Source organism: Arachis hypogaea, chromosome 13 (assembly GCF_003086295.3).
Source record: "Arachis hypogaea cultivar Tifrunner chromosome 13, arahy.Tifrunner.gnm2.J5K5, whole genome shotgun sequence".
NCBI classification, from domain to species: Eukaryota; Viridiplantae; Streptophyta; class Magnoliopsida; order Fabales; family Fabaceae; genus Arachis; species Arachis hypogaea.
Window position 1 is genome coordinate 8,055,443 of NC_092048.1, and position 72,089 is coordinate 8,127,531.

General features: G+C 33.9%; 6 protein-coding genes across 14 annotated transcripts; 3 read left to right on the forward strand and 3 right to left on the reverse strand.

Moving 5' to 3' along the window:
- The first annotated feature begins 4,432 nt into the window (after window positions 1-4,432).
- On the forward strand, window positions 4,433-11,640 carry LOC112736942 (kinesin-like protein KIN-7E). 9 transcript variants are annotated; one of them, XM_025786625.3, is made up of 15 exons: window positions 4,433-5,156; window positions 6,143-6,437; window positions 7,022-7,111; window positions 7,199-7,299; window positions 7,412-7,525; window positions 7,608-7,689; window positions 7,755-7,822; window positions 7,924-7,989; window positions 8,082-8,206; window positions 8,423-8,759; window positions 9,119-9,220; window positions 9,313-9,454; window positions 9,589-10,142; window positions 10,435-10,748; window positions 11,017-11,640. In XM_025786625.3, exons 2-15 carry the CDS (start codon window positions 6,218-6,220, stop codon window positions 11,330-11,332), a joined length of 2,631 nt encoding a protein of 876 aa, XP_025642410.1. In that variant the 5' UTR covers window positions 4,433-5,156; window positions 6,143-6,217; the 3' UTR covers window positions 11,333-11,640. The 9 variants fall into 9 exon arrangements, with proteins under 9 accessions (XP_025642410.1, XP_025642414.1, XP_072069213.1 ...); XM_025786629.3 differs by having other exon boundaries at window positions 4,450-5,143; XM_072213112.1 differs by lacking the exon at window positions 4,433-5,156 and adding an exon at window positions 5,320-5,434.
- Window positions 11,641-12,843: 1,203 nt separating this feature from the next.
- On the forward strand, window positions 12,844-15,260 carry LOC112736944 (NADH dehydrogenase [ubiquinone] 1 beta subcomplex subunit 9). Its single transcript, XM_025786636.2, has 6 exons — window positions 12,844-13,144; window positions 13,238-13,279; window positions 13,449-13,530; window positions 13,912-13,967; window positions 14,638-14,711; window positions 14,988-15,260. Exons 1-5 carry the CDS (start codon window positions 13,013-13,015, stop codon window positions 14,677-14,679), a joined length of 354 nt encoding a protein of 117 aa, XP_025642421.1. The 5' UTR covers window positions 12,844-13,012; the 3' UTR covers window positions 14,680-14,711; window positions 14,988-15,260.
- Window positions 15,261-16,519: 1,259 nt separating this feature from the next.
- LOC112736943 (epimerase family protein SDR39U1 homolog, chloroplastic) lies at window positions 16,520-20,578 on the forward strand. Its single transcript, XM_025786634.3, has 12 exons — window positions 16,520-16,948; window positions 17,617-17,692; window positions 17,996-18,055; window positions 18,341-18,459; window positions 18,576-18,620; window positions 18,770-18,848; window positions 19,007-19,068; window positions 19,328-19,430; window positions 19,528-19,588; window positions 19,689-19,759; window positions 19,997-20,136; window positions 20,224-20,578. Exons 1-12 carry the CDS (start codon window positions 16,787-16,789, stop codon window positions 20,323-20,325), a joined length of 1,080 nt encoding a protein of 359 aa, XP_025642419.1. The 5' UTR covers window positions 16,520-16,786; the 3' UTR covers window positions 20,326-20,578.
- Window positions 20,579-21,135: 557 nt separating this feature from the next.
- On the reverse strand, window positions 21,136-23,792 carry LOC112736947 (polyol transporter 5). The gene is made up of 3 exons (XM_025786638.3): window positions 23,417-23,792; window positions 22,985-23,331; window positions 21,136-22,457 (listed from the first exon to the last, which is right to left on the reverse strand). Exons 1-3 carry the CDS (start codon window positions 23,547-23,549, stop codon window positions 21,345-21,347), a joined length of 1,593 nt encoding a protein of 530 aa, XP_025642423.1. The 5' UTR covers window positions 23,550-23,792; the 3' UTR covers window positions 21,136-21,344.
- A 4,492-nt stretch (window positions 23,793-28,284) lies between these two features.
- LOC112736946 (arginine decarboxylase) lies at window positions 28,285-31,343 on the reverse strand. The gene has a single exon (XM_025786637.3). The coding sequence runs from the start codon at window positions 30,768-30,770 to the stop codon at window positions 28,605-28,607; it is 2,166 nt and encodes a 721-aa protein (XP_025642422.1). The 5' UTR covers window positions 30,771-31,343; the 3' UTR covers window positions 28,285-28,604.
- A 9,463-nt stretch (window positions 31,344-40,806) lies between these two features.
- LOC140177421 (uncharacterized) lies at window positions 40,807-41,265 on the reverse strand. The gene has a single exon (XM_072210521.1). It carries the CDS (start codon window positions 41,263-41,265, stop codon window positions 40,807-40,809), a length of 459 nt encoding a protein of 152 aa, XP_072066622.1.
- Window positions 41,266-72,089: the final 30,824 nt, after the last annotated feature.

Below are 72,089 nucleotides of genomic sequence, written 5' to 3' on the forward strand. Positions count from 1 at the left end.
GCGTTCATCAAACATTAGAATTAACGATCATTGATAATTTATAAATAATTACAATTAAGCCCCAATAGAAATTTAAATTAAAATAAACTTCCATCAAATTTTAATTGTTTTTGACTAATTTTTTTTATTATCAAATATTTTCGTTATTTTATCTACTTTTTATTAATGTTAGGGAGGTCACTTACTATATATTTAGAGCAACTCCAATAGTAATAAAGGAAGGCTCTATTTTAACACATGAGAAGAAAAAGGCCATTAGAATAAAAAGTGAAGAGAGTCCCTTCACTAGAACTGAAATTAAGAGTCCCTCTAAAAAGGGACTTTCACTAGCCAATAATTTTTTGCCATGTAGCAAATCATTAAAAAAAATTTTAAAATATATATATTACATTACAATATTACATTACATATATGTTTATATTAAATAATTTTACAATTTCACATATGACAATTTGTTAAATAATTAAATTATAATTAATTTATTAATAATTATAGTAATTAATTATATTAGATCATTATATTTTTATTTAATTAATAATTTATATTAATTAAATATATTAATTATTTATATTAGTTATTTAAATTATAATTAATATAAATAATTATAAAAAATTAATATTAAATATTATTTATATTTTTATATTAAATTATAATTAATTAAATTTATTTATATGAAAAAATAAATTTAAGTTTTACACATTATAAAATAATTTTTGGGACAATTTACGCAAATAAAATAAATGAACAAAATCTTTACACAAATATAATATTGGCAATTTTCAGACGCAAATGCAACAAACGCAACTGTATATAATCCGCTACACCCTGTAGCGGAACTCAATTGCACGTAATCCGATACAAGCTATCGCGGATTATGTTGAGGGCTGCGTTACTCATAAACCGCTACACCCTATAGCGGTTTATGCTCATATGGTGCGAGACTCATAATCCGCTACACCCTCTAGCGGATTATGAAGAGTGTGAAAAATCGGGTTAGCTTATGTTTAAAAAAATTACACTTTCTAAAACCGGGTTTGTTTTACATAGAATAAAGGGCCTTTTAATCCATTTTAAGCCATTTTCTATGCAAAATAATTTAAAAAAAATGACTTAAAAAATGTTAGGAGTATTATAAAAGTTTGTAATATTTTAGTAATTTAGATAAATACTGGTTATAACTATATATTTTATTAAAAAATTAATAATTGATTAAAAAAATTAATAATTTAAAAATTAAAAAAATATATATTTTATTTCATGCATTAAAAAAAGCTAACAAAATATTTAATTATGAGACTTCTTTAAAATATTAATAAGCTATCAATTCGAATTTCATACATACTCTTTTGTCCATTTTTAATAGCTCATAAATATTTTTTTAATATAAGGTCCGAAACTCTGGAAGCAGTAACTCACCTCCATTGATGAAGGACGCTCCTCCTCCAAAAATTCTTTCTTTTTCACTTTACCCTTTTCACGCCTTTTAGTAACGTTCCATACCTTTATGAGGAGTTAATATCTAGCACGTTTGCTTAGTTGAGAAATTTCTATTTTTCTTTTGTTGTAAGTCTAAAATGGGCCTATTATTTTATTGCACCAATAAAATTTATCTTTTGAGAAAAAAATAAATTTATTTAAATTATACTATAAAAAATATTTTATTCTATACAAAATAATTAAAAAAATGGCTTAAAAGATGTTAGAAGTACTATAAAAATTTGTAATGTTCTAATAACTTAGGACATTAAAGAAATACTCTACATAGTCAATAATAATTTAAAAATTAAGAAAAATATAGTTATAACCAGTATTTACCTGTCATTTTTTTTAAAATTATTTTGCATAGAAAATGGTTTAAAATGGCTTAAAATACCCTTTCCATAGTTATCAAACCCGGACCGGACCGGCCAGTTCGATTGGAAAACCGGTGAACCGGACCCTTAGCCGGTCCGAGTTGACAGTCAAGCCGTACAAGCAAGCAAACCAGCCAAACCCGGACCGGACCGGCCAGTTCGATCGGAAAACCAGTGAACCGGACCCTTAGCCGGTCCGAGTTGACAGTCAAGCCGTACAAGCAAGCAAACCAGCCAAACTCGGAAAAATCGATGAAAACCGGATTAAACTGCGAACCGAACCGGACCGATCAGCCCGCGATGACGTTAGCATGTGCAATTTAAAACTTTTTGCACGGACGTCACCTGCTGGGTTCGAACCTGGCACTCTTGGAGAAGAAAAGATACTGTCAACCACCAGGCCAACATGCTTTCTAATTTTATAATTGCCTTTTTATAAATATATTATAACTTCTTAAACATATCCTAATTAATAACTTTATCTTATTAACTCTTTTACTCATGTAAAATTTAAAATCTCCTTACACTTTTGTCTTTTTATTCTAATAAATAATTTTATATTTAATTTAATTAATTTTTTATTTTATATTTACTCACTTAAATTAATTATTTTTTAATTTTATATAATTATTAAAAATATTAAATATTGTTAAATATTCTTTAAATTAAAAAGATAAACAAAAATATTTTTATTAATCATACCATATTTTTGTTATTGATAATTATATAATATTTATTAATATTAACTCTTTTTCAATATATATTTGATTAATATAATTAATTAATAAATTATTAAAATATTAAAATAACTTAATTTTGTATAAAAAATTAAATTTTATATAATTATTTAATTATAACCGAGTCAACCGGTTCAACCTGTGACCCAACGGTTGAACCAGTGACCCGGTGACCCAATAGTCTCACCGGGTTGATTACCGGTTCGATTCTGATAACTATGCTTTATTCTATGCAAAACAAACCCGGTATTAAAAAGTGTAATTTTTTTAAACATAAGCCAACTCAGTTTTCCACACTCTTCATAATCCGCTAGAAGGTGTAGCGGATTATGAGCCTTGCACCATATGAGCATAAATCGCTACAGGGTGTAGCGGTTTATGAGTAACGCAGCCCTCAACGTAATCCGCGATAGCCTGTAGCGGATTACGTGCAATTGAGTTCCGCTACAAGGTGTAGCGGATTATATACAGTTGCGTTTGTTGCATTTGCATCTGGAAATTGTCAATGTTATATTTGCGTGAAGATTTTGTTTATTTATTTTATATGTGTAAATTGTAATTTTTGGTTGGATTATTTATTTTTATTTATAAAATTTAAAATGTTAACTACATTACAAAATTAGATGTTGCAATACTAGCGATTAAATAATTGTAGTATTATTATATATGAAATTATTAATTTTTTTAATCTTAATATTTTTAATAGTGAATTATTTTTAAATTTATAAATTTTAATAATATTATTGTATATAAAATAATAACTACATTAATTTTAATTATTTTAATTAATTAATTAAGTGGGACTATAATAGGGACTAAAATTAGTTCTTTTTAATGAAAAAGAGAGATATTTTGAGTTTTTATTTACTATTTATAACACAAAAATTTATGTGGAGTTACTTTTTATGACACGTAGATCATAAATAAAGATGAGATGAATTTTCTACTTGAGATGGTTTTATGGAATCCTCGTGGATCCAATCCCTCGTTTTTTCAATCTTATGGCTATGGCTGCTTATAATGAAGCATTATTTCTTTAGCTGTAATATATACAACATGCATCAATATATGCATCACTTAGCTTGTTGCCGTCAAGACTCAATTTTCATCTCATATTCCTTTTAATTTGCATGAAGAAACTGAAAGATATAAACAATATGCAAATAGAAGCATGGATTAAAGAAACACTGTGCATCTTCTTCTAGGAGATGAGCAGAGGTCCTCTCAAACAAGAATTTTTCCTATATAACATACCATGCATCAAAAGTATCAATAAAAAATGTTTTCGTTTCTAATTTATTTATTTTTTATTAAAAATAAAGAGACTTGAACCCACCATTTTTTAGTTATGCTATTTGAATTATAATTTATTAGTATTTTTAATCTACTTACTATTATCATTCTTTTATAAATTTAACTAAATAATAAAAAAAATTTATTATTTATAAAACACATTAAAATTTATTGAAATTATAAACTTTTGATATATTTTTATTAAAACCTATCAATACGGTTATATTGTCTTATTCTTAAAATTTTAAAAAATGCTATAAAATCTAATAATTAAATATTACACTAAAATTTTACTAATATCTAAAATATATACGTGATCATTTTCCTCAAACGAAAATGCATAAAATTATTATTTCTATTTTTCAAATTTTTTCTCCAATAACAGGTGCCTTAGCCAATGAGTTAGAATTCAAATAGCATAATTTTTCCATACTTAATTAAGAGGTTGCGAATTCGAATCTCCTATCTTTAGTAAAAAAAAAAAAAACCTCAAAATTACAAACACCGAGTGACCGTTAGACCCCAAAAAAAAAAAGAATAATCCAAAACGTGAGGTGGATCCTGATGGTTCGTGCCTTCGTGGATTGGAAACTTCAATGGACGACGGTTTCAGTTTCGCAACAGTACACACCCATTAAAGACGCTAACGTTTTCTAAACGGCGTTTCTCTCTCCACCACGTGCTACCATCATAACAAGTCTCCTCCTCTTTCCCACTTGTTAGTTGTTGCCGCTCCATCACGTGACATCCTTCATATTTTCCACCCTCACAAACACCAATGACCAATGTCAACAGCTCAGGGTCACCGTCGTCATTTCCCTCCGCACTGATGGTAGAAAACAGAAGTTGACAACGGATCAGAACAAACGTGCCTGCTGGTCCATTCTCATTCCTCAACTGTGCTTGTTTGAGAGTGAGAGTGAGACACTGAAAGAAACTAACCGAAACTAACTCACCGGAGCCACTGCCGTGTTTTCTGCCTTCGGTGCTTTTATTTTTTATTTTCTTTCAGATCGTGCCTCCCTCAACTCAACTCATCTTCCTTGCGGTTTTTCCTTTTTCAATTTTCACTGTTTTATCTCCTATTATTCTTCTTCTCTTCTTTTCTTTTCTCGGAATCTGAGATTTAGCGCCACGTCATCATCCAAGCATATTTTGAAGACGACGTCGTTCTGAAAGATCCATCCACTCACTCGGTTATCACAACATGTTTGTCTCGTGTTCTGTTTCTGAAAGAAGCAGCAGCTGAAGAAGCTTCAGGTTCGTAAGAGAAGTAAGTTGATCTGTGAATTACTATTTTCACCGCTAACGTTGTAGTAACGTCTCGTGAAAACGACACTGGAGGTTGAAAAAAAATATGTGATGAGAATGTGAAGTGTGTGTGAGAGGGAGAGTCGCTTTTTTTATTCTGGTTGGGTAGATAGTTGGAATGGGAAAAGAAAAAAGAAATAATTAAAGAGGAGGAAGGTGAAAGGTTGAAAAAGATGGCCCCATGTTAGATGGGGACCATTGCTTTGCTGTGCATAACTACCATAGACTCCATAGTCAGAGGTCGATATCAAATTTATGCTAAAACTATAAACTTTTTTTGCTTCGTTCTCAAGCATTATTATTATTTTTGAGGTGGGTCGCTGCAATGAAAAGCTTTCTATTCTTACATTGGAATTGGCCACTGTTCAAGGAAAGTTTTTATTTAAATTTTTTTTTTTTTAAACAAAAGAAGAACCCCGCTATATCTGTTTAGGAATTAGGCCCCAGCTTGCTTTTCTTTTTTTTTTCTTTTTATCACTAGTGTGTATTATTTATTTTAATTTATTTATTTTTTCATGTTTTCCTCTGGATGAAGCTTGGTACCAAAGAATAATCAACATGGCTAGCATATCCTTTAATTGTACTAAACCTATGATTTATCAATCTGTCTCTTAAAACAGAAGCTTTTTGTGGTCGTGATATTATAATGCCAACTACCGATTAATTTTTTTTTTTGATGATATGATAAAAACGTAATTAGTTAGCATTCTGTTTTTTTGTCATTGCTCTTTTCTTTCTTGTGTTGGTCTGGCACGATCTAAAGTTAGACTCCTTGTTAGTGTTGTTGTTATTTTCTATTTATTTATCAAAGGAAAATTAACCATTCTGTTGTATTGGTGATCTCCCATTTGTGATTTTAGTTTATCTTGAACTCTCAGCTGTATCATGCAGCTTAGAAAATGGAATCGGTTTGTTAGTTAACCACACCACTTTGTCTTGCTCTTATAGGATCCATTATGGGGTTGCTCGGAGTTTTCTGATGAGCTTGTGAATTGGAGAGAATATTGAGGTAAGTGTGAGAAAATGGGGGCTATTGGTGGTGAGGAGCTGCTGAAATGGGAGAAGATGCAAGCGCTAAGTGGTCGCGAAGAGAAGATTTTTGTGTTGATAAGGCTAAGGCCTTTGAATGAGAAGGAAACTGCTGCAAATGAAACCGCAGACTGGGAATGCATTAATGATACTACCGTCTTGTACCGGAACACATTACGGGAGGGTTCAACATTTCCAAGTGCCTATACATTTGGTAAGCAAATGACTGGTCGTTAATATGTTTTTTTATTAAGGACCTGCGGATTTCATAGGAAAAAGCCTACTTTTAATCCGTTTTATTATTAGGAAAGTCCGTGTTGTTTTTAAAACTTCGCAGCTTCGTGTTTAACTTATAATAACAATAATTTGGAACTTGTAATGTATGTTGGATTCAACACATGTGTAGTCTCTAAGGGATCACTTTTCTTACTTGGAGAACATAGATTATTAGCTTTGATAAGTTGAACATTATCAGATCCAGTTACTTTTTTACTTACGGTGATGGAGATGCAGTCTTCCCTAATAAACCTGTGTCAATCTCTATGATTGTTTAACTTTGAAAGATAAAGTTAGTGGCTATTCAACAATTTGTAAAATTATATTTGTATGTTTGTCTTAATTGACATAACTGGTTAATGTGTCAATCTCTATGATTGTTTAACTTTTTTATTTTTGCCCGCAAAAGTTGATATTAAACAATCACATTTGGTGCATTCTCAATTAAGGTACTGTATGCTGTGTTGGTGACTTGGTGTCCACTTATGCACAATGTTTATGAAATTTTGTTATGATTGGTAGACAGAGTATTTCGGGGTGACTGTGATACAAGACAGGTGTATGAGGAAGGAGCAAAAGAAATCGCTCTTTCAGTTGTTAATGGGATTAACTGTAAGTATATTATTATACCCACTAGTTTCTTTAAATCCATCTCCCGTTTTGTTTACTAGGTGTTCATATAATTATATGTCCTTTCAGCCAGTATTTTTGCATATGGGCAAACAAGCAGTGGAAAGACATATACAATGGTTGGAATAACTGAATATGCTGTAGCAGATATTTTTGACTATATAAAAAGGGTAAATAATTAGGCTACCAAAGTTTTCAACTGTCTGTTTGACTCTTCATTATCAGTTCTTTACTATAACATTACCCAGTGCTATTAACACAAGTTTAATGTGACCTTTATAGCATGAGGAAAGAGCATTTGTGATAAAGTTCTCAGCAATTGAAATTTACAATGAAGTTGTTAGAGACCTCCTCAGTACAGACAATACTCCACTTAGGCTGCGTGATGATCCTGAGGTGAATACCTTTCATATATTAGGTTGAAATTTCATAAAATGGATTGCATAACTAATGGTTGTTTTCATTTCTTTTTTCTCAGAGAGGACCCATTTTAGAGAAACTTACAGAGGAGAACTTACGGGACTGGGGGCATTTGCAAGAGCTTCTATCATTTTGTGAAGGTAGCTTGTATAGTTTTTTTTAGGTTGTTTGTACAATCAAGCATTACATTAATTTATCCTTGCAGCTCAGAGACAGGTAGGAGAGACATACCTAAATGAAAAGAGTTCAAGATCTCATCAAATTATCAGATTGGTGTGTGCCTTTCCATTTCTGTAATTAAATTCTTGTACTTTTTATATCTTAAAAAATAATTAAAAAAAAAAGCTCCTAATATTGAAATTGTATTGTTTCAGACAATAGAAAGTTCTGCCAGGGAATTCTTGGGCAAAGGTAACTCAGCCACCCTAGCTGCCAGCGTGGTATGTTTGCATTTTTAAAAGTACTCCTTCTTGTTTAGGCAATAAATCCTTACCAAAAATTTTGAAATTAACTTTGTTTTGTTTCTTTGCAGAATTTTGTTGATTTGGCCGGAAGTGAGCGTGCATCTCAGTTATCATCAGCTGGGGTGAGACTGAAAGAAGGTTGTCATATAAACCGGAGTTTACTTACTCTTGGAACAGTCATCCGCAAGCTGAGGTTGCCTACTTCTTCCATTCGTATTATATATGTCATGTGTGCTTAGTTTTTAATGTAGTTTAGTTCTTTATTTGGCTGCCTATCTCTTAACCTTGGTTTTCTTAATGCTAGATGATGCATTTCAAACTGCCTTTCGCTAATTTTAGTTTCTGCCTCTAGCATCAAATATGAGAAGAAACCCTTGAATTTCCACTGACATAATTTGATTAAATGCAGCAAGGGAAGAAATGGACACATTAATTACAGAGATTCAAAGTTGACACGCATACTTCAGCCTTCCATAGGTGGCAATGCTAGAACAGCCATTATTTGTACATTGAGCCCTGCACGAAGTCATGTTGAGCAAACAAGAAACACGCTTCTTTTTGCTTGTTGTGCAAAAGAAGTGACCACCAAAGCGCAGGTTAATGTGGTGATGTCTGATAAGGCCTTGGTTAAGCAATTGCAAAAAGAGGTAGCTAGGTTGGAAAGTGAGTTAAGAACCCCTAATCCCACTGCCTCCAATTGTGATTACGTATCATTGTTGAGGAAGAAGGATCTCCAGATAGAAAAGGTCAGTTTGAATTCCTATTCCATTGCGTTTATAATTTTATATTGATTGTGGACTAGACCTAGTTGTGGAACTTACAAGATGTTGATTTAGAACAATCTTGTATATCATTATTAACCTCTCTTTCCTAGGTACATGTTTTTTTGAACAATACTTGTGCTTCATGAATTTATGTATCCCAATAGATAAGAAGGGTAGAACTGAGTTTCATAGGTCCCTAATAGTCTGCTTCAATGTCTTCTATTCTATTTATTTATTTTTTTAAGGAAAAGTGTGGGATTTTTTCAAGTTGCATTGGCCAACGTGCATATCACATTCTTATTACTAACTAAATGTTAATAACCTGGTTTCCAATTATTCAGTTGGAGAAGGAAGTTAAGGAGCTAGCTAAGCAACGTGATCTTGCTCAATCAAGGGTTGAGGATTTGCTTCGCATGATCAAAGAGGATCAGAAATCTAAAAAAGTAATTTTCATTTCCTAATAACGGAAAATTATGTCACAAATTAGCGGTTAAGCCTCTAAATTTTGATTCTCGCTTTTTTCCTTAATTTTCAGGACGGGGAAGATAACTGGGATGATGACCATTCAGTATCTGAATCATCAAGTATTTGTGGTCCACACCGTCCAGATAGGCGCATGAGAGAGTTCGACAATCCCCATTTTGATGATGGTGATGACACTGGAAGTAGTCATGAAGGTAACTCTTACTTCTATCATCCATATGCCTGTACTATGTAATTTCACAAAAATGATGCCCTATCATAAATGTGGGTTAGCATCAGATCCTGTAGTTTCAATAGTATATACAGCTCCTTACTTATGCTTGTACAGAATACCCTGATGAAGTTTGCAAAGAAGTTCAATGTATTGAGCTGGAGGAGTCAAGTCGAGACAACTCAGAACATCTTGATCCATCACTAAGTGACAATGGAGAATTAGCATTAACAGTATCTGGAGAGGAAAATGAAACGATGAATGAAGGAAGAGAAGAGAGTCAAATTCAAAACAACTCATCATATAGTTTACTTGATCAATTTTCACAAGACATATCAGGAAGTATGTCAAGTTCTAGAAGTCTTAAATTAACTCGGAGCTGGAGTTGTAGGGAATACCACATGACTGGTTCTCCCGAGAGAGCAGGAGAAATGGATAGGACTCCCGCCAATGGGTTTGAAAGATTCCCTGGAAGACCGGATAGTTGGAGAAGGAAGTTAGCTCCGCTAGATTTTGGGGATTCCACAAGATTTGGAGATGGTTCTCAGTCTTCTATCGGAAGTCCATCTGCAAATGAGTTTGGAGAAGAAGTTACTAGCATTCAAACTTTTGTTGCTGGGATGAAGGAAATGGTCAAACTTGAGTATCAGAAGCAGCTTGTTGATGGTCAGGTAAGAATAAATTTCAGTTGCCTTCTAATAAGTTTCAAGGGGGGGAAAATAAATAGAATCTTCATTTGTTATCTAGGCGAATCTTATACAAAGCTTAATAATTAATTAATTAGGTGAAACCTTACCCTTGTAGCAAACGTGGATGATTAGTATAAATTATCACGTGTACACTTCTATTGGGATCATTGTCCACTTGATGTTTAAAATCTGAATGCCCTTCCCTTTAAAAAAAGCACAGGGTCGTCATTTATCTCGATGCTTGATGACTGAATCCTACATTTCTGACTTTTAGGGTGAAGAGACACAAGGAAAATCATCCGTGAAGAATGTGAAAGATGTAGGGGTTGATCCAATGTTAGAGGCACCTGGAACTCCTCTAAATTGGTCTCTGCAGTTCACAAAGCAACAAAGGGAGATAATTGAACTGTGGAAAGCTTGCTGCGTACCATTGACGCACAGGACCTACTTCTTTCTTTTGTTCAGGGGTGATCCAAAAGACTCGATTTACATGGAGGTAGAGCTGAGAAGACTAACTTTCCTCAAAGAAACATTTTTCAGTGCAAACGGGTCTCTGAAGGATGCTCCAACAATCACGCTTGCTGCAAGGTTCTCTCTGCCTCCATCACTTATGCTTTTATTTCAGTATCTGATATATTTTGGAACATGAATCCAAGTGTGCATTTACCAAAATAATGTGATATATTTCAGTGTCTGATATATAGCCAACATTTTTTTGTAATCGAGAAACCTTGTGCTGCTAAATTAAAAATAATGTGTCAAGAAATATAAGGTTATTTGTGCTCATGACACAAAATCTAGTTGTTACTTGCACTGCAATGGTATTTACTCGTGTGCGTATTTCATGTTGTTGCAGTGTGAAGGCTCTTCGGCGAGAGAGAGAAATGCTGGTCAAGCTTATGCAGAAAAGGCTTTCTGCAGATGAGAGAACAAAGCTGTTCAAGGAATGGGACATTCCGTTGGATTCGAAGCGCAGGAGGATGCAGCTAGCAACCCGTTTATGGAGTAACACTAATGATATGAACCATGTAATGGAGAGTGCCACAGTAGTTGCAAAGTTGGTGAGGTTCTCAGAGCAGGGTATGGCCCTTAAGGAGATGTTTGGTCTAAGCTTCACACCCCAACACACAGTACGTAGATCTTCATGGAGAAGCAGCAGAGCATCTCTCTAAGGTTTGTTTGTGGATAACACACACGTGACACGTGTACAGCATTGTAGACATGATATCGAATAGTTTCTGATCACTGTTCACACTTGACATGCTTAGCATTCTTTCTTCAGTGGAGATGGAAATGTACGAGTTCCTGATGTTTGGCTTTTGGGTGGTTCTGGTTATGATTTTGGTGTACCATTTAACGGATTGGTTTCTTTTTTCTAATTTTATCGAGCACAATTGTTTGATGAGTTGCTTGCTTCTTTGTAAAGATGTTTTGGATAATATTGTAGAGGCAGAGTAGATTAGTGTATTATTGTTTTAAACGAGTTTCTCTTGTATTGTATGTATTAGCTAGGTTTGTTATTCTGATTAGCTTAACTACTTTGGTAGGTTTCAAGTCGAAACACGGATACACTTCTTTTAACTGCTAATGTCAAAATGCTACATATCTAAGGAATAAGCCACAAGACTGGCAACAAAAGTGATTCCAATAGAAAAGAAAGGATCAATTTTTTCTAAAAGAAAAAATATTGGTATAGTGAGAAAGTAAGAATTTAATCACTGATGGATCAATAATTTAATTTCGATGTGAAAATAGTTTTATATATGCATTTAATTACATAACCAACTTGGGTTGGTCGAGTGAGTTGGTCGAGTGGTCAACTCACTCGTCCGCTTAAGCAAGTGTCGGGGGTTTGAATCCTGCCTTGTGCATGCAGCAACCCATTGGTCAGCGGCAGACTCTTAAATGGAGTTCAAATCCGCAACGGATTAGTCCTTGACCTGTCGGGTTGGGAGATACCGTGGGAAACACCACACGTCGGCAAAAAATAACTGATTATAAAATATTTTAAGTTACCAATTTAATGATGTTTAAATCTAAATTTTTTTTTTTCACAAAACCGAAAATGTATTTTGTTAAAGAATGTGTGCAAATCGCTTTTAGGGTGAAGATTTTTTAAATTTATTTTACTAAGCAAATCAAGCATTTCTTACATAGATAATCGCAATGATCAGAAAGGCTAGTCAACTAACCTAGTTCAATTTGTTTCTTAGAGCTTACGCTATACGGTTATACCCATAGAAAAATGCTAAAGAAACTTTTGATAAAAATCATGGAGGTCATTGAATAAAATGAAAATATTTAAAATGAAATTCTATGGCCTACGTATTTCTTTAAAAGTCAATAAACTTAACATGTCGTTTTGAGAACTAAATATTGGTAAAAATCAAACTTGAAATAGGAAAAAAAAGGGGGCAAATTAGTTCTTTTACAGTTTTACAAACTGATTAATCTTTATGAAACATTTTTGAGATAAAATAATCCTTTGTCATTTGACTGTCATATTATTAATTAATTAATATTATTATTTGGTTTATCTATCTCAATATGGGGAAAAAAAAGTTTTTGTCATCAAATTAAACGAATTTGTCCCATAATATTTTTGGACGGTGACATTTTATAATTTTTTTTCAATTTAGGGCTTTTTGATTTGATAAAGGCCCAGCACAGCATGGTCCAGAATGAATTATGATGCGACGTCGTTTACCTTGACAGGTGACACGACGTCGTTTGTGGTAGGCAGTCTCTGGTTTGATCTAGCTTCAGCTTTCAGATGTGAGCTGTGAAATTGTGCCGAAGAGAAGCAAAAGAGAGAGAGAGAGAGAGAGAATCGAAAGGGAAGAAGAAGAAGGATGAGTCTGACATCGACGGCGGCGCACGCTGCTCGGAGGGCGGCGCAAAGAGAGAGGGTCCGGATCCTCTACAGACGCGCCCTCAAAGACACCCTCAATTGGGCCGTCCATCGTCACCTCTTCTACGACGACGTACCATTTCTTCATTTTTCCATTCCCACATACTCTCTCTCTCTCTCTGGTTATGTATAACCGTTTTTGCTTGTTCTTGTTCATCTTTTTCAGGCAGCTAACCTCCGCGAAAGGTTCGAGCAACACAGACACGTGGTTCGTTTCTGATCCAACATTGCATTCTTTTTAATTAGTACTAAATTAAGACTTGAAATATGTTGCATTTGATTAGTGCCTACTACAATACTTGTTATTTGTTAGAGTGCGTATTCTAGATTTGTTATGCGTTGAACTATGAAATTGAAGTGATCAATGTGACTAACAGGAAGACCTTGATACCATCGATCGGATGATAGAAGATGGTGAAGCTACCTACAATAAGTGGCGCCACCCTGATCCTTATATAGGTAACAACATTATCTCACTCAGATTTTGCTACTTACACTGCTTTCTTAAACAATTTGTAGAACAATATTTTAATATCTTGAATGTAAACTTCGGTTTTAGAGCTGATTACTCTATGCATTTCTATGTAATTCAATTACCAATCATGTGAAATATGCAATTTGTCTGAGGTGCGGGTCCTTTTAGAGCGTAGGCGCCAAGACAAGGAACTTCCTTTTAGTTATTAACTTGTTATTGTTTTCGGATCTTCAGATAATCTGTAACTTGTATCTGCAGTTTGTAAAATCCTATGCAGTGGTCCTTTTTCTTTTTCCTGCTCTATTATTCCGTTCAATTTTGATACTAACCTTGTTTATTTACTCGTGTTTGCTAATGTGTAATAGTTCCTTGGGCTCCTGGTGGTTCCAAGTTTACTCGCAACCCAACTCCACCCGAGGGGGTAAGTCTCTATGATTATACACCAAGTTTATCATGTCTATTTTCCCATCTCTCTCAGTTGATACACTCAATCTTGGTGGGCTGAATGCTTATTCTTTTGTATACCTATTATTGGATATGATACTCCCCTTGTTACATGATATCTTACTCTTCTATAGATTAGTGATTTGTTTTTCACTTTTCAATTATTCAATAGTTATGACTATACATATTATGTTGCAAGGGATGGTAATGTGAAGAAATAGTTAGAATTAGAGAGTTAGTTTGGTTAAAGGGTAAGCCAATATTTAGGTAGAGTTTTTATTTATGAAATCATTAAGAAAGAGTTTCTTTAAATGGTTTTTTTTTTTTTTTTTTTTTTTTTTTTTGATAAAACACTGGTTTTGTTTGCTGTGTATCCAATTTCACATAATTGGAATAGACTTTGTTGTTGTAATTGTCTTGGTAAATGTAAAGGCATAGGAGAGGAGTAAACCCTCTTTTATTTGAGAGTTAAGGTATCCATGTGTGCCTTTCTCTGATCCTCAATCATTTTCCTCGTTTTTCCTATGAGATCCTCAAGTTACCAGTTATAGGTTGGTGTGAGACTGGGATAGTTATCGTTTGATGTTTTAGTGCCTTGGAGTATGCTTATTTTTTTTACCTAATCTGGAGTTCTGTTCTTGCTGCAGATTGAGATAGTTTATAACTTTGGTCGTGAAGATAATGACTGAAATCATAAGCTTTTTTCTTGTAATGAATAAAGGTAATCAATTAACTTATAATATGCTTACTAGATTGTGGATTATGTTGTGAGTATGCACCATTACAAATAAAACATGCTTGAAATTAAAAGACAGATCACATATTTCTATGCTACATCACCAAATTCCTGATCCTTTTATTTGTATTATGATTAAGATTAATCATGGGATGCGTTGTGGTGTGCACTTTCTTTCTCCCATTGCTGATTGGCACAGTTCTTGCTGCGGAACTTCTTCTATGGCTTTTAATTTTTTGACTGTTTTCAATTTTGATGTAGATTGGTCCAACCATGCTTCTGATGTTGAGGAAAATGAATTCCTGCTGTATTAGTGCGTCTCCGGTGCCCCTCGCTGTTCTTGGAACACTGGATGTACTGAGATTCTGTTTTAACTCATCCTTGTGTGAAGGAGTCTCTTTATGGTCATAAACCTAAAGTAGCATTTTCTACTGCTGGATTTGTATGAATGCATATATCAAACTGCAAATTCAATGCTGACACTTTTCATTTGCATTTCATAGCATTCTTGCAGCGTAAACATTTGAACCTTAACTGCGGTACCATTTTTCTCCTACTATTTCACCATCTAAGATTTGAGGATAAACTCCACGGAAAGCGGCAACTGCTTTAATTGTTACTTAGATAAATGCTTTACGGTGAGTTTGGGAGACAAATGAGTTTTTTCACGTCCGGGAATATGATTTCATAATATACTTATTTTTTTTTTAATTTCAAACACAACCTAGTAGTTTTCTCTTTTCTGTTACCGAGGATGTCTCTTGTATTTCGAATAGTACTAATGTTAGCTTGAATTTCCTTTTTGAACAATCTCGTATCGTCTGTAAGTTGATGATTATTCATGCAGCCACACTCTGTTGTATAATATAAGTTAGGAAACATTTCAAGTGCACCAGGGAATACCGATGCACCAATTGTTTTAACCGTTGATTTCAATTAATATATATTATATATATTTTTTATAATTCAGATCAACGGTTAAAACAACTGGTGCACCGGTACTCCCGGTACACTTGAAATGTTTCCTATAAGTTATAACATTAATTAGTTGCCAAAGATCCCAGGATCCAAGATGTTCTTTCCTTTTCTCAATGCCAGAGTGTGTTCAACATTGCGCATAATGACTTGCGTCATGTCATTGGGGTTGCTCTTAATGACTTTCAATTTCGGATATGGCATGGCAACTGGACCACCAAAGCACCAATGGCTTATTTGGCTTGGAGCTTCCTTGATGGTTGTATGCTTCTACCTTGTAGCTCAGGGGATTCTCATAATCATTGACTTGTTTCTTCACCAATCAGGAAACTCACATTCCTCACTGTAGCACCCTAATATTTGATGTTCCTGCTTAATTCTTTTTCGTTCGTATTCATTTCCTTACGAGGTTTTGTTTTGTTTTTTCAAACTAAACTAGTAGCATTCTTTCTTTGAGAGGAGGCATCAATAAAAGTACATCATATACATGTGAATGATATGAGTTAATCCCAGTGTTAATAAGGGCTTGTGATTTATTTCCGGATCTCAATTTTTTCCAAGTGATATTCCAAACTTTGATTCTTACCTTACTCAAGTATTCATTTTTAAATATTCACTTCAATTAGAGAAAAACAAAAATGTTGTGTACTTTGTATATTTTTAACATGTGGAAAAAAAAATAAAAGATTAAATTTTTTTCATTTATTTAAAAATTAGAAAAATAATTAAGAAGCTGTTTTAAGGTATCTTGTCATTTTTATTGTGAATTATTTACTTAGATGTGGTATGTGTAACTGTGTGCACGAACTTTTCTTCTCTTTCTAATGATAAAAAACAAAAGTAAAGTGAAGAAAATAGAGTGAAAAACCAAAGGGGTCGTCCAATTAGAATTACTACTTACTAGTCAAAGTGGAAGGAGTGAGTAACCGAGTGAATGAGTGAACGAGTGATGGATATGGAAAAGGTAGTTGATGTGGCTCCAAATTGAACACGAAACTGAACCATACTAAAACAATCTATTTCACTTGCGCACACACGCACGCACCATCTCGTTCTTCTAAGTTCTAAGTTCTAACTTAATCTTAATGGAGACTCTGAGTTGGTCTCACAATGTCTCTTCTTCTCTTCACCTACCCCTACCCCACTCCGTAAGTAATTCTCCACCTTTTCAATCTTCTCCATTGTTTTACCAGACCTGCCAGGTTAGGAGGTTCAGGATTTGCTGCACCTCTCATCAAACTTCCAAGGTATGCTCTAAACTTAGCTCCTACATGCCATTTTTCCTGTTAGTTTTTATTTTGCATCATCTCTGAAGTTTAGGGAAGTCTATATACATTGAACACTAGTTTGGTAATTCACACATTAATAGCCATAAGGCACTGCTAATTAATCCATCTTTCTATAAATTAAATGTGAGTAAAATTGGAAACTCAAATTGCAGTTGTCTTCACGTGAAATTACTAGTTGAGAATCATGAGATGATAATTTAATTAAACCTGTCAAATCATCTAACTGTTCTTACCTATGAACTTATGTGAAAGACAACTGCTTATGAATCTCTACCAAATTACAAATACTAGATTAGTCAAGATACCAATTACCAAGGGTGTGATTGAATTGCATTTTCATTTCTGTTATTATTTTAAGCGTGTCTGTTTTCAAAATTTTGCCAAAGAAAAAGAAGCAAATACAAAAGAAGATTTTATTGTTTTCACGGTTTCTTTTTTTCCTTTATAAATTATGAGAGAAAACACTTGGAAATGAAAACAGAAAATGAAAATACAAACTAAAGACACCCTAAGTTGTTTACATTTAATGAAGAGGTATTCCCTTCAAGTCTTTAGATTATTATTTCCAATCTTTGGTTTAGGTTCCTTAAATTAAAGATCATTATCACAATGATGTGCTTATGCAGAGGAATCAGATGATCATATCTGTAACTGGGGCAACAGGTTTTATAGGTAGAAGGTTGGTGCAAAGGCTTCACGCAGGTTATCATTCCCTATCTCTGCCTCTAACTTCCTACATCCCATTCGTGATCGATTTTGATATATTTACTGGCAGTAATGACGGATCCAAAAAATTTAGGTAGCGCGAAAAGATAATGATAAATAGTTTTTATCTTAATGTGAGATTAAATTTAATGATTACTAGGGACAAACACGCATACACATGTATACAAGCATAAATTTTTATGCTAGTGGTGAGTTTGCTGATAAATAGTTGCTTCAGTCTATATATTGCTTCCCTATATCTCAATCAAGCTAACTTTCAGCTATCAAAACAATTTGCAGACAAGCATAGTGTTCATGTCTTGACACGCTCTAGATCTAAAGCTGAAGCAATTTTCCCGGGTAAGAAGGTAATAAATCATTGTAATAATTTGATTAGTACTCACAATCTGGAAATCAGTTAATTCACCAGTGCAAACATTGATCAAAATTACACATCAACTGCACTTAATAGTGGCAGAGTTCCTTTAATTTATAAGTACTATTTTTTTTGTTGGTTTAAATTCATACCTAATTCAGATCCCTTCACTATTGAAAGTCTACAATTATCTTCCTTTTAAATAAATAAAAAAGGTAGACATATAATGCACTTTGGATTCATTGGTTAACTTTGCCTTGTCCTTCCAGTGAAAGACTTTCCAGGAATTAAGATTGCGGAGGAGTCGGAATGGAAGAATAGCATTCAGGGCTCAACAGGGGTGGTAAACTTGGCTGGAATGCCCATAAGTACCAGATGGTCTTCGGAGGTTATTGCCTTGTTCCTATCACTGTCATTATTGGATTGTATTGACTTAAAGATTCATAGAGTTTTCGTTATTACGAGATAATAGACATCTTCCCAACACTCATTTTAATTCTGCAGATAAAAACAGAAATCAAGCAGAGCAGGATTAGAGTAACATCAAAAGTAAGCATATGATTCCTGATGATACAAATTGAATATGAACCTTTTTATATGTATATTTTTCTTGACAAATATATGTGCATCAAGTTAAGCAAGTTTTACTTACAAGCAATTGCTTATTCTTCCTCTGACCTATCCATTTAATAGCAAAGGTTGTAGAATTGATAAACAGTGCGCCAGAGGATATTCGACCTAAAGTTTTCGTTAGTGCAACAGCTGTTGGTTACTATGGTATGTTCATATGCCAAATCTTCTTCTCTACTGGTCGATTATTTTCTTGCTTATTGGTTGTTAACTGCTTTGGTGCACTCTTTAGAATCACTTGTATTGATAGAGAAGTATGCATGATTTTACATATAAAATGTCTTTCACTTCTTTTCACTGTTCAGGCACCAGTGAGACACAAGTGTTTGATGAACAAAGTCCATCAGGAAATGATTACTTGGCCGAGGTAAGAACAGATGTTTGTTGATACTATTGCAGAGAATGCAAGATATTAAAATTATAGAATCTCGCAAGAATATTCTGAGTATTACTCAGCAGGTTTTATGAAGATATACAGTCATTTACATTTTCACCTGAAATACTATTAAACTTGAATACTAACTGATTAGCACATCAGTTGTTATTCAAATTAATGGAGCATTTCGCGATATATACCATCTCTTGCATTATAGGTCACATTGACGGATGCTGTCTTATCTTTTCAGGTATGTCGAGAATGGGAATCAACAGCCTTAAAAGTAAACGGGGATGTTAGAGTAGCTCTAATTCGCATTGGTGTTGTTCTTGGTAAAGATGGTGGAGCACTAGGTATTAGCCTGTAACTGCTTGAATTTATGATTCAACATCAAATATTATCTGAAGTTCCTAAAATTCATTATCTTTTTGTGTGTTTAATCTTCTACAGCTAAAATGATACCTCTCTTCAAGATGTTTGCTGGTGGACCTATAGGCTCTGGAAAACAATGGTATGTCCCTCATCTTCTAGCTGTTATTGATTGGTTCCCGGCTGCATCTTAATTTTAGAAAGGCGCCATAGTTAAGTTATTTTTCTTTCTTTTTGTACAGGTTTTCCTGGATTCATTTGGATGACATTGTTAATTTAATATATGAAGCACTGATAAATCCCTCCTATGAAGGTGAACCCTTAACTCTCACATCTCCAAAGTGAAATTTATTGAAATTCTGAACAACCAAAAATTAGTGGATATAGAACATTGGCTAGCATAGATAGTTTGGATGGTGCAATTCTTGATTCTGACTTGTGTGATTTGATTACCATGTTCATATATATCTTTGGTTTTTGGTGCACTATCAAATCAACAGTTATGTTTTCCGTTTAGTAATATAGTTTATGAATGCTTCACATCATTTAGGAGTAATCAATGGAACTGCACCAAATCCTGTCCGATTCGCGGAATTGTGTGACCAACTAGGATATGCCTTGGGTCGCCCGTCGTGGCTGCCGGTACCAGACTTTGCACTCAAGGCTGTCCTTGGCGAAGGTGCTTCTGTGGTGAGTAGTTGGTTAAATTTCGCTCTCTCTGTGCTATTTGTTTAGTGTGAAATTCACCGAAATGCATCTTTGAATCTCTCTTTGCAGGTATTAGAAGGGCAGAGAGTGCTTCCTAATCAGGCTAAGAAATTGGGTTTCCCATTCAAATATTCTTACGTGAAAGATGCCCTTAAATCAATTCTTTCATGAAGCAATATTACCATGTCATCTGCCATATTCTTTATTCTTTGGCCTCATGCTCCACAACTTTTTAGCGGCATTCACCGTTGACTGAGATTTCTGAGATCAATGGATGCTTCATGGCATTACAATATCATATTATTATTATATATATTCCTTCCTAATTGTATCTCCAATCCCACTTCATTATGATACAATTTAGAACAAAGAAGTTTGTATATATATCTATCTATATACTATATAGATCTGTTGTAAACTTAAATCCCAATTGACCATTTCAACATCTGGCAAATCATATGTCAGAAAGGGGTAAAGTACTAAATTGGTCCCCTAGGTTTGGGCGTAATTCTGTTTTGGTCCTTAAGGTTTAAAGTGTTCTATTTGAATCCAAAACGTTTTCATTTAGCATCAATTTAGTCCCACAGTGAGGTCAAAATTAAATAATTAACAAAATGTCCTACATAACAACAGTTCAAGAACAAAATCGATAATTTGGAGATCAAGTACAAGCTCCAGAGGCATAAAATCAACCATTGATACATCAATACATTTATTTATTATTTTTTATAATATAAATAAAATATTTTCTATAAAACTAAAGAAAATGATAAATAAATGTATTGATGCATCAATAGTTGATTTTGTGCCTCTAGAGCTTGTACTTGTTCTCCAGATTATCGATTTTGTTCTTGAACTGTTGTTATGTAGGACATTTTGTTAATTATTTAATTTTGACCTCACTGTAGGACTAAATTGATGCTAAATGAAAACGTTTTGGATTCAAATAGAACACTTTAAACCTTAAGGACCAAAACAGAATTACGCCCAAACCTAGGGGACCAATTTAGTACTTTACCCTATCAGAAAGTGTTGCAGCTCAATTACACTTACACCTTTATAAACAACTGTTACAGCTCAGTTACACACTTGCACCTTTATAAACAAAGCCTAAAATGATTCTAATTTCTTCATCTTGTGATTTTAATTCTCATTATTCGGATATGTTATTTATCACACTCCTAAGTAAATTAATCCACACTTGTCAAAGGCTGGTTCTGGCCGTTGGTCCCCAATTGGATCTGGCCGTTACCAGTGCTATTACGGCTAAGTCCCTCCCCGTTAGCACTATTCTTAGATTTTCTGCAGAAATTACCGAAAGATCCTTCAATTTCTTCAAGAGTTTTACCGCGCGTTTCAGGGAGCAGAGTATAGTGAAATACCCACGCAGCAGCTGCAATTCCAGCAAAGAGAAAGAAAGCCCCACCAGTGGTAATTGCCTTCGTGAGGGACAAAAAGGTCATTGAGATCACTCCACTGGTGACCCTATTCACCACAGCTCCAATAGCTACACCCTGAGCGCGCAGCCTCAACGGAAATATCTCCGAACTATAAACCCACGTAATGGGCCCAGACCCAATCGAGAACGAGCCCACATAGGACAAAACCGAGGCTATGCTAAGCCCAATGGCCCAGTTCAGCGTCGTCTTCGAACGATTCACTACGGTGAGACTCACCGCAAGGGTTAGAAGCGAGATTATCAAACCGCTAACGCTGCTTAACAGCAACTTGCGTCTTCCAACACGATCCAGGAAAAAAGTGGCCACTAAGATGAAAATCGTTTTGACGAATCCAACGGCTACGGTTGCGAGAAGCTTTTTATTATCAGATTTGATCCCAGCCTTCTCAAAGATTCTAGGGCTGTACAAAACGACGGCGTCTATGCCGGTAGCTTGCGCAAAGAAGTGAATCCCTAAGGAAGCGATGAAGATGTGGCGCACCGCGGGTGTAGGATAAAGGAGAAGCTCCTTCCATACACCCTTGCCTTGCTTCTTCTTTGTAATGGGAACGACGTCGTCGTTGCACTCCTGGGGTATTCCTGCTGTGTCTTTGATGTCTGCTAGTCTTTGGTGCGCCTCTTGTTTGGAGTCGGAGATTTTGTTGAGGATCTTTCTGGCTTCGCCTATTCGTCCTTGAGAAACGAGCCACCTTGGTGATTCCGGCATGGCTAAAACCGCCACGGCTAGGAACATTGAAGGAATCGCTCCTACTCCTAGCATCAACCGCCAACCCATTCGAAGTGAAAGCTTTGAAAATGCATAGTTTGAGATGTATCCCAGCAATATTCCTCCGTTCAAAAACACCTGAAGGTATGTATAAATTTTAAATCACATGTGAATCAGTTTAGTGCACCATAATATTATCCCCATGCAAAGTTGTCTAATATAATTTGAATATGAAATGTTATGCACTTGCTCAAAATTAGTAACTAAATTAACTCTTATGTATAGTAACTAAATTAACTATTACGTATTTATCTATAAATATGTGTTATTGATAGTCAATTTAGTGGTTTATGATTGAATTTGAATTATATAAGTTTGTACATCACATCTCAAATGCGTGTCAAAGTACTCTTGGACTCTTGGTCACACACAGAATATCTTCATTGGATTCCAGAATCGTATACGGCACGATGTTAACAGTTAATTAACACTATGGTTTAGACTTTAGAGCCAAACTATAACTAGGTATTTTAATTGCATTGTATTCAGAAAACAAAACCCTAAAAATCAAACGCGATCTAAAATAAAAGTTCAAGTATGATATGAGCCACACGCTAATATAAAAAGATAAGACAAATTGAAAGAGAGTAGAGATGAGATGTGACCTCAGGCAAGGAAGAGAGGAAACCACGGGAAGAAGTAGGAGAGATTTCTGAGGTGTAAACGGGTGCAATGAGGAAAGCAAAACCGATTCCTATGCCGGCGACAAACCGGCCGAACATGAGGAAAGCATAGTTTGGTGAAAATCCCATCAGAATTGCTCCGACGAAGAAAATTACGGCGGCCAATATAATAGTGTAACGGCGACCAATCCAATCAGAGGTTCTTCCAGCTATGTATGAACCTATTGGAGAGTACAAGTTTATTATACCGGCAAGGATTTCAATCTTCACATCCGAAATTCTCAGATCTCGCTTTATGTACATAGCTGCTCCACTCATCACACCAATATCTGTAACAAACATAACATAACATTATAGAAATGAATGGTTATTGTAATGGTGATGGTGATTACTAGTTCTACTACTATTACTGACCGTAACCAAGGAGGATGGAAGTCATGGAAGCAAGCATAGCACAAGCTAAGGCATATTTGTTCCTTGATGGCTTCTTTTGATGAGGCTCAAATTCATTGTGAGTTGGAGCTGCTGCTACTTCGGCCTCAGCCATCTTAGTTCAATGTGAAAGACTAATAGATTTTCACATGTATTCATTCCATTCACATGGACAGAACAGAAAGAGATAAATAAGAAGGGGATGATTGCATTTTTGGTTCATAAGTGGGCAGTAGTCTATTTCTTAGTCAGTGACCTCTTGCTTTGTTTTTTGTTTGTAACTTTTTTTATTTTTTTAGTCAGTCACCTCTGTATGATTGAATACCATGATAACAGCTGGCAGATCACACGTCACCCCAAAGGTCACTCACCTTGACTAACTGGTCGTAGATAGGGGTGGCAATGGATAAGGTAGGGTAGGGTTTGGAGCCAACCCTAACTCTATCCGCGGGTCGAGATTTTTATATAAATTCAACCTTATCCTACCTGCGGATTGAGAATATCTCAACCCTAATGCTACCCGCGGGTTACAAGAAAAGATGCAACATTATTAGATAACTTAAAAGAGCTGACTTTTATGTAAAAAAAATATTAAATTATTAATTAATGATCTTCTTTTAATGACTAAAAATCTTTTGTATTTAGTGAGGGGTATTTGGTTCAACATCTACTTAAAACATATTTTTATATAAGTATATAATATATACATGTATAGAAGGCGAGTTGGTCGATTAGGGTTGAGACACAACTCATACCCTACCCGACTCGTACGAGAACCCTATCCGCATCCTACCCTACCCGCTGCAGATCGGGTTGATAATCTTACCCGACCGAATGAAGTCGGATTGAGTACCCACGGTAGGGTACATGTAGCCAATCCCTAGTGGTAGACTTGACTTGACTGATTAACCATCACTCATTAGTCAATTACAAAGTAACATAACTTACTCCTTTATCTCCAACCTCATAAAAGGTCCTCTTAAACTGCAAATTATTGGATCTTTATAAAGAGTTATATTATAATAGTATTCATCCCTGAATACTATTCATTATTTGATGACATACAGACAGAGTTTATACTCCATTTAATATTACACAAAAATATCAAATATAATTTACTTGTAATAATAAAATGAAAATCACATGTTAGATAAAAGTTTCATATTAACAGCCTTATATCAGCAAAATTCACTTTAGATTCTATTAATTATTGTGTTGTGATATTTTTTTTCTTTAGTGCATGTGGTTTGACGGAAGCGTGCAATCATTTTGAGTAAAGTGTTTGATTCGTGTCACCACTTGAGAGAACTATTTCAACATTTCTGCAACAATTATAAGTCCTTCCTAGTTTTTGGTTTTTCTTTTTCACTGGAGTTCTTTATCAATTTTATTTTTTTCAGATGGACTAAATAACCCTCAGTTTTAAGCATTATATTACAAATTCACTCACATTATACATTCACACACCTAATATTTTAGAGTTTTTATTCACTACTTGGTCGTCTTCGAGTTTTAAACTCGAATGCAGCATATCAAAAGACACATTAAGAGACCCATAATTTGCCACTTAATTTAGACCTACTTTGGGTAAATAGCTTAATTAAGCTCTTTTTGACAAAATAGTTTAAACAATAAATGACTATATTAAAAGTAACTTATAAATAAGTTATTTTGTATTTGGGTTTTTAATTCTAAAAATGCTTATTTTATAGAAATGTGATAAAAAATAGTATTATAAGAGAAGTCATTTTTTTTTACTTCTCTATAAGCTCATAAATAATTTTTTAGAAAACTAGAATTTGATTTTAAAAATTACACCAGATATTAATATTACTATTTTTCATGAGTCAAAAACTCAAAAAAAGTTATTTTCGAAGTTTCCAAACAGGCCCTTAAAGCCTCAGCTGCAGGCCTTCCCCAGTTGAAGCTTTGTTTTGGACAGGTGCATGGGCCAGGCATTCTCCAGCTGAGCTTAGTAATTATACTTTGGGTCAACGAATGTAACTAAATTTGGGCCTCTCGTCTTCCAAATTATGAACCCAACATTTATTCGTTTCTTTGCAATGCTACCCAATAACAAATGAGATATTGTATTGAGATTGGATCCCAACATAAAAGACAAGAGATAAACGACATTGGATCTTGACCCCAAAAAACCAAGACATTGGATAAAAAATTTCCGAAAACATTACTAATATACATGCTGACCCAAAAAAAAAAAATTACAAAACTTGCCAGCACATGGAAGACACAAGCAATTGACCCAAAGCAAGAAAAGCCAGAGGAACTGCACCAATGCTCCTGAGTCCTGACCAAAGTACATGATTTCCATACCATCTTGTCCACTTAATCCGGAACCATGTAAATGCAGATATTATCTTCAAAACAATGAGTTTTGTTTTTATACTCATCTATTTATACATTTAGATTACTATTCAAATAGTGGATTTAAAAAGTAGATATATAGCAATATATTATTGACTATACGTATAAAATTATTTTATATCAATAATATATGAAAATTAAATTCGTACCAAAATAATAATAAAATAATTAAAAAATAAAAGATAAGGGGATGGACGTAATTTTCCGTCTTGGGGATCCATGGTTCATTTTTCTTTTTTTGGTCAATTATTTTTCTAGAGATGCGGTAATAAATCTTGTACTACTGTAGCAATAAGGACCTCACAATCTTGTGAGCCCCCTTATGCTTCGACAACTTGTCCTAGTTGCACATTCATCAATAAATGCTTCGTTGTAATGAAGATTTAGGCTCTATCCAAATTATCCCGAAAAATACGAAGCTTACATATTAACAATATTCGGACTAGATATGGAATTTAGCAGAAAGGCATATATAATTTATTTGCATTGATAGAGTAAATATCACATCATGCTTAATCAACTGAATCTGAATAGTCTGAAAATGTGGCACGTCCTACTCGAATTATTCTTTTTTTGGAGTTACCCCCACTAATGCCACAACTTGATAATGGAGTTGGAGTGGTTCCGTATTAATTTTGCATTGGACTTTAGTGACATGAAATTTTTATTTGATGACGAGTCTATGAATATATCAACGTTATATTATATCTTTAAACAAAGTGAAATGTAAAACTAAAAGCCCAATATACATAATTCATATATGATATGCCGAAAGCGAAACGAAGATGCTACATTAATGTCATGAATTGAAGACACGATTATTATGAAGATAGAATCATTACATGAAGATTTGCGCAGAATATCCGAGAGGCGCCGCTCTAGACTTTAATGTATATGATAGATGATAGAGAAAAGAAATTAAAGTGTATTACCACCTTACCATTAACCGCCTAATATCTCGAACTTGCAGAAATTGACATGAACAGCATAATATTTTGGCTTTTATTGATGATTCTCGCTGCTTTAAGTAAAGTTCTTGTTCACCTCCAAAAAGCTTAGGATGCTAGGGAACTCATTCATTCATGGTCATCAATCGATATTCTTATCAATCTGCTATTCTATGCTAAAGCTTAAATAATTTACTATTCATTGGTGTTCGTTTCGAATCTTTGAATATTCTCCCTTCAAACCTTCACAAGTAAACGCAATATCAAATTCAAAGTCGTATAACATTATGAAAATCATGTTCACAATCTTAATTAGGCCCCAACAGGGGGCAACATTTAGAATATGAATTGGAGAGGTTATAGTATTATACCCATAAGCCTATTCTGGATATTCTACTTCCATATAAGCATAAACATAGTAGATTCTTATTTATTCTAATAGCATTACACACTCTCTACCTACTACAAATCTATAATTGTAAAGAGTTGGTGGAAGTTGTATAATCATACAATTTGAATTTCCACTCTTTCAATCAAATGTTATACTAAAGTAGCATTCCTTTGATATTATCCTCGAATTTTCTCCAATAAGCAAAAATTCAGACACATCTCAACTCTTGAGCAAGTAGTAGTTTACAAAAACAGGACGTGTTTCTTTTTTATCCTTATTCCCCACGGCGGTACCTTGGTTGAAGAAGGAAAAAATAAATGTCTTTTTCAAGTGATACTCTAAAACGCAATTAAAAATTAACACAAGATTCCTATGATAGCACTTGGGTGTCTCCAATTGGGCAACGAACACTAGTAGGCATATAATCAAAGACTCAAAATTGTGGTCAAAACTCAAAACCAAACACACTACCCACACCTCTTTTACGCGCATTGAAGAGAATTCAACCTCCCCCAAAATTGTCCGTTTTCCTAGGAATATGACCTCATACCTTTCTCATTATATTATTGTTATTTTGTGCAAAGTCATAGACCTAAACGCCACTCAAAACCGTAACGTTATCAGAATCTAGCTAGATTAATTTAATTTGATATGAAGCGATAAAGGGGAGCCCCCTTGAGAACTTTCAGACTTAGAGACTAGTAAGTTGTAACAACCAACAACGAGGCTAGAGAAAGATGGCCATATACACAGGACCACGTAACAATAATAATAATAATAATATGAAAAGCGAGGCCAGTGCCCTGCCTCCACAGTCACATGCTCCCTCGTTGAATTGAAAATGGTGGGATTCGATCAATCAATCCCAAAAGGATCCAAACACTGCTCTCCCCACTCTCCTTGTCCCCTGGGAGAAAAAGATAATTAAATTATGAAAAAGAATAATTTTAATCATTGAACTTCATATTTATCTACTTAATAAAACAAATATATCTCCAGGGTTATATGATATTATATCTTTTCTGTTGGACCTAACAATTAAGGGTTTTTATTTTAATATATTTATTTATACATCTCAAACTTCAAAAACAGAGTAATGCACTTGGACTGCTGCAACTCAAGATCAATTGTGAATAAGGTGAATTTTTATTCGAATCATAAAATTCAAGGCAACAATAAAAATTTCGTTACACTAGAACTCGAGTCTCTCTACAAGCAAGCAAGGCATCCATCTGCATGAAGCTTAACGATGCCGAAATTGCAAATAACAGGAGCAGAGATAACCCTGCCCTGTTTCTAAAACCCTTTTTGCTAAAGCTTAAATCAAACTACAACGAGAATAGTAACAATATAAAGGATAAAGGATTATTTAGAAAATAAAAATAAAAATCTTAATAGACAACAACCAACAACAAGGACATGGTAATGTTAAAGACCAACACCAAACTCAAGCACAAGTAGAATCAGTCACAACTTCGCTGAACTCATCACTGGAACAATAGTAGAAGCCATTGTTCTCCATTGCATTCAAGGCACAAGATGAAGATGCAACCAGATATGGCATGTTATCAAATGAGAAAGCGAGTCTAGCAGCAAGAGCCGCAGCATTCATCATACTCTTCTCATCAACATCTTCATCATCATCATGGCCATTCTCATCTGCTGCAAACTCTTGCGCCCTGTGCTTGAGTGTCTCGAACATGAGCTCGGGCTCGTGCTGCATCACTCGGAGGACGTCTCCAGAGGAAGGCCCAGGGACCGCGCGCGTCACCGCAAAGCCATGTGGGCCGTCCCTCTGCATCACCCGAACAACGCTCGGGCCACCAAAGAGGTTATGGAGACCTCCAAGCGCCTCCTCATAAGCCCCACCCAAGAACATTCCCAGATAGTAGCCACCATCATTGCCTTCCAATTCATGAAGGGGCAAACTTGATTCTCCCCCAATGAACCTGTCAATCTTCCCATCACTGTCACAAGTCAAATCCGATAGAATCCCCTTCGCCGTCGGCTTCTCATCGAGCCTGTGAACCGGTACAATTGGAAACATCTGATCAATCCCCCAGAAATCAGGAATGGAGGTGAACACAGAGAGGTTCACATGGTAAGTCCGCACCGGATCCTTCGCCCCAATTGCACTGCTCACAAGTTCACACAAGCCATCTACAGAAGCAAGCTGTTCCATTCCCAAAGTACCCTGCTTGAACTGCTCAACACAGCGTTGTTTCAACTGCTCCATGTAAAGCACACAGTTTTCATAGTCACCAATCATGGTTGCCGCCGAGAGGCTATGGTAATCGGCGCGTGCTTCATCGGAAAGCCCCTCAACCAAGTACTGAAGCCCAATTGTGGACAATGTTGGAGCTCCATAAGAGCTAGCTCCAATGGCTTCAAAGATCAAAACAGAGTGATGAGACACAATGGCTCTTCCACTCTCACTGCAAATCACAGGGTGCTTCACGGACCTTCTGTCACAAACAAACTGAACCGCGCTAACCACTGCGGCCGCATATTCTTCCAAACCATACCCAACAGAGATATCAGAGTCACATGACTTTGTGCCATCATAATCAATTCCCAAACCACCACCAATGTCGATGACACGCATCTGGGCACCAAGCCTAACCAATTCACAGTAAATCTGTGCAGCCTCTCCAACACCATCAGCAAGCAACGCAGTGGTTGGAATCTGAGAACCAATGTGGAAATGCAGAAGCTGAAGGCAATCCAGCATGCCCAAATTCTCAAGCTTCTTCACAACACGAAGAACCTGAGTAGTGTTGAGTCCAAATTTCCCTTTCTCGCCAGAAGTAGAACCGAAATGACCAGAATGCTTGGTTCTAAGCTTGGCACGAAGACCAATAACCGGTCGAATGCAAAGCTTTTTGCTGATCTCAACCACCAAATCGAGCTCTTCCTCTTGCTCAAGAACAATAACAGTGTTGAGAGCAAGCTTCCTCGCAACAATTGCAAGAGAGATATACTCTCTGTCCTTGAAACCGTTGCAAACAAGAAGCGCTTCTTGATTCCCCTTGCAGAGGCATGACATGGCTAAAAGAAGCTCCGGTTTGGATCCGGCTTCGAGCCCGAACCGGAACGGTGAACCGAATTTAACTATGTCCTCCACAACGAACCTGTCCTGGTTGCACTTCACGGGGTATACACCTTGGTAATGACCATCGTACCCCTGTTCCTGGATCGCAAACTCGAACGCCGATTGAAGAGACTCGAGGCGGTTCTTGAGTACGTCAGGGAAGCGGACGATGAGCGGCAGCTGGAGGCCGAGGCCGCCGGAGTGTTTGGGATCGGAGACTTTCTTCACGATTTTCAACAGATCGATCTCCTGGTGGGGAAGGGTTCCGAGGCCGTGCGGCATGACGGAGATGTTTCCGGCGGTGTTGACGGCGAAGTAGGGAGCGCCCCAGCCGTCGATCCTGTACAGGGTGGATGACATGGACGGCGTCCAATGGGAGGTGTTGGTGTCAGCGTCGTCGGTTGTTGTCGCCAGCGGAAGTGCGCCGGTGAATGTGACCGGCGGAGGAAGAGATATGTCCCCGGCGAGAGCGTAGCCGGGAGGAGCATGTGCAGCGTCCACGCAGCAAGCCAAGGCCGGCATCTCTTTCCGCTAATTAGAATTCAAGGAAAAATGAAGAAATTGATTAGGAAGAAAAAAGAAAGAGAAAATTAAAATAGGGTTATGACTTATCAAAGTTAGGTAATCGAATTTTTTGTGAGGATGGAAAAGGTGGGGGCTTTAAAACCCGCCGAGGCCGTAGCCCCGGCTACCCCCTCAAAAGAAGACAATAAGGGAGCTATTGAAAATGGAGTAACCCTCTCTCTCCTCTCTCCGGCACACCGAAATCCCCACACCGACCCTTCAGAAGAGAGATTGTAAGACGGTGGCTCTGAGAATGGGAATGGGAACGGCGAGGGAGGGGAAGGAAAGGAAGAGAGGGCTAAATGCAACTGATTTGGAGAGAGAGAAAGAGAACTGAGTCAAGACTCGAGAGGGAAAATGGGAGCAAATATCGGAAAATCAAAAGATGGGGAAGTGATTGAAAGAAGGTGTAAGAGGATGGGTTTGTTCTCAAGAGAAGACGTGTTTGTTGTGGAAGTGAGCGAGATTTGCATGCTACGAGATGTGGCTTTATATAGCGGAGGTGGGATGGAACAAAAGTGTAATAACAAAGGGCTTAGTTGGACTCTGTGGGCCCGCCTCTTTTTACTGGGCCTCCAAACTTACAAACCAAAAATAATAAACAAACAAATTCAAAAAAAAAGATCAATCAGCGCCGAATTGCCGCGTGGCTACGGCGCTACGCCCATCATACGATATTTTGTGCGGGTTAGGTAAAGACTGCAAAATACCACGAGAATTTGAGGAAGGAACTCGGAAGTTTCCTGTAGCGTCTTGGGGATTGCGATGGACGGGTATGATTTTGACACGTCATCATGTGTCAGTTGCTCGCTTGCTTAGTGTTTGCGGCTCCAGAACTGTATTGTTTCGCCTTTCAACTAAGTATAATTTCTTTTATTATATGTTAACCAAATTTAGTGATCCAATGATAGATAAATATTTGTAAGTTTTAACATAAAAATCACATTGTTAAAATATGTATTAAATTTAACTGAGATAATACTCAATTTGGTCCTTGAACTTACATGTGAGTCCCAATTTAATTTCTAAAGTTTCAATTGCTTCTATTTAGTCTCCGAAATTTATAAATGTGTCTCATATTAGTCTCTGAGACCATTTTTAGTATAAAAACGTTAATAGAGCGTTATTGTAGACTATCACATGTCACGTTAAAACTTGTAAAATAATGCAGTTTTGATTTTGACATTTAAATAGCTCAAAAACGGCATTGTATTACTTATTTTGTTAGGTAAAATTTTAATAAACACCAGTTAGGATGTTGTTTTTGGGTTATTTGAGTGCCAAAACCAAAACGACATCATTTTGCAAAGTTTAGTGTGGCATCCGGCTGTTACGACAGTGTTCCATTAACGTTTGTACGTTGAAAATTGTTTCAAGGACTAACATGAGTTATGTTCATAACGTTTAGGAATTAAATAGAGTCAATTAAAAGTTCTTGGACTAAATTGAAACTTGCGTATAAGTTTAGGGATCAAATTGAGTATTATCTCAATTTAATTTCATAAATAAATATGTTGTTTTTACTTTCTAAAACAATATCCTTATGATATTCCATATTCATGTTAAGATTTTACTTTAGCAAAAATTTTATCGTTTCTTTCACTCTCTCGTTATTTAACTACATCATTTTTCGTAACAGTTATTAATGATTTATTGATTTTCTCTCCTTTCTTATATAATTATAATTTACCAAATTCATCATTTGAAAATTAAATATTTAGATTTCACTTTCCATGAATAAGGTTTATATTTAGAAACATATAATCCCTCACTTTTTTTTTTGTCCCTTTTCTTTTTCTGTTTTTAATTTCTTATTTTTGTCTTTTTTTTTAATATTTTTTATTTAAAAATTTGTCATTAACTAATGAGTTATTAGATATATAAAACAAAATTCGAACTTTTAAATTAACTTTTTCTTTGTTAGTTGTCTACGATATCTTTCAACCCAACAAATCAAAAATTAATTTGTCATAAATAGCCATTATTACTGGCTAATAAATTGTTACATGCACAGAATAAGATTTAAATATTTGATAATAACTGAGTTAACCACTCAACCAACTCAAATTAGTTGAGTGTAATTAGCTTTATTCCTTACTATTTTATCTTTTTTTCCTTGTTTTTTGGGGTCTTTGAACCCAACCAAAAAAAAAATCTCAATTAATGTTTTTATGTTTATATCCGAATTAATTAAATATTAAATTAAAATTTGAGCTTTCTCCTTTCAATTCACATTATATATTAAAATTAATTAAATTGTATTATTTTTTGTATAAATTTAATATTTATGCACTATCAATATATACTATTGATATAAATAATCAATTATATATTATCATGTTGATAAAAGTAATTAATTTTTAATTTACTATTAAAAAATTATTTAATCACATAAATTTAATTAAATAACTATAAAATTTTTTACACAATTAATATATTAAAATTAAACTCTTTATATAAAAATATTTATTAACAAAAATCTTCGCATTTTAGCTTCAATTGTTCACATTTTCATAATTTGATCAGTTGATACAAATTTAGTAGATTGAAATAATGTTGGTGGGTAATATATCACGAAACCATTTTTACAACAAATTTAAACTAACAGAATTAAATACATAAATAATTATTAATGTATCTAATATAATGTATTCAGCAGCCTGCTTAAGTCATACGATATGACAGACTAACTAATTAATTAAGCTAATTAACTACAATGACTTCACTTTGATATGCCTTTATTTTATTTTAATTTTTCTGAGATGCTTTCGTTTTAAACTAATAACGTACAAAATACATTTTTTTAGTCTTTTATTTTAAATTTAATTACTCAGTGTCTTTAATTTTGTCGAATTTTTAATTAGATCTCTATATTTTTTTTAATTAGGTTCCTGTACCATATCAAATTTTATAACTAAGTCCATGTCGTGATAAAAATATTGAAATTAACGGAATATTTTCTTAAACTATATAGAATATTCAGTTAAGTATTAAACATATTCGTTTTATTTAACAGAATATTCTGTTAATTTCAACGTTTTTATCATGGTAAGAACTTAATTACAAAATTTTATATAGTATAGAAACTTAATAAAAAAAAATTATAAAAACCTAATTAAAAATTTAATAAAAATATAGGTACTGACAGAATAATTAAATAAATCAACTATTTTATTTGATCCTAGACATATTGTATTTCTCAATTTCGCTTTTTTATATTTTAAATTATAATTAAATTATATATACACTAAAATCAATTATTAAAATTAACTATTAAGATAAAATATATATTAAAATATAAAATATATATTAAAAATAAATTAAACTACATATACATTTATACATAAATGTATTATAACTAATTTTAGTAATTAATTTTAGTGTATAAATATTTTTTTTTTCAAATTGTTATATGCGTGTGTATAAATGTATTCTTTTTTAAATAGTCCCACAAACAAATGAAAAAAGCTAATATGACACAGTTTGAATCTTCATTTATGGGACTAATCAATGAGTCACTAAACAATAATAATATAATTCTTATCCTATAATATTTAATTTTTCAGTACGTCGAAAATATCATATACGTGCGTGCACTTTGTTGATTTTTTATATTGGTTAAATATATGTGTAATACGTTGTTATTGGAAGATTAAAAATTTTTTTTATGTGACTTTTTTTTTAATTGATATTATTTAAATCGAATGATCCGATTTGTTTCAAGAAAAAAAAATCTACAAATTGAAAAATCTGATTTGTATTTTTTATTTTTTTTATTTTTGAAAACAAAAGTTGAACAATCTAATTTTAATATTAATTTTTTTTTTATTTTTAAAAACACAAATCTGAACCGTTTGATTTGTGATCGTTTATTTAAAAAACAAAACAATATAAAAAAGTCAAAAGCACCAAATTATATAACCCACGTAAATGTAAAACATTTCTTCTTACATTATTTTGTGATACACATCTCTCTGTTATACACGACAATTAACAAGCGCACTTTTTGCTTTGTATGACTTTTTGAAAGTAATTACTCTATTCTTCATTGTGCCAAAAAAAGACAAAATTTAGTTCACCAATGTGTACGGAAATAATGTTAATGTAATAAAATGACGATGCATATTTAAAAAAATAAAAAACGATAATACTACTGACAATAAAATACTAAGATTAGAAGTGAGTCGAATTAAACTGAGCTATATCAAATTTAAGTTTGGCTCACGATTCGATTCATTAACAATTGAGTTTATTTCTTAAACTCAAATTTAGATCACTAAAAGTTCACGAGCTAACTCAAATTCACGAACAGGCTAAAATAATAGGAACATAATTTATAATTTTATATCAATAAATTATAACTTATATATTTTAAAAAATATTTCAAAAGATTAATTTTATATATTGTCTATCTATCAATAAATTATAAATTTTTTCTTTATCTCCTACATCAAAATTATATATAAAAACAAATATAAAATTTTAAATAATTAAGATCATTAATATATATAATATTAAAAATATAAATTAAATATATATAGAATATGGGATTTTTTCTGAAATAAAATAAAAAAATTTAATATTTTCCCAAACACCATTTTTTAACTTTAATTTCCTAAATATAATTTTTTTTTTGTTTAGAGTAAGTTCGCCTTACCCCCGACGAACAAATCCCATATTTTTAATCCATTTTAATCCATTATCATACATCATCTCCAAATAGTATATAAATCTACAAATAATATATAGGAGTACACAAAAATACACAAACAACAAGCATAGCTTCTTCAAAGATTTTTTTTAATTATAAATTAAAAAAATAAACCATATTTAATAATGGCAACTGATCCGTTAGCCTGAAACCGGTCCATTATTAAATATGGCTTATTTTTTTTATTTATAATTTAAAAAATTATTGAAGAAGTCATGCTTGTTGTCTGTGTATTTTTGTGTACTCTTAGGCTGCGTTTGTTTTTAAAGACAGGACAGAACATGACACTGAAACGGGAGACAATAGGATGGAGACACTAAAAAATATTTTTTGTGTATTGTATTTGGATATGATGGACAAGACACTAATGTAATGTCTAGTATTATGTTTGGATACACATGAACAAGACTAAAATATTATATGAAATGACTAAAATAGCCCTGTGATTCCAAATTTTCTACATCAATACAAATTAATTTAATAAAAAATGAGAGTACGTAGAAGTACAAACTTGAAAAAAATATTTGAAGAGGCAAAAAATTTTAATAAAAAATATATTAATATTTATATTAAAATAAAATTTATAAATATAATTATTTTATTTTAAAATTTATTATTAATATATAGGAATACATATGGTTAAGATTAACAAAAAAAATAAATTTGAGTTTGATTAATAAAAAATTTTATTTAGGTTAATAAGCCAAATTAATTTTAAATAAAAAATTAATTTAAAAAAAATCCATTTTTACATGAAAAAACAATTAGTTTTTGCATATAAAAATCTATTTTTATTTTAAAAAAAACTAATTTTTTTTATCTAAAAACTGATTTTTCTTTATAAAAAACTGATTTTTCTTTAAATTATATAAAATCAATTACAATTTATAAATTATTTTTTAACATTTTAAAAGATTAATTTTACTTTTGTTAATATTTATCTTTCAAAAGTTTAAAGATTAATTATTTTTGTTATTATTTTTATTACAAATCAAATAATATAATATAAGATTAAAATGGTATTGAAGTAAAACGATAAAAAGAAAAGAATTATCTACCCCCAATAAAAAATTCTACAGAAAGGAGAGAGTACCTGGAAAAGAAAGAGATAGAGGAAGAACAGGAAGAAAAAAAAGTATCTTTGAACAACGCAATAGGAAAAATAAGAAGGGGTAATACTGGAAAAAAAGGAAAACAAAATTTATAAAATTGTCCGTGTCCACTCTTCCAAATCCCGTGTCTATCATTGTCCTTCGTGAAAGAGTGGACACAAAAGTATAAAAAATTGTCTCGGAGACAATATGTCCACTGTCCATGTCTCTACTTCCAAACACTTTTTAAACAAGTGTTGTCCATGTCTCCGTGTCCTGCCCCCGAAAACAAACGCTACCTTACATACTATTTGTAAATCTATATACTATTTGGAAATAATGATAATAGATTAAAAACGTGGGATTCAAAAAAGTTGAAGGGAGTTCGCTGGGGTAATGCGAACTCTATCATTTTTATAGAGTTCGTTGGGGTGCGAACTTTCTCTAAACAAAAAATCGTATTTGGGGAATTAAAGTTTAAAAATGGTGTTTGGGGAAATACGAATTTTTTTTTATTTTATTTCTGAAAAAAATCCATAGAATATGTGTATTAATAATTAATTATATATAATCGAGTCAGCTTACGAACTAATGAACTAAGCTTATCAAAGCTCAAGCTCGGGTCATTTAATTTATGAGCTAATACTAGGCTCAAATTCGACTCACTAGCTCACAAGTTCAGCTTATTGAGCTATTAACGAGTCAAATTCAAGCTAGCTCATGAGCTAACTTTGCTCACTTTCAACCCTAAATGTTAATGTAATTTTTTAAAGTTTTTTAACAATTATATTTTTCTCAATGATTATCATGGCTGCTAAATTATGTTCCAACATTGAGTTTAACATCATGTTAAATGTATAGTTTTTTTAAGTTGTTTAATTACATTCCTTTATTTATTTTATTTTATTTTAATTTCTTTACAGGTATGATCTTATTAAAAATATCAAAACAACATTTGAACATAGACTTTAGAAAATTAATGTTAGAATAATTCGATTATAAAGTGTCAAACAATTTAAAACACGTATACAAAATTCTAATAGAAATGGTTCTACTTGATGAAGAGGTAATATAGAATTGTATATTAATTTCAAAATAATATGCTATTTTTATTAGGTTTTTTTTATTGTGATATTATTTTAAAAGGATTTCCGTATAAAATGCACAATAAAAAGTCAGGAGGTATCCCTATTTGGGAAAAGAATATCTGAAAGAAGTGTTTATGTTATGACCAACCTTAACGTAGGTCAAAATAATATTAGGTTCAAACCAATCAGACATGAATATAGGATTTATTTCAAGAATAATACAATTGCATTCGGTTAAAGATTCCTCAATCCCAATAAATTTGTCTTGTTTTAAACCGTACAGAGAAAATATTCCAAAAAAAAAAAGACTCGCACTTGATAAGTAATAGTTGTATAATTCATATAAAGAATTGTTTGTATCAATTTATTTTGATAATTTTTTAAGATAATAACACTTTATATTTTTAAAATTACAGATGTAATAGGTCTTTTAACTAAAAAAGAAAATTTAGAAATCTCAAATAATTTTAGAAGTCCTTTTTTTTTTATTGTTTTAGATTTTGACAAGATGCGATACGTTAAAAATATTGCGATAATGTTTTTAATTTTGTTTTTTAAATTCTTAAAAGTTATTGTGTTTCTAATTATTTTGTGTTTATATAGTATAAGAATGGACCTAAATTGAGATACATATTATGAAAAAATTTTATAAAATCGTTCATTGAGTACATGAAAAATCACCCAAATGAACACTATATTATTTATATAGTTTAGAAATTTATTTTTAGCATATAATGATATTTAAGTAGTTATTTACTAGCAATATATATAATTAATTTGTCATAGCTAATAGTCGTTTGTTATTGTCAAATATGGTATTTTTAATGGTATGGTGTTTTTAATCGTTTTGTAGAGATAAAGGATAATATAATTAATATTCGAATTTGATGATAATATGATTATGATCTAAATAATTTTGTAATCTGTTGAATATGAGGATGATTCTGTGTGTTTTTTGTGTCACTATGATATGCTTCATGCATGATCCTCTATTTCCCACTATTCAAGAGATAGAGACATAAACTATTAAAATTGTATACAATTAAAATAGAAACTAAAACTAATATTATTTAATCTCTACGAGAAATTAAAATTTTAAAATTGATCATCATGATATAATTTATTGTCATAATTCATAGACACAATTAAAAAATCAATATACCTTTATTAACAAATTTAAAATTAATATACCAATATTTTTGTACTCAATATTTAATTATAGACAATTTTTATCACATGTAAATTCAGATAAAATATAAGTATTTATTAAAATTAAGATAGAATAGTATAACTATTTATTTATTTATAACTGAAAAACTAATTTGATATTTAAAATTCAATATTAAAACTTTGAATAAAAAAATTTTCAACGTCAATTCCATTAATTAATTAATTAATGCTAAAATCAAAATCTAAGAGATATGATTATGAGCTACGATTATATATATTGTTATGATGAGTAACCGGAGATTAGTGGGTTTGATTCGTTGGATTGGCCCAATCGTCTAAAGGAGGAAGCCTCTGACTAGGTTTGGGTTTGGAAGCCTTCGTCCGACTTGTGTGTATGAAAGAGTGGGGGGTACCTGCAAAGACACTCCGATACTTAAGTCAGCAAGGGTCTAAGCCAGTTTAGAGAGTATTGGAACTTTTTTTATACCTAACGGGTGTCAGTGTATTTATAGTGGTGAACCAATAACTACCGTTGGAGTAGTTCTACCTTTTTAGGTGGATAACCGTCCCTTTATCTTAGGGAAGTTGAGATATGACTCCTGAAAGTGGGTTGAGAGATTTTAGGGGTAGTACTTATTTGAATGTGTGTTATCTGTCAGCTAATCTGATATCCCGACTTCCTTAGATCAAGTCGTCGTTGGATCCGACTTCTTGAGAGAAGATCGGTGTCGAGTGAGGGCCAACCTTCGGATTGGGCCTTTTATTTGGACTTGAGCCTTAGTGCTGGGCCAGGGTATGAACAGTGTCCCTACTCGAGTACAATCTCTTTTCCTTAAGAGTTGGATTCAAGTATTTTAACTCGGGCTTGTAGCCGACGTGAAATGGGAACCGACGTGACTTTTAAACCGACGTGATTCAAAATATTTTAAACAGTCGTATCTAATCAAACGACACGTCCGTTAGGGCCTTTCGCATTTACACGTGGGGTGGCAGTTTCATTGGTAACGGTGCATTTCTTTAATGATCGCGTCGATTTACCACTATGCCCCTAGCGTGTTTATAAATAATTTTCCCTCTCTTTCTTTGTTTTCTTTCTGAAAAACTTTTCACCTACACACTGTTCTAAAAGAAAGCTTCTTCCTTCTATTTGAGATTTGGCTATTGGGGCCCGGCCTGTAGGCTCCTTGTTTTTTAAATAATTTAATATTCTGTTTGTTGTTGTGGTGGTTTGCTCCTGATATTTTCTGGCCCTTTGTGGTTGTAAACAAAATTTTACTAAAAAGTACATTTTTTTGGATAAGGGTTTAGGATATCTTTGGTGTGTGCATGCTTTTAGGTTGCCTTTTTGATATTTTTGTTTTGGAAAATCTTTTATCTTAGCTGGCTGTCTTTTGTCTAAGTTATTTTGAATTTTTCAAAGACTTTGGGACAGCCTCTGCCTTTGATTTTTGATGGATTTTCTTATCTCTTTTTGTATTCATTGTACTCAATTTTTGTTTTATTGAGCTTCTGTAACTTAGGCTATTTTCGTGATGCATTTTCATTCTTCTCGGTTTGCCGACTTGTAAGTCGATAAATTTCCGAGTTTATCATGATCTACTTTTATAACTTCTTTACACCGACTTGTACCTCGTAGTTTTATCCTAACGACCTTCTAGGTCGGTTCATGGGATTTTCACATTTTGTCGAGCTTAAGTCGACGCGTTTCGTAGAAAAGTGATAATAACGTAAAAGGAATTTAAAAAAAGATGTGGGAGAAGAAGATCTTTATTTATTCACAAAGGTACTTTTTGCTACTAAGAGGTTTGGAAAATTGTCGCCCCTTAGCCCCCATTTTGATGCCTTGTTAAAACCCCCTTCAGGAAAAACCCTTTTATTTTTGGGAAAAACCATGAAGTCGGAAAAAAGAGTACATCAGGGAATGAAGTTTGCTTCTAACTATAATACCTTTTCATGTTACAAGCATGCCATGACCTAGGTAATTCGATGTCGTTCAAGTCAGTCACCTTGTAGTAGCCTTTTCCTAGTACCTTTTTAATTTTGTATGGCCCTTTCCAGTTAGTAGCAAGCTTTCCATCCCCAAATTTGTTAACTCCTATGTCGTTTCTGATTAATATCAAGTCATCCGGAGCGAAGCTTCTTCGAATGACTTTTTTGTTGTATCTATTTGTCATCCTTTGCTTTAGTGCTACTTCTCTTATTTGGGCTTGTTCTTGGACTTCAGAGAGTAGCTCGAGTTCTTCTTTGTGCCTCTGTATGTTTCCAACCTTGTCGTAGAAGCTTACTCTTGGACTTTGCTCGTTGATTTCAACTGGTATCATGACTTCTATGCCATAGGCAAGCCGGAAAGGTGTTTCCCCTGGGCAGACTGAGGCGTAGTCCGATAAGCCCATAGTACTTGAGGGAGCTCTTCAGTCCAAGCTCCCTTTGCATCTTGCAACCTTTTCTTCAACCCTGCCATTATAACTTTGTTGGCTGCCTCGGCTTCTCCATTCGCTTGTGGGTGTTCTACCGAGGTGAACTGATGCTTGATATTCATACTGGCTACTAGGTTTCTGAAGGTAAAGTCGGTGAACTGAGTACCGTTATCAGTGGTGATGGAGTAAGGTACCCCATATCTTGTGATAATGTTCTTGTAGAGAATTTCTGACTTCTCTGAGCGGTGATGGTGGCCAGTGGTTCTGCTTCGATCTATTTTGTGAAGTAGTCTACTCCCACTATTAAGTATTTTACTTGTCTAGGTGCTTGGGGGAAGGGTCCTAATAGGTCCAATCCCCATTTCGCAAAAGGCCATGGAGAAGTTATACTTATGAGTTCCTCGGGGGAGCGACGTGGAAGTTTGCATGCATTTGGCATGGTTGACATTTCTTTACGAACTCGGTGGCATCTTTCTGCAAAGTCGGCCAATAGAACCCGGCTCGGATGACTTTCTTAGCCAGAGACCTCGCTCCGAGATGATTTTCGCAGATACCATTGTGGACTTCTTCTAAGACTTCCGTTGTCCTTGAGGTTGGGACGCACTTTAATAATGGTGTTGATACCCCTCTTTTATAGAGGATATTTTTCACCAAGGTGTAATTTTGTGCATCCTTCCGAATTTTATTGGCCTCTTTTTCCTCTTTTGGTAGGATGTCGAATTTCAGGTATTCGACTAGTGGGTTCATCCATCCGAGGTCCAATCCGGATACTTCAAGGACATCTTGTTTGACTTTTGCCTTTGAGACAGAGGGTTCTTGGAGAGTTTCTTGGATCAGGCTTCTATTATTCCCCCCTGACTTGGTACTTGCTAGATTGGAAAGGGCGTTTGCTCTACTGTTGAGATCCTGAGTTATGTGTTTGATCTCGGTCTCAGCAAATCGTCCAAGGTGCTCCAAGATTTTGTCCAAGTACCTTTTTATATTTGGGTCTTTAGCCTGATACTCTCCATTCATTTGAGAGGTCAACACCTGGGAGTCACTGAACACAACTACCTTTATTGCGCCGACTTCTTCTGCCAGTTTTAACCCTGCAATCAAGGCTTCATACTCTGCCTGATTGTTAGAAGCTGGAAATTCAAATTTGAGGGAGACTTCCACTTAAGTTCCCCCCTGGTTAACTAGGATTATGTCTGCACCACTTTCGACTTTATTGGAGGATCCATCCACGTATAGCTCCTATGTCGTGGAGGCTTCCTCTTGGTCTCCTGCATATTCTGCCACAAAGTCAGTGAGGCATTGGGCTTTTATTGCCATCCGAGTTTCGTACTTGAGGTCAAACTCGGATAGCTCTATAGCCCATTGAACCATTCTTCCCGCAATATCCGTTTTCTGAAGGATTTGCTTCATGGGCTGGTTTGTTCGAACTCTTATTGTATGAGCTTGAAAATAAGGCCGTAGTCTCCAAGAGGCTACTATTAAGGCATATGCAAACTTCTCAAGTTTTTTATACCTTAATTCAGGGCCTTGTAGGACTTTGCTGGTGAAGTATACAGGATGCTGCCCGCCTCGTCTTCCCGTATTAGAGCTGATGCTACAGCTTTGTCTGCTACGGACAAATACAGGACGAGTTCTTCCCCAACTTTAGGTCGGGTCAGAATGGGATGTTGGCTTAAAAACTTTTTGAATTCCTGAAATGCTTCTTCGCACTCAGGAGTCCATTCAAAATAGCATCCTTTTTCTTAGTAGAGAGAAGAGTGGTAGGGATCTTAATGCTGATCCTGCCAAGAACCTGGAGAGTACGGCAAGTCGGCCGTTCAGCTGCTGGACCTCCTTTAAGCAAGTCGGGCTTTTCATTTCTAGGACTGCTTTACACTTGTCGGGATTGACTTCGATTCTCCTTTGTGTAAGCATGAATCCTAGAAACTTTCCTGCCTCCACCGCAAAAGTGTATTTTGCAGGATTTAGTCTCATCCCATGCATTCTTATGGTGCTGAAAACTTGCGAAAGGTCAGCCAGGAGGTCGGCCTCATCCTTGGTTTTTACTAGCATGTCGTCTACGTAGATTTCCATTAATCCCCCAAGGTGAGGTGCGAACACCTTGTTCATCAGCCTTTGATATGTGGCTCCAGTATTTTTCAGTCCAAAGGGCATGACCACATAGCAATAGTTTTCCCTGGGCGTAATGAATGATGTTTTTTCTTGATCCGGCTTGTACATCGAGATTTGATTGTACCCCGAGTATGCATCCATAAACGACAAGTATTGATACCCTGAGCTGGAGTCTACTAGGGTATCAATGCTTGGAAGTGGATATGGGTTTTTGGGACACGCCTTGTTCAGGTCGGTGTAATCAACGCGCATCCTCCACTTGCCGTTTGTTGTTTGACTAGCACCACATTTGCCAGCCACGCCGGATATTTGACATCTTTGATGAACCCAGCTTCTAGAAGGGCTTGTACCTGTTCTTTCACTACTTGGGCTCGTTCAGGTCCGAGCTTCCTTTTTCTTTGCTGAACAGGTTGCGAACCGGGGTATACTGATAGTTTGTGTGACATGAGTTCGGGATCTATCCCTGGCATGTCGGAGGCTTTCCAGGCGAAGAGGTCAGAATTCTCTTGTAGGAGCCTTATAAGCTTCTTTTTCAAATCTTCTTTCAGATTGGCTCAAATGTTGGTGTTTTTTCCTTCATCTTCTCCAACATGTACCTCTTCAGTCTTTCCCCCCGGTTGTGGTCGCAGTTCCTCTTTAGCTCTGACTCTTCCGAGCTCAATTGTGTGTACCTCCTCGCCTTTTCCTCTCAAGTTCAAGCTTTCATTGTAGCATTTCCTTGCCAACTTCTGGTCTCCCCTAAAGGTTTCTATTCCCTCTGATGTTGGAAATTTCATGCAAAGGTGGGGAGTGGATACCACTGCTCCGAGCCGATTTAGGGTAGTTCGACCGATTAGGGCATTGTAGGATGACCCCACATCGACGACTATGTGCTCAGAGTTTTGGATTTTGGCCCTTTTCCGAAAGTTGTATGAAGGGGTATAAATCCTAGTGGTTTTATTGGTGTATCCCCCATCCCATACAGGGTGTTAGGGTAAGCTCTTAATTCCTTTTCATCCAATCCCAGCTTATCAAATGCTGGTTTGAAGAGGATGTCTGCTGAGCTCTCCTGATCTACCAGGGTTCTGTGAAGATGGGCGTTGGCGAGGATCATAGTTATCACAACTGGATCATCATGTCCGGGAATGATTCCTTGCCTATCTTCTTTGGTGAAAGAAATAGTTGAAGCCCCCGACCTAATAAACTTCCTTCAAGTGTCTCTTGTGAGACGACTTTGTGAGGCCACCTCCACCAAATCCTCTCGAGATCATGTGTATATGTCTTTCTGGTGTTTGGGGTGGGGGATCTCTTCAGTCCTCGTTGTTTCGCTTCCTTTTCCCATGATAGTCCGACCTTTCCATGAGATATCTATCGAGCCGACCTTCTCTGGCCAGCTTTTCTATCACATTTTTAAGGTCATAACAATCATTCGTTGAGTGACCATATATCTTATGGTACTCACAGTAGTCGCCACGACTCCCCCCTCCCCTTTTTATTTTTGATGGGCCTAGGGGGTGGTAGCCTTTCAGTATGGAAAATTTTCCTGTAGACATCAACCAGGGAAACTCGTAGAGGAGTATAGGAGTGATATCTCCTAGGCCTTTCAGGGCCAACTTCCTCTTTTTTTCTTGGGCTCTCTTTCCTTCTCTTTTGATGAGTGAGAGTGCCCACGTCGCCATCTCGGCTCTCGAAGTCTAGCGTTTTCCTCCATGTTGATGTACTTCTCAACTCTCTCCTGTACATCACTTAGGGAGGTCGGGTGCCTTTTCGATATGGACTGGGAGAATGGACCTTCTCGAAGTCCATTTACTAGGCCCATAATCACTGCCTCCGTGGGCAGGTCTTGGATCTCCAAGCACGCTTTATTGAACCTCTCCATGTAGTCCCTCAAAGGTTCTCCGACCTCCTGTTTTACTCCCAAGAGGCTTGGTGCGTGCTTTACTTTGTCCTTCTGGATGGAGAATCGCATTAGGAACTTTCGCGAGAGGTCGTCGAAACTGGTGACCGACCTCGGAGGAAGACTATCGAACCACTTCATCGCTGCTTTCGTCAATGTTGTCGGGAAAGCCTTGCAGCGAGTAGCATCAGAAGCGTCGGCTAGGTACATCCGACTTTTAAAATTGTTTAAATGATGCTTTGGATCAGTGGTTCCATCGTAGAGGTCCATGTCAGGGCTTTTAAAGTTCCTTGGAACTTTTGCCCTCATAATGTCCTCGCTGAATGGATCTTCTCCTCCCAAGGGAGAATCTTCTCGGTCGCTGCGGGAGCTTCGATTTTTGAGAGCAGACTCCAACCTTAAGAGCTTTTCTTCTAGCTCTTTTCGTCGCTCTATCTCGTTCCTCAAGTTTCTCTCCGCCTCTCGCTGTCGTTCCAACTCTTACTCCAACTGTTCCAGGCGCCCTTGGTGGCCGTGGAACAATCCCATGAAATCAGCTGCGTGAGGTTGTCCCTCCTTTCCTGATTCGCGCCCTTCAGAGGAGTTTGTCTTCGGGTTTTTCAACCCTGAGGTGCCTTCTCGATGTTGATTGGTCACCCCTTGATAAAGGTCAATATCCTCATTGTTGTTTCCTACGTCCTGATTTTCCTGCTCAGAATCGGACGCTATGTGGCCATCTTCGTGCGAGTCATCCGCCATTACTGGTTGATCTCTCGGGTCCCTGACAACGGCGCCAATGTTACGATGGGTAACCGGAGATTAGTGGGTTGGACTCGTTGGGTTGGCCAATCGTCTGAAGGAGGAAGCCTCTGACTAGGTTTGGGTTTGGAAGCCTCCGTCCGACTTGTATGTATGAAGGAGTGGAGGGTGGTACTTGCAAAGACACTCCGATGCTTAAGTCAGCAAGGGTCTAAGCCAATTTAGAGAGTATTGGAACTTTTTTTTATACCTGAGGGGTGTCATTGTATTTATAGTGGTGAACCAATAACCACCGTTGGAGTAGTTCGACCTTTTTAGGTGGATAACCGTCCCTTTATCTTAGGAAAGTTGAGATATGGCTCCTGGAAGTGGGTTGAGAGATTTTAGGGGCAGTTATTTATTTGAATGTGGGTTATCTGCCAGCTAATCTGATATCCCGACTTCCTTAGATCAAGTCGTCATTGGATCCGACTTCTTGAGAGAAGATCAGTGTCGAGTGAGGGCCAACCTTTAGATTGGACCTTTTATTTGGACTTGGACTTTAGTATTGAATTAGGGTATGAACATATATAATTAATCGTAGCTCTTAAATTAGTATATTAATTCCTTTTCCTTTTATATATATATATATATATATATATATATAAAAGAAAATAGAAATCACGGCTACGATAGCATCAAAATATAACAATAAAAATTAAAAATAAATTTATAATTTTAATTGCCATAAATATTAAATTAAATAAATTTTTTAAAATGTTATATAACGCACGTGTTTATCAATAAATCAATAAATAATTTTTATAATTAATTTCATATTAATAACAATTATTTATAGTAATTTTTTTATAATTTATGAGTTAAAGTTTGAGAGCTAAAATATTTTGTTTAAATATTATGTTTTTTTTTAATTCATCTAATTATTTTGTAAATTTTTTTATTATGTACTATTTTTTTTTTTTACTAAAGATAGGAGATTCGAACCCGTAACCTCTTAATTGAGTATGGGAAGACTATACCATTTAAGTTATAACTCATTGGCTATGTATTATTATTTAGTATTTGCATGAATAAAAGAATAAATTAAGCTTAATTTTAAATTAAATATATTAAAAATATTTATTATTAAAAATATTTTAGATATAGATAAAATATTAAATAATTTCTATACATCGCATGAATATATATCTAGTAAAATAAAAATGACATTCTTTTCCCAATAATATTCTCTCTTTTACGAGACTTCAATTAAGTTGAGTTAGTTAAATTTTTTCATCTGTCGAATTTGAATATCGGTGATTTAATCATGTAAAATAATACTACTAACAATAAAAAAACTGATGACAAAAAGTAACTAATGGTAAAACAGTTTAGTAATTGTGAAAAATTGTTTTCAATGGGATAAAAAAATAAAAAATACAATAAATTCTTTCCAGAAAACTAGAAAAATGTTCCTACCAAACTCAAGAAGGAGAAATCAAAGAAAATGATCCTCTCAACTTATTTTAATAATCGAATAAGTAAAGTGTAATTTTTTATTATTAATTTTATAAAAATTTAATTATTTTATTAGTTTCTGTAATTTTGTAAAATTTTTAATTAGATTCTTATTTTTTTTAATTGAATTCTTATACCAATTTTTTTCATTTAGTTTTTATACTTTTTTTTATTTGAGTTTTTGTATCATTTTTTTTAGTTGAGTCCCTATACAATTAAATTAATTATTGTCAAGAAGACTTAATTAAAAAAAAAATTCGTACAGAGACTAAATTAAAAAAAAATATAAGAATCTAATTAAAAATTTTACGAAACTATAGAGACCAACAAAATAATTAAATCTTTCATAAATACAACCAAAAAAATCATAAAAATAAAACAATAAAAAATTAAAAATTACATTTTACTCTCTAAATTTTTTTTAATAATTAAAAAATTCAGTGTCACTTTGTTTTGGAAACATCAAATAAAACTCCAATCTCTCACTCCACGAACCACAAGACAATTTTCAGTAAACTAACATCGAACCACAAGATATTTATAAATGCCCCTCAAATAATATTTTTAATAGAATTTATATATACATCACCTGCTAATTTTGGCATCAAAATTCATTGTACAAAAATATTATCGATACATTAAAATTAGTTACTTAAATTAGTTATTATGTATTTATATATAAATACATATATTATTTAATTTATTTTTAATATATATTTAATCCACCAAACAATTTGGTAAGTAAGTTTTAGTTTCTTATCCAGCTGCTCACTCCTCTAATTTTAAAAATTTTGAGCTATTATTTAAGATTTTGTTAAATTTTGGTGTTTAGAATCAAATTAGTATTGTGGATTTATCGGACATTGTCCTAAATTTCTGTTGGTAAGATGAGAAATCTCTAATTCTTGTGAATCATTAATAATTATGAGTCCTAAATTGATTTTGAGTAATATTGTTTGGTGTTAGATTAAATTATAAGTATTGGAGTCAAATTGGTGACATTGAAAGCTTGAATTTGGATCTTGGGAGCTGAGTTTCTGTTTGGTGAGCATTTGGTGCCTTAGATGGTTGAGGAATGGTGATAGTTGAGGTGTTTCAGGCTTAGCAAGGAATCAGCCAAGATATGGTTTTAGTTTTTCGTAGATAATATGTAATATCATGTAAAAACTTAGGTTAGATGACCATATGATAGGTTGAAATGTGCAAGCATGTTAATGTTTAGTAATTTGATGGAAATATTGAATTATTTTGAGAATGAGTAATGGTTGATGATTTTGTAGAAGGTATCATTTTTGGTGTTTGATGATGATACTAAATTATGATGGTGGCAGTTTAATGAATAATGAATGACGTTGAATTGATTTTTTTGGATTGTTTGGAGTGAAAATAAATATGATTGAGTAAATAGTGTAATGGGGAGAAGATGGTATAGTTGTGTACTTGTTTCATGCACAATGAGGGTTGTTTTGAGGAGTGATACATTGGTTTTTAAATGAAAATTTGGTAAAAATAGAGGTTTGGCATTTCTACGAAGAGATTGATTTTTGACCAAACTTCAGCGGGTCATAACTTGGCTTTCGGACCCTCAATTTTTATCAAACTTGTTCCAAATAAAAATTGAGTTTGTGAGGTTTATGCCATTCGAAGAATAGACTAAATAATTTTTAACGAAAAAGTTATGTACGTCGGAAGTTTAGTCTGTGAAAGTGAATTCTGTAGGATTTAACAGCTTTTTAACACTTGAGGAAGACATGTGTACACGAACATCCACGCGATGCGGACTCTGGGCTCTGCTCAGACATCCCGCGCACGTGAACGTGTGCATGCGTACGCGGAACGGGAGAATTTACAGGCTCGCGTACGCGGGCAGTGCCACGCGACGCGGGATGTTTTTCCTGCCCAAGGGCTCACGTACGCGAACAGTGTCGCGTACGCGAGAATGGCAAATGACACATCCGCATATGCAAAACACGGCATGCGTACGCGAAATCTTTGTTTTTGAAAAAAGTGTATTTTTCGTGATTTCAACATATTTTCTATCTTCTAAACCTCTATAGTTACCTTCTAAAGTCCCAAATTTAGTTCCTAATCATAGGGAGAGGGGTAAATTTAGAGGAGTTAACTTGGCGAAGAAAGATTTTGAAGTAATGATTTATGGTTGAGGAAGTGTGGAGGAGTGACGAGAGTAGTTCCACCGATGATTCAGAGGGTTAGAGGAGAGTGAAACTGAAGTATTAGGTCATATTTGGATTAGAACCTGGGTATCTTAGATAGTTTACCTGATTTATGGTTTAATTTATAACCCTAAGTTTTAAATCTGAGTGTCGGAGTTCTAAGATCACCTCTAGCTTTCTCGGGACCTTATATATTATGTACGTTAGCACCTTTATCATGCTGAGAACCTTTGATTCTCATTCCATACATATGTTACTTTTTTTATCAGATGCAGGTCGAGAGGCACCTCATTAGGCGTTTGGAGTTTCCTGTTGCAAGCAAAGTTGGGATGTTATCTTTTGTATTTTGCTCTGTGTGTGTGTAGACTTTTTCTCTGTATTTGCCTTACTTTTGTTCCACGTAGAGGTTTCATGGAGAAATAGGAGTTTGTGTCATGTATTTTGAATTGTTTTGGAAATGTGTGTGTATGTATAAATATATATATATATTCTTCGGCCGGCCTTGGCTTTACAAGTTGAGCCTGGAGTTTGACATTTTGTACCTTTGATATTCTACTCCTTATATATATATATATATATATATATATATATATATATATATATATATATATATATATATATATATATATATTCCTTTATTTTCTTCCTGTTTAAGTTTCCGTTACGTGAACGTTGCGCTTTTCTTTTCACAATTTTGCTTAAACCTTCCTTTAAAGCTCCTCGTTATAAATTCTTTTCAACTATAATTATATATGTATATTTTATTTTAGAGGTCGTAATACTACAGCACCTCTATTTTACGACTTAAGCGTAAAACTCTATGTAGTAGGATGTTACAGTTATTACCCATTAAAATATTCTTAAAATATCTTCTATCACTTCTCACACCAATCTTCACTTTGTCCGAATTTTGATACTGCACCTCTCCTTGTGTTGGTCTTTGTTGGTTATCTTTCTGGCCGTATTGCATTTTTTCTCTCCCATACCTCGCTTCCAAAATTGTTGGTTGTAGTCCAGTACCTTGTAACTACAAGAAAAGTTGGTAAAAGATCATCATGACGGTGTAAAGCAACAGAAGAGATAACAACAATTAACAAATGTCGTTCTTATTAACAGGTATATCCTCTATTCAATTTCTATAAATAAAAAAAAATTAAAAATTATTAATATTTTTTAATTTTTATACAATAAATTTAGTCAATGTGTATAAAAAATGACAAAAAATAGAAAAAAAATTAAATGACTCTTGACAATTATTGTAAAAGATAACGAGGTTTCTAACAAAAAAAAATATCAATTTTAACTAACACTTAACGTATACATTAATCGATTAATGTAGTACATTGGCACGTTTTGTTAACTCAAAAGATAGATTATTAATAAAAAAAATTAATTAGTCTCACAAAATTAAAAATTAAGAATCAACAAGATTTGTTTTTTTAATTTCACAATCTTTTATAAGTATTGTCAGAAATTGAGATGGGTATTCGCTCAAAAAAAAAAAAATGAAAGAGGATCAACTTCACTTAGCACATAAAAAATGGTAAAAGAAATAGCTAGAATCAACAAAGGTGAAAATTCAAGTGTAGTCAACTTTACGTGAAGCTGATAACTGAAAACTGCTAGATAAAAATTTAGTTAAATCATTCAAATCATTTAACGTTTTCATTTATCAACTTCACGTAAAATTGACTGTACCTGAATTTTCACCATAAAAAAATCCATTATGCATGGATACTTTTTTTTAAAAGTTACAAATATCAATTCATACTAAAAATGAATTTAAAAAGAGTAAACTACCATTTGTACCCACGAAAGTTGAAAACGCTAACATATTTACCCATAGAAAAAGGAAATTACCATTTGTACCCATGAAATATGGGTTCCGCACAACAAAAATATCCAAACACTAAAAAATTACCTAAAATCCCTAAATTACCCTTATCTTTACCACCACACCACCTCCTTCATCCAATCACCTTTCTAACCCTAACCTTCTTTACCCTGCCACCACCCCTCTTTTCCTTTCTAATCTCAAATCCCACCACCACCCTCTTCACCCACCACCACCCCTCAAGGTCTTCACTCAATGGTGGCTCCCGCTACCCCCGCAACCGTCACCGGAACCCTCGCCCTCGTTCACGGATTTACCGGCGAATCCAGCTGGTTCCTCCAGCTCACCGCCATCTACTTGCCACCTGCGCCATTGACCATCAGGGCCACGGCTTCTCCGACGACCTCATCGCCCACATCCCTGACATCAACCCCATCGTCAACGACTGCATCGCCTTCTTCGACGAATTCCGCTCTCGCTTCGATCCTTCTCTTCATTCCTTCCTCTACTCCGAATCCCTCAGCGGCGGAATTGCGCTATTAATCACTCTCCACTGCCGCGACTCGCCGAAAAATATCTCATCCGCGAACTGAGCGTGAGCTCTGATTATGGTGTCGTCCTCTTCGGGGGTGAAGGCCTGATGCTCCACTTGCAGGGAGACACCATCGGAGCCTGCAAAAAATGGGTTGGTTCATGAACCTGTAATAAAGAACAAAGCAAAAGGAAATCAGGGGAGAGGTAGATATAACAACGGCAGGGATCAGGCAACGACGGTGGTGGTTCTACGACGCGAAAAGAGGTGAAGAGGGTTGGTTATGACGGCGATAAGGTAGCGTGAAGAGGAGGGTCTCTGACACAGTAGGCTCTAGTTTGAGGCCGATGGTGATGGTGGCGAGGAGAAGCTGGCGCGGTGCTCTTGGGCTCGGCATAGGTCTGCGACGTTACTGGCGGAGAAGGGGGGTGAACAGTGATGAGGAGGGTGATACTGTGGTATGTGGTTGATGTTGGAATTGGGTGGCTTAGAAAATTGAGAGAGAGAGAGAGAGAGAGAGAGAGAGAGAAAGGAGGGAGGAGATGATAGCGGTGGAGAGAAGGGTAGTTTAGGAATTTTATTTAATTGTTTAGGGTTTGAATAATTTTACTTGGAAAAACTATTTTTTATAGGTACAAATGGTAATTTTCTTTTTCTATAAATAAATATGTCAGCATTTTTAACTTTTGTAGGTACAAATAGTAGTTTACTCATTTAAAAAAGAAAAAGGAACATTATTAACGTGTCCTAAATGATTGTTTCAAGTGTAGTGAGTATAATATTGGGCCCAATAAGCACATTGGTTTTTGTATCATAGCACACTAATATGCAGGGAAGGTCACGTTATTAACCGGGTAAGGTTCAATTGTTTTGTACCATATCTTGACCCATATGAATATGATAACATCAATCAATGAATCCACATAATTTCACCTTCCTCAGTCATCGCCCCCCTCATCAATCATCATACCTCTATTCATTCATTCTTCACCAAAAAAATCTCACATTCTTGATTCTTGCGGAATCTTCATGTGACTATTCTCCCCCAGTCCCCACTATTCCTTTTATTTTTATTTTTTGGTCTAATGATTATTTTGATCTCTGTAAAACATAAATGCATACATGAATTATTTTAGTATTTGCAAATTTTGATACGTCAAAATAAATTTCCCAAGTAGTAGATATAAGTCAAATTATTTGTAAGATATGAATCAAATTAGTTTCTAAAAAAAAATTGTCGAATAAAAAAACTCATGCTTAGCTTACGTACTTATTCTAAAGACTATTTGAGTCTATTGAAGCTTAAATTAATTTGTTTGTATTCATAGAAACCAAAATAAATTTACAAAAAAAAAAAGTAATTTTGAAAGCCATTAGAATAATTTTTTTAATAAAATATTTTTACAATCACTTTGTCAAAAAATATTGCTAAAAAATAATAACTAAATGTTAATAAAAATATTATCAATAAAAGTTTTTTTTTTTCAATTAAGTGGCTGTTAAAAGTACAATCGAAAGCTTTCTTTTACAATTATTAATCGTCAATAGTACTATATACTTTTTATGATAATTATGGCCATTAAAATACATTTAAATACTTTTCTTTGACACAATTATTGATTGTAAGAGATACTCTATAATATATTTTTTTTCTATACCAATGACCGTCAATTATGCTTTGTTTTGTTCTAGTGCTTTTCTCATTAACTAAGGACTAAGGAGAAATGAAATTCCTCAATTTTTAAATTGATGTTCGGAAATTTAATATTTAACTATAAAATTTTTAGATAAGATAAAAAGAAAAAGAATATGTGAAAAAATATGTTATATAATAAAAATCATACCTATATAATAATATCAATCGATAAAAAAATCATAAAATTAGAACTTCTGTACATATATATGATCCATAACTATTAATTAAATTATAATTTCCATATTTTTTATTTTTTATCTTCTTTACCCTAAAATCAAAAAATTATTTCAATTATACATCTATCTTTTTAATGTGCAATTATTATCTTTTTAAATTATGAGTGAGACTTAGGAGTGGCAATGGAACGGATAGGAGAAGATTTTTGCTCTATCCGACTCTGCCCCACCTAGGAGTGGCAAGCGGGAAAACCCGCCCCGCCCTGCCAGAAGCTCGCCCCGTCCCGTCTAGTGAGGCGGTCCCAAAATCCCAACCCGCCCTGCCTAACGGCGGGTTGGCGGGCCGGCGGACTAAGCCCGCCAAATATCTTTTTTTTTTTTTTAAACTTTTAACTATTAAATAATATATATAATAGCATAAAAAAATCTCTTCTATTTTTTACTTTTAACTATTATAATTTCTAAAAGTATAAACAAATTATAATTTTTATATTCACAAACATTAAAGTCTTTGTAATTATAAATATCTAATAAACATAATTATAAACCAAGTTTTCATCCAAAACATAATTATAAATATTGTTCTCAAAGCAAAATAAACATAATCCAAAATATAATTATAAATAGTCTCTAAAACAAAATAAACATAATCCAAAACACTCAATTTTCATCTTCATTCTCTTGTAAGTTGGGTTGGGGGAAGTTGGGTTTTGACAAAAAAAATTATAAAAATACCCCTTGATAAAAAAATACTAAGCCCGGCGGGGAAGCCCCCCGCCCCGCTAAAGCCCGCGGTTTAAGCGGTGCGGGTTAGGCGGGCTTTTGCTATTTGGCGGTCCTAATTTTCCAGCCCAACCCGCCTTTTTTTGCGGGTTATGCGGGTCGGCCCGCAGGTTTAGGCCCGTTTGCCACCCCTAACCCCACCCTACAGCATCGAACCCACTCCACTTCTACCCGCGATTAGTAAAAAGTTAACCCTAACCCGCTCCTGCGGGTACTTGTCACGTCTTTACTCGCTCTTATAATTATTAAATAATCCAACAAATAAAATTAAATTTTAAAATTTATATAACTATCATTACATACATAACATAAATTAAAGTAAAAATTTAAATATGATACAATATTATTAATTATTTTAGTAATTATTTTGTATATATATATATATATATATATATATATATATATATATATATATATATATATAAAATACCGGACAAGTTTAAGCTAAATCCGAACCCGCCCTGCCCTGCCTAAGAACCCGTCCTGATGCGGGGGTATGTACTCGTCCCAAGCGGGTAAGAGTAGGGTGGGTACTCACAGATTCAGGTAATTTTGTCACTTCTAGTGAGACTCATTGAATCTGCGACCTCTAGGTAAATATAGAAAGATTATGTCATTTGAATTATAATTAGTTGGCAATGTACAATTATTATTGATACGTACCCTATAACTCGGCTAACAACCCAAAATTAAACTCGGTTAAAAACCCAGAAAAGTCGAGTCAGAGCTCGGCTACGTAATCTGATAACAGCTTCCAACAAGTTAAAAACTATCTCCAAAACCGTTACCACAAAATCCGGACGAGCTTAACAAAGCTCGAACCTTCTCGAACCAAGTCAGACGTTATCAATAAAAGATAACCTCGGCAAATGCAGAGAATCCCTAAACAAACTCCAACTGAACAGTTCCTGACGCCTATATAAACAGATAGGCAACTACGGAGCAGGGCAGGTCACAGAACTCACTCTGATTGATTTCTCTTATTTTCTCATAACTCACATTCTTACTTGAGCGTCGGAGTGCTTTTCGCAGGTGCTCCCGCTGCGGTGTTCTAGCTCAGCCGACGTATACCTCTTCCACCTGAGCACTGTAGCAGACAGAAGGAATCGCTATACCTCGGTTCTATACACACGGAATATTTGGCGGCCACCGTGGGCCCGGATTTAATCTAACCCCACTATTTTTTTTCTACCCAGTTCTATATCCTTTCTTTTTGCAGGACTCCCGATTATCCGACATGGCCGATAATGGAGTTCCTCACCATACTCAAGCTGAACTTCTGGCTCAGATGGCAGAACTCCAGGCTGAGGTCCAAATGATAGCCGAGCTCACCACCCACATTAATGCTGGGAAGAAAGAGGGGAGTAATTCTAAAAGCTCGACATCGGGAAACACAGACCCCCTGAACATCACCCCACCAAAGGAGAAACTGACACTGGACAACCCTTTTTCAGAAGAGATCACGAACTTCTAGATGCCAAAAAATTTTGTGTTGCCGACGTCATTAGAGCCATTAAGGGGATTGGTGACCCCCGAGCTCATGTTAAAAAGTTCCAATCCATGATGTTCTTTAACGACGCTAATATTGAGCCCATACTTTGCAGAGCTTTTCCCACTTACCTCGATGGTGCTGCTTTACTATGGTTCTCTAAATTACCTGCAGGTACCATTTCCTCCTTTGAAGAACTGGCAAGGTCTTTCATCGACTACTTTGCCGCATCAAGGATATATGTACACGGGTCAGATTACCTTGGCACAATCAAACAAGGACAACATGAGAGCCTAAAAGACTACTTGACTCGATTTGCCGAAGCCATTATGGAGATTCCGGACCTAGACCCCGCAGTCCATATACATGCACTCAAGACCGGCCTCCAACTTGGCAAATTCTGAGAAACAATTGCCATAACCAAACCTAAGTCGCTGGAGGAGTTCCGAGAAAGGGCTGCGGGCCAGATGAAAATCGAAGAGCTCCGCGAGGCCCAAAAGGTAGACAAGCAACCAACCAGATGATGACCAGGAGGATCTTTTTGAATCAACAAATTGATCGGCAGGAGACTTATACCCTTCAAGCACTACTAGGCAAAGAACTATGACTCGAAGATGTACTCTTTTTTCTACTCACACGACTTTTTTCTACACCGGATTTTACTTGGAGAGGTTTTAATGAGGCACTTTTATCCTATACCTTCTATATTAAGAGAGTAATCCTCAATAAAGAGTATATTATTTTTAACTTCGTCATTCTTTATTTTTATCCATGCCTTTAGTTTAGCTATTATTTACACTCTACACATATTATGGCAAACTAATATTAAAGTCGGCATACAAAAACAAACCGACAGTTATAAGTCGGAACAATCTAACAAACCGGCAACCATAAGTCGGAATCAATTCAACAAACCAACACCTATAAGTTGGAATTAATCCAACCAAACTGACACCTATAAGTCGGAATCACTTCAAACAAACTGATAATTGTAAGTTTGAATCAATCAAATCAAACCGACACCTATAAGTCGGCGTCAATCCAACAAACAATCACCTATAAGTCGGCAGCATTCCAACAAACAATCACCTATAAGCTTGTTCAAAAATATATTGAAATAAGCAACCCATTTTTCAATGACAAACTTGTCCAATTTTATTTTCAAGATTATCAGGTTGATCTTGGGGGCTAATCCTTATATCTTTGATTTATAACACAACAGCATCTCTTCTACATTCTGCCGAGTTATAACTCAATTTTCATAAAAGCTCAACCTGCTTTTTCTTAAAAATAAACAGATCAAGCTTGGGGGACTGTGATCTGGTCATTATAACTCGGCAGATACAAGCTATAATTCGGAGATTAGGTCTAATCTGTCCTTATGAGTCGGCCGTGTGTGCTATAACTCGGCCACGTGCAGCAAATTCAAAAAGAGAACGGTTACTTGCTGATAACCCTAAAAAGACCTTTTCAAAGAAGCCACCAAATGATTCTCTGCGAGATTCTCGGACCGTACCCATGCCTCATATCTCGGAATGAGGAGAATATACCACAATCAAGTCATATGCAAATCTTATATAAACAGAACCAAGTAAACATAGCAGGATAAGTCCCAACCTCCTCCGGTGTTTCTTAACGACTGAAGTATAGCTCGGCGTCTGTGCTCTTAGGACAAAAAATTCTATACACACGGAAGAAGGAGTTATACTACCTCGGCACCAGAAGGAGTTATACCTCGGCTTAGATCACTGGACAGGAACAAATGCAAGCTCGGGGGCATCATGCCTACAATAGCCAAGGTATACGAAAAAACTAGAAGCTCGCCTATGTTTCCTCTGGAACACAAGGCAAGCTTGGGGGCTATGATACGTACCCTATACCTCGGCTAACAACCCAAAATTAAACTCGGTTAAAAATCCAGAAAAGTCGAGTCAGAGCTCGGCTACGTAATCTGATAACAGCTCCCAACAAGTCAAAAACTATCTTCGAAACCGTTACCACAAAATCCGGACGAGCTTAACAAAGCTCGAACCTTCTCGAACCAAGTCAAACGTTATCAATAAAAGATAACCTCGGCAAATACAGAGAATCCCTAAACAAACTCCAACTGAACAGTTCCTGACGCCTATATAAACAGATAGGCAACCACGGAGTAGGGCAGGTCACAGAACTCACTCTGATTGATTTCTCTTATTTTCTCATAACTCACATTCTTACTTGAGCGTCGGAGTGCTTTTTGCAGGTGCTCCTGCCGCGATGTTCCATCTTAGCCGACGTATACCTCTTCCACCTGAGCACAGTAGCAGGCAGAAGGAGTCGCTATACCTCGGCTTCATACGCACGGAACAATTATTATTATTATTATTATTATTATTATTATTATTATTATTATTATTATTATTATTATTATTATCAATTTGGTTGAGATAAGAATCTCCCCTTTTGCACTTTTCATGATCCACACGGTCATGCCATGGCTTACGTTTGTTTATTTTCGTATACATCATCATCTAAGTCATTGATTAATTAGTCAAGTGTTGTCCATAATAGGGCAGTGCAACTAACACCAATAAATCAATTAATCTTTCATATACACTGGATGGACATTAATTAGTGGACCATGTTCTATGAATGAAGTAAAAGTGATGACCTAATTATGAAGAAAAGTGTCTCTCGTCCAAAATAGTTTGTTACTTAATTAGCTTACACAAATGAAGCACGTTAAAAGATAAATCTATTTATTTAAAAATAATTTGTGCTGGACCACATGATGTTATATTATATATTGAAATGGACTCGGTCGATCATTCATGTTATTTTGCATGTTTTTACCATATATCACCATCGGTTACATGTAAAGTAATTTAGATTAGTCGGATAGTTAATTTATTTATTTATTTAAATAAGTATAAAAAATTTGAATTTTATGTGTTATGTATTTAAAAAAACGAAAAATTATTACTTTATTTCAGTAATATTATGTGAGTATGTGACTAGTAAATATTATTCTTTTGATTTAATATTTGACCATTAATATTTTTTGTGTGTCTTAGTCATTAATAGTTTGTATTTATATTTACAGATATTTACATATAAAAAATATATAATTTATATTTATATATCAAAATTTATAGATACAAATTAATATAATTTATATTTATATTTTTTAAATTTGTATATATTTATTTATTAAAAATTATTTAATATTTATATTAATTAAATAATAATTAAAATTATTAAAATCTGCAGTTTTTGAGTTTCTTAATTACACGCAGATCTATTACGCTAGTCTAGCATTAACGAATCTATTAGAAAAGATTATATATTTATATTCATATTCCATAACAACTCTACTTGTTTTTATTGCACTATCCTTAATTTTGGTGGGCCATGGTAGAATGGCCTAACACCTCCCTAGATTAGACCATCCGGCTCTTTTTAAATGGGGGTGTGAAGAGTCTAAATTTCTTTTTAATAAGATGCTTTAACGTCTTTTTTAGTGAAGTAGTGTTGTCCGAATTATTTGAAAAGATTGGAGGTAGTATCTATAACTGCAAAAAGTTTTAATACTTATCCACCAATCATGGAAAAGATAAGTTGTCTTTTTATAACTTATCCACCTATCATGGTGGGTAAAGTTACGAGAACTGAATCGGTTAACAAATTGATAAGATCATTGGTTTAATAATATAGGTTTTTGATGGCCTAGAGAAAGGGAAAATGCATCTGTGTCCTTCTTTAATTTTGATTAATAAAACCTTAAACCAAAAATTATAATTTGGCTTCAGTTTAGTCTGTGCAGTGACTTATGCATGAGACAATTTTATTTTGTTTCTTAAAAATAGAAAAATAGATTCAGAGCAGAAAGGACGAAGGTGACACGACCATATATCTTAGTTTAGTTGCCTTATCCTATGCAACCTACATCCAGTCTCCACCACAATGATGGTGGAATTTTCACTATCTTTTAAGTATTACATACACCAATTCTCTAGGACTCAACATAATCCTATCCGAGACACATCAAGTTTCAACATAAATTTGATTTGGTTATGTACCTACCTAAACTAGACTCACTAAGTGCTTACCCAATTTAGTAAGGGATACCTCTCAGGTACTTGATATAAAACAGAAATACAACCAAAAGAAATCTGAAATCACTCATGGCTTTTCTTTTAAGTGTTTCTCTCAGTCTTTTCACTCTTCACAATGCCTCACTTTCTTGCCTTTTACCTCATATTGAAAATAAAGAAAGATATACATTGAAACAGAAATACAAACGGTAAAATATGAAGGAGATGATGATTCACAGCCTTGATTCTATATGCAGAACCCAACATCTGAACTCAAAACCTTGTTCTTCATCTTGGTGGAGTGCTCCATTTAGTGCGTGTAGGTGCAATGCTTCCAAGACTTCAAACTCAGTTGTGAGGTTTACTCTTTGCTCTCTTTCTCATGACCTCTCTCCTTCCTTTCCAATGAGATTCATTTTTTCTTTTGTATCTTGCTCTGATCTACGGTTAGGATTTCTTCAAAGTCAACTTATTGGTTATTGGACTAGCTGAGATCCTCTATTCTCTTTCTTTAATCAACCCCAAAAATTAGGAATTTTGATTCAGGCCTTAGTCCGTAACAGACACAGCAAAAGCACCATTCAACTTTTTTCATTAAGCTTAGGAAAATCAAAACCATTAGATTTGTGCTTTATCTCCAAAAAACACTTTAAACCATTGATTCACAGCAGAGATGTTCAGTCACCACTTTCTTTATTTTTTCCAAAATAGTGTTGCAGAGAGTAAAAAAAAATGTAAAGCAATTAACTTGCATGCATATGAAAACAAATTACCTTTAACATCTGAACTTACTTAACATACTTTTGATTAACTTGATTTGATATTAGCTTTCTTGATTTTCTTTTCTTTTTCTTCTTTTTTGGTGATTGGGTTCGAAGGTGAAACTCTCTCGCTCTTTTTGATATTTACCTGAAGTAAACTTCTAAAGCCTAGCTTAGGGTAGCTTCTCTTTTATTTGATTGGCATTTAATTTGGTTAGTTTTCATTTCCATTTAGCATCCTTGAAAGGTTTTTTGGTCTTATTTGTTTAGGCTACAACAATAGTCATTTGAGCCTGCACACTTGACTAATTCATCAAAAACCACTTGAGTTATTAATCCAACTTAATCATGTTTGTTATCATCAATATGTTATTTATTTTTATAACTCAAAAAATGATTTACTGGTTCGATCGGAATTTAACTAAGAGTTCAACCAATTTAATTAAATATTAAATAAAATTATTAAAAAATTATATATAATTTTAAATATATAAATTCAATAATTTCTAATTTAATAAATTTTAAAATTTCACAATTTTATATACTAAATTATCCATAATTTAATATCAGAAATTCATAAATAACTTCAAATATCAAAGTATATAATTAAAAATAACTAAAATACAGATACTGACAAACATATAATGTTCTACTATCAAATTAAAAAAAATATTAACAAATAAATTTTTAACTAATCATGACTCAATTCTCAGCTCAACTATGTTCCATCACCTTAGTGCCCCTACTCGGGTAACAAGTTTAACGCTACCCAACTCGGCGATTAAACACTCCTGTCGGAATTCCTATAAGCATTGGGTTCTATGCTGCATTAGTCTATTTCATGTGATAAAGAACCTTAGAATATGTTTAGATTAGATTGTGATGCTGTTCTAAAAATTATATCCAAGATTTATGATAAGGAGAGCGTGATAGACGATTAACGTAAGATCTCGAATTTTTGAAAAGTTAAATAATTAGTTATATATGAGTTATTATATTTGTTGAAATTTTATTTTTAAAAAAATTATTTTATTAAAAAAAATAAATAAAATTTTATGATTATTAAGATTTAATTTAATTATGATTTATTCTATTAGTTTAAATTATTTATTAGAAATTATTTTAATAGACAAAAATTTAAATTAATTATTATTATTATTATTAAAAAAGTTTAAAAGAAAAAAAAAGAAAGATGAAAGTGGCCGAAGCATAGTTGTCAGAACCGAACCGGTGATCGAACCGGTCAAGTTATTGGGTCACTGGTTCAACCGTTGGGTCACTGGTTGAACCAATAGAACCGGTCGTACATAAATAAAAAATATAAAATAGTAAAAAATTGAATAAAGTGACAATTAGATCTTTAAAATTTTTGACTTCAGAGTTTATCCAGAGTTTCTGTTGTTTTGATTTCGTATGGAGATAGAATTTTGGTAATTTTATAATAATTAAATGTGAATTGGATAAGTAAATATTGGTTTGATTAATTATTGTTTGAGTTTGAATGAGTTTATGTTAAATTATTGTTGTTTGTTTGAGATTTTGATTTGGTTATGTATGAGCAGTCAATTGGGATGTTTTGATTGTTTTGGGAGTAAATGAAATTTTCAAAAGTTTTAAGAATTATATTAACTGATTTTGAATTATTAAAGAAATGATTTTTGCTGTTGGAATCAGTTTGATTTATTGGAAGCGACTTGAAAAGTGGTTTTTCTTGATTTGCGAGTTAAACTGATATTGAATAAGCTGAGAAAGTGTGGAAGGCTGAGTAGGAGATGTATGAGGCTGAAATGATGCCGATTAATTGAAATGATGAATTGTTATTGAAATGTGATTGATGATTAAATGATTATGAGTTAATGAATGAATATGATAAATGGGGTATGAACGAGGATGATTAGTGATGGGTATGTTTAAGTTTTTTCTCTGTTATAAAGTGTGTCGGGCATCCCATGAGTGTTCGGGCACTATATCCCAAGAGTGTGGCGGGTACTATATCCCAAGAATGTGGGAGCACTTTACCCTGGGAAGTGTGCCAGACACTATATTCCATGAGTGTGTTAGACACTATATTCCAAGAGCGTGGCGGGCGCTATATCCTAAGAGTGTGGGAACACTTTATCCCAGGAAATGCGGCAGACACTATATCCCATGAGTGTGGAGGGCACTATATCCTAAGAGTGTGACGGGTACTATTTTCCAAGAGTGTGGATGCATGTTCAGAGAGACGATATCTGGGTTAGCTACCGAGTGTGTCAGATTCTGGCAAAGTAACCGACACACGAGCTCACGACCAGTAGAAAAAAGTATGCATCATATGCATTGTTTGTCTTCCTTGTTTATGCATGCTTTTTTGTGATATGTATTTTCTGTGATTGTGTGTGTGCGTTTCTTGACTTGTGATTTTCTTTGTATCTCTGGTTTGTTAAAGTTGTTTGTATTATGAGGTTTGCTGCCATTAGCTACCTGTTGAGGATTGCAAGTATGCTGTTATAGAATTCATGTGTAACATAATAAAATGAATATAACTATACACTCCGATCCTGCTAAGAACTCCCTAGTTCTTACCCTCCTATTGTCACCCCTTTCAGCTACAGGTGTGAAGGTTTAGTGCAAAGCTATAGGAGTATAGAAAATTACGTTTACAAGTTGAGTTGTTAGATTTTATTTTTCTCTCGTCATTTATTATTTTGGTTTTAGAGGGGTAGGACTTGTATTTAAGGATCTTTGAATAAGTCTATATATATATATATATTTGTGATTAAAAGGTTTAAAGTAAAGGTCTTTCGTTTTTTTAATTAAAATTCTGGTTCGTATTTGTAAATGGTCAATATTAAATAAAGATAGTATAAAGTAAACAAATTTAGAGATACGTAACGTCTAAACTTTTAATACGATCATGAGGTGGTAAAAATAAGGGTGTTACAATTAATGTTCTTATAGAGACTATTGATAAATTAAAAAACAAATACTTTCCAGTCTGCTATACCTATTTCTTAATTGAAAATAAAAGAAATGTATGGATTAACAAAGTTAGATTCCCACATTAACAATTTGTTGCATATTAGTCAATACTGACAACATTTTTTTTGTTATTAAGGGATGTAGCATGTATAGTAGCAATTACAGCACACGCTGAATGAATCCATATAATATTGAAGAAACTTGGCATTATCAAAGACAATGCAGCATCACGAAGTATATTGAGTTAATAAGAATGTTGGGGGCATTGATAATATTGTCTTGTAGTTGTTGATTATTTTGTGATTATTCCATTTTTAACATATAACAAAAAAATTATGAACAAAATTAATTCGACAAAAAATATTTGACAGAATTATTCAATAAATCATAATTCAGACATTCAGTAAATCACTAAATCCAGTATTATTAATAAAATTACACAGTATTATCAAAATTCAGCTAATTAGCAACTCAATTATTAACAACAGTAAAATCAGTAAAATTAATTTCAAGTCACAGTACTTACCAGCAGCGTGGAGGAAGAAAAGTGATTGCAACACCGGCAAACACACACACAGAGAGAGAGAGAGAGAGCTCGAACAGAGGAGACGACGACGGCCACAGAACTTCCACACGACGGCGAGGGAGCTTCCTACGACGGCAATAGAGGTTCCACACGCGACACTTGCAGGGCTGCGAGATTGGGGGCTATGGTTCTTTGTTCTTTCACTTTCCAATTTTTCCTTTTGTTTTCAGTTCCAGAGAGGAGAGGAGTGGGGCTAGGACTGCATTGGAAATTTAGGGTTTTCTTTTTTTTTTAAGGTGTGAAACGGTGCCATTTGGAAGGGTATACTAAACCAAAAACCCTTTAAAAAATTGGTCGATTTCGGTGATTCACCGATTAATCACCGGTTCGACCGGTTCTTTAATCAATTTTTTATTAGACGGTTTATAAATCTAATTGAATCGGTTTGGTGACTGATTTTCGATTAATCCAGTTGATTAGTCTAGTTCAGTTTTTAGAACTATGCTGGTGAGTGGTTATTTTTCTTTTTTTTTCTAGGAGTTGTTGAGATCTCATATTTTAATATATGAATAGATTTGTAGATACAATTAAAATTTTGCGCAAAAATTAATGTGACCATGTGAAAAAGTCAAACACACTGATAAAGTAAACTTAAATCTTGTGAACTTTTTTTATTTGAGCTCTATTTATTTTAGATCTAATTTTTATTTTTGGGACAACAATAAACATGGTAAAATTTCTCTGATTTATTTATTGTAATATTTGAATTCGCATCTTCATAAAATCAAGTTAATCAACAGTATCGTGCAACCTCTTCAAAAGTGAAAAATTTTAAATAAGTGAATCACACATGCATTGCGCAACAGAATGTAATAGCTTTGAATATTATATATATGTATTGTGTGGGACATGTGAGACCTCATGCAACAACGTGTTATGTTACTGAAAATAATACTAAAAACATGTTACCTTTAAATACTTTTTTATTTTATTTTTTCGGAAGGAAGATTCCGGCCGTAAAATAGATAAATAACACTTACAAATTACAGAAATATATTAGATATAAATTTAAAAAAAAATATATTTTTTATACTAAATTATAATTTAAGATCGAGTCTGCGCAAATTTTGATTATAATGAATCCTAATAAACAGAAACAAAATTATATTCGAGTCTCTTTTATTTTTAGATTTATATAATTAATAAGTGTTATAATACTGTGAGATATTTTTTTTTGTTTTCTCTTTGAATAAATTAAATCCATTTATGATTTGAAAGTGATGACTTTAGGCTGCATTTTTTATTTTTAGTGTCTTTTATTTCTGAATTTTGAAAAAAATAGGAGATGAAAATAGAAAAATAGAATTTTTATTATTTTGATGATATCTTTTTTTACAAATTTTTAAAAATAAAAATATCAAAAATAAAAATACAAACTAAATGTATTATTGGTGATACAAATTAAGGATAAATAAACAAATGATTGAAATTGAATAAAATATAGAATAAATAAAATAAAAGAAATAAATTAAAATTAAATAGAACAAAATTATTCTATTTTTTATTCAATTTTTTTATATAATAAAAAAAATTTCACTCATCCTTATTTTTTATATCATTTTTAGGATTAAAATTGAATAAAAAAAATCACTATACCTTTTATTCAATTTTTAATAGAATAAGAGATCGGCTCACCCAATTTCACTTATTCCCATTATATAATTTCATCACAAAGTCAAAAATTATATTTTTACTCCCCTCATTTCTGTCTAACGGTTATTCTAATTTAAAAATATGTATACACTTCATATTGAATTAAAAATAAAAAAATTTAAATTTATTAATATAAAACTCAATCTAATAACTAAATAAAATTAAAATATATAAAATTAAATAAAATATTTTAACATTTAAAAATATAAAATAATAACTATTAAATTATACTTGTGAAAATTTTTTGCATTGCTAATTAAAATTTTGACTATATTATATATATATATTGAAATTAATATTAAAGTTAGTTACTAATATAAAATATATATTAAAATATAAATATATTAAAAATAAATTAAACTACGTACAAATATATTTATATATAATATAATAATAATTAATTTTAATTTTAATAACTAATTTTGAGGTACCAATAATATTTTAGTTAAAATTTGGAGTCAAGCATGCCAATTAAGGTTGTCAAACTCGCAAGTCTAAGTAAATTCGTAGAGCTAACCTAGACTCGATTCATGAGTTAACTCATAAACTTATACGAGTTTACCTATTACGAAATTTTTTCAAAAAAAAAAAAAATATATATATATATATATATCAAATTTAAAGCACATAATAAACTAAAGTAGTAGCACACATTGTAACAAGTATTTTAGAACACAAGTTCAAATCCTTTACAATTATATTTATGCAATTAGTACAACATACAACACACACAACTAAAGTTCTAAACTTCTAATAAACTTAAATTGAAATCCTCCAATATCTTCATCTTCCATAGCATCAATAACATCTTCATCATCTTCATCATCAAAATCATTATTTATCATTTTCTTTAAGCAACATTCTCAGACATTTGGTACGTAAATCAAGAATATCAAATAATCAAATTACCAAGGTTGTCCCTAAATAAACACTATGTCCCTAATTTGGTTATCAACTATATGTTGTTATTAACTGTTAATTTTCTATGTTATCCCTAAATAATAACTATGAACATTGAAATTGAACCATAATCAAAGCATTGTAATTTACTAACTGCCTAAATCTTCAAACTACATAAAAGACAATCAATAAAATTTAGAAAAAAATACCCAAATGGAACAAAACCACAACAGCTAGCAGCGAGCCTGTGATGATCGACAGAGAACCAGTATGAAACCGAGTAAGGATGCATCACAATTGTGCTTGTGTAGTACAGAGATGGAGTCACGATGTAGACCCAGAGAGTGAGGAATGGTGAGCAACAGCAAAGCACAATAGAGGTAAGAGAAGCAGGCCAACAATGGCAGCGCGGCGGAGTTATGCATGAATAGGGCACGAACAAAGCATGGCAACGCGACGGACTGCAGAATCACAGAGGACACAACAAACAGTGGCAATAAGACGAACGAGCCAGCGTGGTGGATGGCAGAGGCTTCTTGTGCATCAAAGCAAAACCCAACGATGGTAAGGAGAAGCAAAGCATTGTGAGGAGAGAGTAGAGAGCGACGTACGACTGTTCGGGGACAGAGGCAACCGACGGCGAATGGCGGCGAAAATTGAAGAGTGAGAAAACGACGGAGAGGGAGAGAACCAAGAGAAGAGTGATTAGGGATTTAGTCATTTAGGGTTACATGTTACTAGGTTAGCATAACATATAACGTTATTCTTTTTTTTGGGCCCAAATCACGTCATTTTTTGCTAAAACTGGCACCCAAAGCAAACTTGCAAACTCGCTCTCAAACTCGCGATTTTGACCGAGTTTACACGAGTCCAGCCGAGTCTACCTGAGTTTACTCAAAAACGAATTTGTGTCCGAGTTAACTCGATTTCATTATCTAAACTCGTAAACTCGTACGAGTTAACTCGAGAATTTGACAACAATGATGCCAACACTTCTTTCATGTGATTGATCCACACTACAATACTCACAATTAAAATTTTGAGACATACATATATATACCATCCTTGATAATTGTATGTCCTTAGCTTCTTGGATTTATTCATCATTATCTCGTCAGTGCAGGTTGGCTTTAATTAATTTGTTTGACGCCTTGTGTCATGAATAAAATTATATATAGGTGATAATATAGTTTATTTATTCTTTTACGTGTCTAAATCTGTCCAATAATTCAAAATTTTACTCGCAATATATATAGCATATGAATTGTAATTTAGACAAAATTTTCTCATAATATTAAGGAAAAACCTTTAAACACACCAATTAATTAAACGCTTTATTATTAATTAGAATTTAATTTTAATATACGACTAATTTAAAATATTTTTATATGTGTACATGTATTTAAGTATATAACGTCATATATATATATATATATATATATATATATATATATATATATATATCAACTATTATATATTTATCTATACACTAAAAATCCTAAACCAATATATATATTATTTAATTTATTTTTAATATATATTTTTATATTTTAACATTTATTTTTATTAATAACTAATTTTAATATACATCTAACTAATATAATTAAACTGCATTTTATATTAATTTTGTGAATAATTATTTAAAAAATAAATATAATTAAATAATTATATAAAATATTTTATACAATATAAAATATCAAAATTAAATTCTTATTATTAATTCTCTTATACAGTCTATCTGTGTATTATTTTCAAACATACAATACACATGTGAAATTGTACTAAGTTGAAATAAGGCATTAATTAGATATATAACTAATTAACTATAATATAAAGATATGGTGCAATAGAAAATTACAAATATGCGAATATACGACGCCGATCCTTTCATTATCACTCATTCTCTTGGCTCTCTAATTTGCACTCATCACTGTCGGAATTGAATCAAACTAAATTTTGATTTTGATGCGTTTCTCACTAAAATTCAAAGCACAAATAAAATTATATATACTGTACCCAGTCCAACTGTCCGAGTAATTTATTGATCTTCGTTAGTTCATTATAATCGTTTCTTCAATTAATCATATTGTCTTGTTGCTAAGTCCGATCCTGAAGTTTATGGCCATTATCTCAACCATGCATGTGTTTAACTTTGTATTTGTCACTATGTATATATTATTGTAGAGATGAAGATATAATTTTGTTGGAATCTTCAGTTTCTCTGTTATATAATTTAAAATATTTTTATAATTTTTGTTATTTATAATGACTTTGTAAATTTTTTCTTTAATAGTGCATCTTGTGTGAAAGATGTTGTGGTATCGTCAATTCTCATCTTCTGTTATTTTTGTAGTATTTAAATTTCGACGAGTTACTAAAATTTTTTTTCTACAATTGGCTAGAACTTCTTCAATAATACAGTCAATCTCACTTTCGCACTCTTGCTCCTTGATTACTTTTTCGTTAACCTTTTTCTGCAAGAGTAATAATTCTTCTATTTGGACAATTAGCAACAATATGCCCAAAACGTTTTGAAGTATTTCTTACCTAATGATCCACGCTCTTTATTATTTTTAAAAGATCATGTCTTCATTTCTTGTTAAACATTAAGGATGACATCTTTGTCTTTTGGCGACTAAGTGTTATTCATTTGTGTTTGATGGTTTTCAGTGGCTAAGAGAAGGGGGTTGAATTTAGCCCCTTTTTTTTTACTTAATAACACTTGCTGGTCTTTGAAACAACTTTTGGAGACTTTTTGATTTTTGTCTCGTACGCAGCCACGAGACTTTTTCTTTTTATCTCGTCACCCGGCATGAGATATTTTTCAATTTTATCTCCTGGGCAGCAGAAACAGAAATGGAGTAGAAGAGAGAGATAATTACACCAAGATATATCCTGGTTCAACTGCAAAGTGCAATGCAGCCTACATCCAGTCTCCATCACAATAATGATGGAATTTCACTATAATCATTCTTGATTACAAACACCAATTCTCCCTAGGAACTACCCTTCATATCCGGGACAAGTCCAGAATCTAAACCCCAATCCTAATCTTGACTTGGTTACTGCCAAGCTTTCAACTGCTAAGTGCTAACCCAACTTGCAAGGGGATTCCCACAAAATCATGAAACACAACACAGATGTACAAATGAACTCTAAGGACATCTATGGCTTTTTCTTTTAATTTTGCACTCTCTGCCTTTTTTCACTCTATGGATTTTTTCATACAAACCTCACTGTTTGCCTTTTTTCATGAAACTTAAGGCAAACAAAATTAAACAGAAAATTACAAAATGAAGAACATTGAAGGAGAAGAACTTCTGTTAGCTTAGGTAGCTATGAAAACTCTGTGCCTTGCACTCTCACTCCTTGCTTCAAGCCCTGGCTGTTCTCCCTTATATAGAGAGGGAAGCCTACACGGTTGAAACCAAATAAACCAAACTAAACTTCTTCTTCTTCATGCAAACCGGTTCGGCCAGAGAGAGAGGAGAGATAACCAAATGCTAAAACCAACATGCAAATACCTCTGAGTCTTCTCTTTACACCAAGCTTCATCAATCTGAGCCATCCAACTTGTCTTGCTCTCCAAGAAGGACTCCTGGCCCTTGATGCTTCTTGATGTATGACAGCTCCTCCTACTCCACTTTTGCTTCCTCTTTCACGTAGCCACCCTAGCTACCTTCTGTGATGAGTGAACCCAAAAGCAGAGACAAGCCATCCTTGAGATCTTCTTCCTCTGACCGAAATCTTCTTCTTCCATTTTTGGTATGGAGAAGCTGAGATCTCTTCACCAAATCTTACCATATGTGATGAAAATTTCAGCCACAATATACTTTTTGTTTTCTTTTTCTTGCCATCATTGTGATGGTCTTGAACTTGCTTCTAGCTTCTTCTTGGTAGCTTGCAAAATCTTCCATGGTTGCTGTGATGGAAGTGACCGAAAGTGAGAAGCAAGTAGAGAGAGAAGAGAGAGAAATTAAAAAGGCATTAAATTAGGAAAGAGAATGAAATTAATTGAATTTTATTCTTCCCTTTGCTGAGTAGCGTGTATCATTAAGGCATCAATAAAATCAATTGCCTTTTCTCTCTCATTGTTCCCATGCAATTAATGATAATTAAATGAATTTGGAGTCCATAACATGAGAGAAAGAGATCTGTTGGAAGTATTCCTTGCTTTCTCTTCTTTTAATTTTCGGACCAAGCTTAATAGTCTTGGGGCAAATCATTTTGGGCTAGATCAACTTGATTCAGGCCCAATTAACCACAAATTGCTTCAGCCACAATACTTAAGCATTTTGATCAAGGCTGAATGTTTACATTTATATTGGGCTTGCAATTTTCTTTTCTTTTTGGCCCTAGTAACATAACCATAATCACAACAATTTAATACCAAAGCTAAATATATTTTTGATACAATTGGGCTTGTTATAATTTTCTTTCTTTTCGGTCCAATCAAAACCTGTATAGCAAAATTATTTTAATCAACATATATGAATTGAAATCAAATTAATAATTTTGCAATAATATTTGATCATCACTAATTTAAATTAGAGTTTTCCAAACTCATCAATCTCCCCTTGATGACAAACATTATTAAAAATTGAAATGGAAAGAAATCAAAAAGTTAGAATACTCCCTTTGTGAATACTTGCATTCCTTTCTTTCCAATTGTTACATGACTCCCCCTTAATGTATGCTATACCTGTAGCAATTTTTATCAAGCCTAAGGCAATAATGTTATTCAACATATAAAAATTTTGTAATGTTGAATGGCTTGATTTATGAGCAGGATTTGAAGTGATAAACAAAACTCATTTGTTATCATAAAATTGATTTTCTGCTCAAACTCACACAAAGCAATTGAGTACATATCAACCAAAAATATTTTTTTTGATGTTACAAGAAGTTGCTATTCAAAATATTTTCCAATCAATATATCAGAGCAAATTAATCATAACAAGA

Coding starts and splice junctions, on each gene's coding strand:
- LOC112736947 (XM_025786638.3), bottom strand. CDS start 23,549: ATGGCTGAGGCCGAAGTAGCAGCAGCTCCAACTCACAATGAATTTGAG. Junction 23,332..23,416: donor TTCCATCCTCCTTGGTTACG/GTCAGTAATAGT, acceptor TGTTTGTTACAG/ATATTGGTGTGATGAGTGGA. Junction 22,458..22,984: donor TCCTCTCTTCCTTGCCTGAG/GTCACATCTCAT, acceptor ACATACCTTCAG/GTGTTTTTGAACGGAGGAAT.
- LOC140177421 (XM_072210521.1), bottom strand. CDS start 41,265: ATGGGCTTATCGGACTACGCCTCAGTCTGCCCAGGGGAAACACCTTTC.
- LOC112736943 (XM_025786634.3), top strand. CDS start 16,787: ATGGAGACTCTGAGTTGGTCTCACAATGTCTCTTCTTCTCTTCACCTA. Junction 18,460..18,575: donor GTACCAGATGGTCTTCGGAG/GTTATTGCCTTG, acceptor TTAATTCTGCAG/ATAAAAACAGAAATCAAGCA. Junction 19,431..19,527: donor TAAAGATGGTGGAGCACTAG/GTATTAGCCTGT, acceptor AATCTTCTACAG/CTAAAATGATACCTCTCTTC.
- LOC112736944 (XM_025786636.2), top strand. CDS start 13,013: ATGAGTCTGACATCGACGGCGGCGCACGCTGCTCGGAGGGCGGCGCAA. Junction 13,145..13,237: donor GTCACCTCTTCTACGACGAC/GTACCATTTCTT, acceptor CATCTTTTTCAG/GCAGCTAACCTCCGCGAAAG. Junction 13,968..14,637: donor ACCCAACTCCACCCGAGGGG/GTAAGTCTCTAT, acceptor TTCTTGCTGCAG/ATTGAGATAGTTTATAACTT.
- LOC112736946 (XM_025786637.3), bottom strand. CDS start 30,770: ATGCCGGCCTTGGCTTGCTGCGTGGACGCTGCACATGCTCCTCCCGGC.
- LOC112736942 (XM_025786625.3), top strand. CDS start 6,218: ATGGGGGCTATTGGTGGTGAGGAGCTGCTGAAATGGGAGAAGATGCAA. Junction 7,690..7,754: donor GCTTCTATCATTTTGTGAAG/GTAGCTTGTATA, acceptor TTATCCTTGCAG/CTCAGAGACAGGTAGGAGAG. Junction 9,455..9,588: donor CACTGGAAGTAGTCATGAAG/GTAACTCTTACT, acceptor ATGCTTGTACAG/AATACCCTGATGAAGTTTGC.